We start from the raw sequence: 68,344 nt of genomic DNA, 5'->3' as shown, positions 1-68,344 counted from the left end.
CCCAGCGTGGGCAGCCCCCCTCCCTCCCTCCCTCAGGGGTGGCCGAGAGCATCCCACAGACATGGAAGCCTGTTCAGCAATGGTCCCTGTGGAAGTTACAGAGAAATGGGGTTCAGCACCCCATTTGAGCACCACTCAAGAGCGCAGAGGCAGGTGGACCAAGTCCCCGGAGAGCCTCCTTAGCGAGGGTTGGCGACCCCGTTTCCCCTTCTCGTCTCTCCTGCTCTCCACAGCCAGCCCCGAATTCATTCTCCTCCCTCCTGTCCTTCCTCTCAGCCTTGCGAATCACAGAATGGAGTGTGTGGGGGGGGCACTCCTCCATCGCCCTGTTAGTGTGGGAAGGGGCGGCGGGGTGGGGGGAGCGGAGCAGGAAGTCTCCATTGCTGGGTCTGGCCACCTGCGCTCAGATTCTAGTCCCGGGGCCAGCAAAGTGCCTGTGTCACAAGCCGGAGCCTGGCTGTGTGTGGCTGCGCAGGCCGCATAGTCTGCCCACTCCCTGCGGTGCCGTAGCAGCGGTACCCAGCACAGAGAACGGGGTGTGGCTGTCTCCCTAAAACTTCATTTATAGCCTCCAAATTTGAATTTCATGTAATTTTCCTATGTCACAGAATATCGTTCTTTTGTTCCCCCCTCCCCAAGGATTTAAAAATGTAAGAGCTATTCTTGTCTCATGAGCCACACACAGCCAGGTGCCGGGCCTGGATTTGGTCCATGGGCTGTGCATTTGTCAAACTCTGTCCCAGCCAGCGCTGCGGAGGGACCTGGACATGGGCTAACTCCCCAGGAGGGCAGGGTGCCCGGCGGCGGACCACACAGCTAGCAGGTGGCAGAGCTGGACACAGAACCCAGGACTTGTACATTTAGTCCTACATCCTCTGCACCCAGCGAGAAACCATCTCCGAGTGGCCCACTTCTCTATTCCACCTCCAAGCCCCCTCCGCCAAGCTCCCAGCATCACACAACCCTGAACTAGGCATCATGGCACCACCGTGGCCTCATTTTAGGGACTATCCTCATCCTCCCCACCAAAACCGCAACCCAGCAACACGCAGTGTCCTGCCTGCTCAGCTCCAAATCTATGCACGAAGCTCCCCCCGGTCCCTCATTTACTCGCGTCTACTCACAACCCGATTCCTTCCCTACTCTCATTTCCCACCTCTCCCTCCTCTTTCACACCCAATCTGGCTGCTGGTGGTACAGGAGCCTGCTCCTTAGCAAAGCCCTGGCATCCAAAAAGCCTGCCCAGTTCCTTGGTAACTCAATGCCTTTGCCCATCAGCTGTGAGGGACACTCCCCTCCCCTGGGGATCCAGTGAAGTGGCTTTGCAACGTTGGCCCCGGGGATGGCAGGAGGCAGCCGTAACCGTGCAGCCGTTGGCTTCGGCTCAGCTCACTGGTAAAGCAGCCCCCCTTCTGCAGCCTGAAGTGGCCACTGATTTGCCACAGCTTCCGCAGAACCAGCACAGGCCTGGCTCCCAACACCCACACCCGCCGCGGGAAGCCTTAACTGTCAGTAAGTTTGGTAACTTAGAAACCTCTTCCTTACAACTTCCACCATGCGCTCGCACAGGCCCCTCGGCCGGGTTATTTTTAACAGCAGCACTTGAGTGTGTGCGTGCACTCCTGTACCTCTCGCTCCTGTATAATTATCCGTGCTCAGGGGGAGTCATGTTCGAGCCACCCTGGTCCTAAGAGAACGTGGCTGTGAGCCATCGCGGAGAGCAAGCTCAGTTATGACTAATCCCCAGGAACCCACTCACGGTTATTTACAGACCAGTGTGTCCCTCAGGCGAAACCGTTCCATCCAACCTGCTTTCGCAACCCCCTGCCTCCTCCCCAGGGACCATCTGTTACCTCGACTGTCCCCCAAGGAGGTGTCGGGGGGGGGGGGGGGGACAGGTGCCTGGGGATCCGGGCCAACCGCTGCCTTCATACTCACACCCGACCTCTGCCGGCCGCCCAGAGTCCAGGAAGGCTTCTGCAGCAGCCTTCACCACCCCCACTCCGCTCACTTCATCACCTCCAGGCCTGGCACAGGCTCAAACACAGTGATCCGAGAAGATCCTGGTGGCGGTGGCGGAGTAGGTGGGGGCGCATCCATCAACCGCCCACCTGCACAGGCAAGTGGCCTGTTTGCTCAGACACAATCGCTGCACCCCACGGGCTTGCTAGGAGGCAGCAAACAAACACAGGGAACTGTATCCAGGAAGCTGCCCGAAGAGCAGGTGCTCAACCCTCAAGATCCATCACCAAAAGCCACAAAGCAAACTTGAAGGCAGAAGCCGAAGCCAGGGGTCAGCGTCCCAAGGCTGCCCCCGGCCGCCACAGCAGGGTCAGATCAACCTGTTCCATTCGCAGCCCAACAGGAACCCTACAGCAAAGGCGGTAAAAATATAGCCACCCACACACCATCTGCTGCGGTACACCAAGATGCATACATTCGAATTGGTCTTTTAAATGTTTATCTGTTAATACCTTCCCCCTGCCAACCAGCCCTGCTAGCGTCCCCAAAACACGCAGAGGAATCAACAGGGTGTGGTGTTGACCCAGCTCAGGGAAAACGTTGGGACCCAGCCCAGACGAATAAGAAACCACGCTGGCCTCTGCTGGCCCCCGCGCTGAGCCACAAGTGACCAAGGGGCTGGGGAGGGAACGGGCCAGTCCCAAGGTAGGAGGCAGCGGAGAGAAATCTCCCCAAGTACCGGCAGCCAGAGAAAGAACTAAGCTCCAGGAACAGAAGGAATGGCTGGGGGTGGGGCAAGGAAAACTCTGGGACTTGAACAGGGACCTGGGTGACTGAGCGCAGGTCTGGGGGCGGCGCCATCTGCTTCCGGAGCTGGGCCGTCCCTTCCTCTCCCTGGGTCTGTGGCCCTATCTGGACAGCCCAGCCGGGCGGGCATGGCCCAACTGCCCCGGGGGTCCCTCCGCTTCTGCAGCGTCTGGGCGGCGTCCCATCTCCGCGACGGTGAGCTCCGGCCCAGCTTGCTTTGCCCCTGGGGCGCAGCCACTGTCCTGTCCCGGGACACTCCTGGGGTCCGGTCTGGGGAGGCTGCCCCCGGGACGCCTGCGAACTGGCCTCTCCCCGCCTCTTCCAGGGCAGGAACCCCTCGGGTCAGGCAGCCCGCACTCACCTCACTGCTCCATCTGCCGCTGGCCTGCGCCCCGCTGGGTCCCGCTGGTAAACAGTCCCGTCTCCCGGGCAACCGCTGGGGGTGGGGGGGCACGTGCTTCCGGCCTGAGCGCCTGACCGGAACCTCAGCCGGCTGGGCTGGGGGGAGCTGGACCTGCAAGGGCCGCAGGCAGGCTCCCCGCCACAGCCAGCGCCTCTCCTGGTCCTCCTTGGCCTGCTTCGGTTCGCATCCCCTGGGGCGGGGGGGGGGTTGGGGGAAGGACAGCTCTGGACAAGGGGCAGAGTAGGATTGGATCTTTTCAGGGTCTCTGGTTTTGAAATGAGGCTGTGGGACCCCTTTCAGCCCCATGCCTCCCACCCCCCTCCCTTGAGGCCACATGCTGGACCTTGTGGTCAGTGGCACCCACACCTCCCCCGGTGTCCAAACTACAACCTCATGTGCTTGAGCCACCTTTGGGACTTCCAGCCCCTGGTCTGCTGAGAGTCCGTGGTCCACACGTTAGCCATCTTCTTGGCAAGCCTGCCCCTTCCCTTGTCCTGCCATCTTTGCGTCCCAGTCTTGACTGGTCACTAACGCTGGTGCAGTAGACGGGGGTGGTCTCCATGCCAGCCAGGCCATCCGCCCTACACAGCAAGCCTGGCAGTACCCGCCACACCCACACCCCCATCTAGTTCTCTCTCCTTTCGGCTCAAAAGCTGTGTCAAACCTTGACCTCCTTCCTGAAGCCTCCCTCCTCTCCCCGAAAAGAACCTCAGTGCTCGGTGCAGAGAGAAGACAGAAACCCGCTTGCCCAGCTTTGCCATCGAACCTACGAAGCTGCCTGCTGGTGTCCCCCCTCCTCCCTGCGCCATGGGAAGGGGCTGCCCGCTGGGTGGGCTCAAGGTTGACCGCCCCTGCTTGGTGCTCAGAGCCGTCTCTGTGCCACAGCCTCACATCAGCACCCTCTGGCCGCCTGGAAGATTCTCTCCCCCTCCCCCCAGTCTCCGCCCCTTCATCCCCATCCCCTCTTCAACCCCAGCCTAATGAATGAAGCTTTTCTTGTCAACTGGAGTTAAGCCGGTTTCCAGCAGGCTGCTCGCAGGACGGCTGTGTGCCGGTTGTGTTCTGGACTCTTGGAGTATGCAGACGAATTAATCTGGCAATTGTGTTACTAGAAGATTAAGAACTATGCATTTATTGTCTCGCCTTGTTGGCAAAATATTTGCTCTCTGGTCTGCCCCAGACACAGGGTTGCCGTAGGCGCCCAGTCCCGCTGGTCTTCCTGCAAGGCGTTTGCAGTTGGACTGGGAAGATAGGCTGTGCTCTGATAAGGCGCCGCGAGTCAGATTATTTTGAATACAGTTTCAGCCAAGGCTAGAGGAGCAGGCACAGGCTGGACGTGAGCATGTGCCAAGTGACTGAGCAATCGGGAAGTTCTGTTGGGGCTGGAACAGCCGGGATGGGTTCCGTGGTGGTGGTTCTGTCCAACGCAGGGAAGCGGCTCTGGACTCGGGGAAGCACTGGTGACCCTGGGGCGGCCTCCTGCTGGGGCTGTCCCCTCCCCTCCCCTCCCCCACCGGGGACCTCAGGATGCTCTGTGGCCCCAGGATGGTGCGGGAGCTGGTGGTTTGCAGCTTAGCGCGGGCGGCTGATTTCTTGTTAATGATGCTGTCAGGAATATCTAAGCGCTGCTTTTCAGCCCTGCAACGCCCACCCGAAAAAGATGAAAGTGGATTCTTCCCCAGCTATTTTAGTATCACCTAAGAATTATGCAATCGTTTAGAGATTCACACTGGCTGCTCACCCTGTGATGCATGCGTGTGTGTGTGTGTGTGTCCCAGCACAGTGGCAGAGGCCCGGCCGAGTCTGTGTGGTGTTCCGCAGGCAATGCCTTCTGCTCTCCAGGTTGGTGGAGAGCACTGCCCCGGCGGGCGGCTGCAGAGGAGGTAGGACGGCCGCCTTGGGTGCTGCTGCAGCCCTGCAGCCTTTATCGTCCGGCCCGCTTTAAAGAAAAAGCCTCCAGCGCTGGTCTGTGGCGCACACGCAGTGGCCACAGCATGTGTGTGTCACCGCCCAGTCCGCCGCTCGGTGGGCTCGCTCTCCCTTACAGCCATGTCTCGTTCTACTCCCCAGCTCCCTCTCTCTCTCTGGGCTCCAGCCAAACTGTTCCCCAAAGGGACTCATGGCTTTTCCAGCTCCAGTGTCTGCTCATGTCTGTCCCTTATCCTTGACGTTAATCCAAAGTGATCCTTAAAAGCCATGTCCTCCACGAGGCCTCTCCTGACCATATCCCCCCACCCCAGCAAACCTCCTGTGCTGATCCTGGTCCCTTCTGGTCCAGCGGGTGGAGCTCAGGCTGGCGCCACACACCCTCAGTACTCAGCACTGCTGGTGCTCCCGGTGGAGGCTTCCTGGGCCTGGATTCTTAGCAAAGCGGAGCCCCTGCCCCCCGGGGCCCCAGCGAATGAGCAGCAGAACCGTCTTAGAACTCATATCCAACTGGCGGGTCTGAAGCCCACCCTGTGCCCCAGAGTCCCACCTCGAACCCCCGTTCCTGTCTCTTAAGCTGTAATCATAGGGTGGCAGGCCTGGCCTCTGGGGACCAAAGCTTGAACTTGAATCCCGGCTCTGCCACCTGCCAGCCGAGGGCCTCGGGCAGCTGATTTAAGCTGATTTCTCTGGACCTCGATTTCCACATCTGTGGAATGGGGAGGCTAACGAGAGGACGGGTTGAGTGTGAAGGGAGAGATCGTGTAAAGTGATCAGCACAGTGCCCGGCGCCGGGGAGTGCATCGTGAGGGCTGACGGTCATCACGTTGTGTTCAGCTCCATGCACCTGTCCTGCGGTCGGTCGTGAGCGCCTCAGGGACAGGCATCCCCTGCTTTGCCCCTCAATGCCTACATCACGGTCGGCACTCAGCCAGTGAGAATGAGCTGTGTGGTGACAACGGTGCTGATTCCATAGCTGGCTTTCCTTCTGGGAGGTCCCCCAGGCTGCCAACTGGTGACCGTCCTGGGGCAGCTGGCTTGACCACACCCAGCCGAGCTCCCGTAGCTGAGCAGCGAGTCTCCAAGGAGCATTTGGCCCAGTTAGCATCAGTGACCCGTAGTGCCAAGAGCACCTCCAGCCTCCTGCTCTGTCAGTCCCTGAGCATGGGATGTGTCGGGTTGAGGTCATGGATGACCCTGACACAGGAGATGAACCCAGCGAGGCCAAGAGACTGGCACCGTCCGCCATGCCTCCTGGGTGAGTCTGCTTCCCGAGGGAACCCGCAGAAAGGAAGTTTCTGGATAAGGAAACCTACCCCTGGAAGTATCGCTGTCTTTTGTTATTTGCTCCCCATTACTGGAAAATTTTTGAAAATGTATTATCTGCTTTCCAGTCTTTTAAAAGATTTATTTATTTGAAAGGCAGGGAGGGAGAGAGGGAGAGAGGGAGAGAGGGAGAGAGGGAGAGAGAGAGAGAGAGAGAGAGAGAGAGGGAGAGAGGGAGAGAGAGAGAGAGAGAGAGAGAGAGAGAGAGAGAATCTTCCAAACACTGGTTTACTCCTCAAATGGCTGCAACAGCCAGGGCTGGGCTGGGCTAAGCTGGGAGTCAGGACCTCCATCCGGATCTCCTATGTGGGTGGCAGGAACCCAAGGGTGTGGGCCATCACCTGTAGCCTTCCCAGGTGCGTTAGCAGGAAGCCAGGACTCAACGGGCACTGGGGTGTGGGATGCTGGCGTGGCAAGCAGCAGCTTAACCCACTGGGCCGCAGTGCTGGCCCCTCTCCAGTGTAATTGGTCCCGACTGCTGTTCGGAAGTGTTTCATCTTCAGGAGCTGGTGGACGCTTGCCAGCACTCCCCGGGGGCCGGGGCCAGGTCTGCGGCCCACAGATGAGGCGGCCAAGGCTCCGATGGCTGAGATGGGTCTGTCTGGAGCCAGCGGGGCAGCTCCAGCCCTGCTCTTTGATGTGGAACCAAGTGACTTGCTCCTGCCTTTGCCATGGCTTGCACAATGCAGCCTTGTCTGGGTGACAATTCTGCTCCCAGTGCAGTCCTGTGGAGGTGGGTGGAGCCGTCTGCCCCTGCACTCCACGGCCTCGGGTTCCGAGCTTTGCTGCTTCGTGTTCCGCGTCATTCCTCACTTTTCCTCCTAAGAAGCCACTCCAGCTCCCTGCCTCTTCACCTGCTGGGTCGGAGGCGCAGGGGCCAAGCCGCCTGTTAGAACTGTGTCTACAATAAGAGCTGTGGAACCTGGGGAGCCGCCTGGTCGATCTGGCTTTGTCTTCTGGGCTGTGTTTTGGATACGCACAGCCCTTGGGTGGGTGATTCACATGTAGATGCATCAGAAACTTTGGAGAAAGGGGCAGTGTGGCGCAGCTGATGAAGGCCCCTTTGTGAAGCCCGTGCCCCAGAGCAGAAAGTCCGTTCGAATCCCAGCTGCTCTGCTGATCCGGCGTCCTGCTATTCACCTGGGAAGGCGGCAGGTGATGGTCCAAGTCCTTGGATCCCCGCCACCCGCATGGGAGACCAGGATGGAGGTCCTGGCTGTTATGGACGTTGGGGGACTGAGTCAGTGGATGGAGGGGCCCTCTTTCTCTCTCCCTCTCACTCTGCCTTTCAAATAAATAAATACATAAGTAAGGAAATCTTTCAGCAGTTTTGTGAAAGAGCAGAATGAAAAGATGAGTTAATTATGGTGCTCTTTTTTTTTTTTTTTTTTTTAGGTCCATTTCTAGCTTTTTCATAGTCCTCATTTTCTGGAAACTTTTTGATGTCCCCTCCTATGCGTGAATTTCAAACTCTTTTGCACTGAAGCCAACTTATCTCTTAACTCCATTTTTTTCCAGGGACTGTGTGCAGGGTCGGAAAGTGAAGTGTGACCTGTAGGTCGCCCATCACTGCCACTGGTGCAAGGCTCTATGCTGGGAGGGCCCGGGGATGACGAGGTGACAGAGTGGGCGTGGCCTCGCCCTAACAGAATTTGCTGGCTCTTTCTCCTGGAGGGGAAGAGCCAGCCCATGTTCCATCGGGGGCTCCTTGCTGCCCTCTGCACCAGGGAGGCCACCACGCGCTCCCTGCCACATTTTCACCCCCCATCGAGTCTCTGGTCGTCTGGCCCTGTGCTGTTGGGTTGATTTCAGCTCAGTCCTATGAGCCCCAAGCACTATGCACATGGAGCGAGCCACGGCCGTCTTGCCTGAATCGCAGCTGGTCTTGGTGAGGATGCTCTGATGGCTTCAGAACGCACGGCTGGCAGCGAGAGGTCCCGGCGGGGACAGGGAGGAAGAACAGCGACTCGGCGCTGGGGACCCGAGTGTCCGCCCTGGGCCTGCGCCCCAGAGGCTGTGTGAACTTCTTTCTTTTATAAGCTTTTGTGTTTATTTGGAAGAGTTACACAGCGAGAGGGAGGACAGAGGGAGAAGTCTTCCCTCCGCTGGTTCACTCCCCGGATGGCTGCAGCAGCCAGGGCTAGGCTAGCCCAAAACCAGGAGCCGGGAGCTTCATCCCGGTCTCCCACAAGCACTTGGGCCTCTTCCATCGCTTCCCCTGGCCATTATCAAGGAGCTGGATCGGAAGTGGGGCAGTCGGACACGGACTGGCGCCCATGTGGGATGCCAGCGCTGCAGGCAGAGGCGTTATGGGCTATGCCACAGCACTGGCCCCAGTGTGGTCTTTCTCAGGCCACTTCCCTCTGAGCTGTGGAATGTGACATTCCCGCCGGGTGGGGCTGTGCTCCCACCACCTCCTGCCGGAAGTGTTTGCCGCCCTCTGAGCAGGCTCGCACACCTGCTCCGAACTCAGGGGAACTCACTTTCACAAGCACTTGGGGCCCTAATGGTTTCCACACGGAGCCCCTGGGAACAGACTGGGAGACAGAGACAGACGGGCGTGGCTGGGAGGCACCCGGAGATGCAGGAAGTGAGCACTTCGAGACTGAGGAGAGGGAGGGGCTGGCACACGGTGGAGAAGCTGACCTGGAGAGAGAAGCTGACGGAGAGAGCAGCTGGCAGAGAGAGGAGCTGGAACATGGTGGAGAAGCTGACCTGGAGAGAGAAGCTAACAGGAGCAGGCACATGGTGGAGAAGCTGACCTGGAGAGAGACGCTGACAGAGAGAGCAGCTGGCAGAGAGAGCAGCTGGAACATGGTGGAGAAGCTGACCTGGAGAGAGAAGCTCACAGAGAGCACCTGGCACAGAGAGGAGCTGGCACATGGCTCTAGAAACTGACCCCCCATGGGAGAGGCTGAGGTTGAGGGAGAAGCTGACACACACAGGTGGCTGCTGCTCCAGGGAGCCCTGGAGCCGAGAAGGAGCCTCAAGGACGGATGGAAGGAGTGAGGAAGACAGCCCCACCGCAGCCGCCACCCGCCCCTCCTCTGTGGGGAGGCTCATAGCCTTGGTCGCACGTCCAGGCTGCAGGGAGCGAGTGTGGGGGAGGGGAGTACCTGGCAGACCCTGTGCTGAGCACTCCTGGGGCCGGGCTCTATTGTCGGGGTGGAAGCTGCCTCTGGCCCAGACTCCCATCTTGGCTCCCCAGCCGGCTCTGAGCTCCCTCGGCCGGAGTCCTGTGCTTGGAGGAGCACACAGCTGGCGCTTGCTAAGCGTCTGCCGTATCTCCGCCTACACGTGCACCTGAGGCGTCACTGTGCCCGGCTTGTTTGAGAGACGCGAGTCCCTTCCTGGTGGACGGCACCCGGGCAGATGACGGGGCGGTGAGCCTGTAGGGCCGGGGCCTCCCACAGCCTCCTGCCTAGCAGCCGCAGTGAAAGCCGGTCGGGCCGGGCCTGCTCAGGACCCGGGCCTGCAGTGCTCCCCAGAATTTTGCCAAAGGTGGCGAAGATAGCCAAGACCCCGGGCTGACTCACCCAGGCCCAGCAGGAGATTTGCCACCGGCTGCAGCTCTACCTGCGACTCCGCACCTGCCAGTTTCTCTGGGCTCCGCTGAGCTGTTCAAGCCCTGATGTGACCGGATTCTGCCTGGTGTGTGATGGAGCCTGTAACTTGTGTGTAAAGAAAGCCAGCGCCCGGGCCTGTGACGGCTCCCCGTAGGGACCCAAGCCCGCCTTCTCCTCTGCTGTCCCCCAGTGGTAAGAATGGTGCTTTCTCCTGTGGCTGCAGTTTGCCCTATAAAGCAGTTTCCTTCAGTATGACAAATGCGCCCCGCCCCATACAGCTGAGTGACTGAGGGATTTACTCAAGCCCTCTGGCCTCAGCTTCCCCATCTCTAAAATGATCATAAGAGACTCAAGTTGCAGTGAGAATGGCCTAGTGTGATGCGCGTGGAGCCCTCGGCGTGTCCTCACAAAGGTTTGGACGGTGCCGGCGGGTGTTTTTAGCGTCATTTGCAGGGGCTGAGTTGATGCATAAGATGAACCGTGGCGGGCACCACGGCTCAATAGGCGATGCCGGCACACCGGGTTCTAGTCCCAGTCAGGGCGCCGGATTCTATCCCGGTTGCCCCTCTTCCAGGCCAGCTCTCTGCTATGGCCCGGGAAGGCAGTGGAGGATGGCCCAAGTGCTTGGGCCCTGCACCCCATGGGAGACCAGGAGAAGCACCTGGCTCCTGCCTTCGGATCAGCTTGGTGTGCCGGCCGCAGCGGCCATTGGAGGGTGAACCAACGGCAAAGGAAGACCTTTCTCTCCGTCTCTCTCACTGTCTACTCTGCCTGTCAAAAAAAAAAAAAAAAAAAAAAAAAGGATGAACCGTGATCCAAGAAGGAAATCTGTGGGACTGCAGTGCAAATGCCGTGGGCTCTCCTGGGCTGTGTTTTATTCTGCGGTTTAAATGTATTTTTTTAAAAAAGATTTACTTATTTGTTTGAAATGGAGAGAGAGAAAGAGAGATCTCTCATCTGCTGGTTCACTCCCCAGATGGCTGGAATAGCTGGGCTGGGCCAGGAGCCTGGAGCTCTATCCAGGTCTCCCACGTGACAGGGTGGCAGGGCCCATCTTCTGCTTTCCTAGGGTGGGACAAGCAAAACTTGAACCAGTGCTCCGAATTGCAGGCAGCGGCTGAACCTGCCGTGCCACCGCGCCGGTCCCAGTGTAAATGTCTTTATGGCTGGGAACAGACAGAAAGGGGGTGAAAAAAGATGAAGGGATACAGTTGCCCAAGAAGAAATTAAAAGGAAAAAAACTTACACTGTCCGAATAATGGAGCCCTTCTTGTTTTATATTTAGAGACCAGCAAGGACTTCACGTTCACCGATAATTAGCTTTGCAAAAGCTCTTGTTGAGCCCCTGCCGAGGGCTCGACAATTGAGGTTTCGGCACCCAAATGGCTTTGCCTCATTTTGCTCCTTGCCTGCCCAAACAGGAGCTCAGCCGGGAGCCTGCTCACGCTCAGACCACGGCAAGACCCTGGCGCCTCAGCGCCCGCCCGCCATCTCCTCGGGAATGAGGCTCCTTGCTGTTCTCGCCATCTTTGTGTCCTGCTGTAAGTAGCACGTCGTCTGGGAGAGGACCAGGATGCTGTCCTCCTGTCTCTGCCGGGGGGTTGGGGGGCCTTCAGGGCTGGCATCGGGTGCGGGAAAGGCATAGCCACTCGAAAGAGAAGCAGTGTGGCAAAGTGCCCCTGCTTCCGCCGGACGGGGGCCGGTCCCACAGACCACGAGGGCCGCCGGACTCCTGGCCTTCTCTGAGAAGCAGGCTGTGTGACGACAGCCCTGCGACCCTCGCGGGCTGCCCAGTGCCTTTCTTTAAAGTCAGTGAACTCCAGCTCAGAAACACGGATGTGTATCTAGCTACGCTGGGAACAGTTCCTTCTGACTGGGGAGTGGTTGTCGTGGTGACTTCGGACATACGCAGTAATTGCAGGGTGCTGCTGCTGGGAGCCCAGCTGCTGTCGCTCTGTGGAGTGGGAAACAGCCTGGGGTCCGTGGGAAACACAGGCACGTGTGCAGGATCAGCGGAGGAGCGCGCTCCCCACACCCCTCGCTCTGTCTGCTTTGGCCATGGAGCTGTAACTTCTGGGTTTGTAAGTCAACACTGCCCCAGATGGGCTTCCCTTCCCCCTCGGTCAGTGGTCTGGATGCACGGTCCTCAAGCTCACGGTGCAGGGGGCACACAGCCCCAGGAAGGGCCACTTCTGCAGCCCCAGAGGTTGACATGTGCAGCAGGGGCCACCCTTGGGCTCACGGCCCCTCCTCCCTCCCCACTGCCCTTCAAGACAACAAGGCGCCTAAACCCCAGTGAGACCAGAAGACACCAGGGAGAATCTCCCGAATGCCCTCTCTCTTCTCCAAGTTCATGATTTATTGCAAAGCTCATATATGCTGGTAGTTATAAGGGCCAATGCATGGGCACAGCGTGAGAAGGCAGAGCCCCTCCCTGACCTTCCTGGACCTCGGTTCTTCCCCCTGCACCCCGACGTCACTGCTCCTGAGAGTCTGGGACCCATTCTCCTCAGCCTTTATACTCACACGGTTAAGCCCGCATAATAGAAATATGCATGATGAAAAATCGGACGGCAGAGAAGTACACGGAACAGCCTTGCCCGTCTCTGTCTACCTCCCAACCCTGCTGCCTCGAGCATGTTGTCAAGACGCAAGGTCTTGTTGCTCCTCCCTGTGGGTGCTTTCCGGTTTTCTGGTATCACAAGTTATGCTGCAGCCAACGCCCTTGTGTTTCTACTCATGCCCACTTTTGTAAGCGTTTTCGAGAAGGAAAGATCGCTGGGTCCTGGTGTATCTGTCTGTTTTAATAAAAACAGGTGGGGGAGGGGTGTCCTTGCTGCCTCAAGTATTTCGCTTTTCCTGCAGGATTGTTGAGCCTGTGGGGACTGGCACTTCTGGCTTTAAACTTCTGTTCATGTTGCCCCAGACGTGGGGGCGTCTGTCCGGCACAGTGGTCCTCTGCTTGCAGGGGCCGGACTGTGTGGTTGGCATCCAGCATCGTCCTAAATGGCATTGAACGGGGTGTTCATGCTGGGCTGGCCAGGAGCTGGCTGTGTCCCTAGGGAACACCTGGCCCCATTGTCCTCTCCCCCTCTCCCACCCCGGGCAGGGCTGAGGACCCCGCCGCGCCCACTCGCTTTGCAGCCCCGGCTCACTGCACTCCCTCCTCCTTGTTTGCTCATCGGCAGGGGCGGCGCCGGCACACAGCAGCTTCTGGCAGTTTCAAAGGATGGTCAAGGGCATCACGGGGCGGAGCGCCTTCTTCTCCTACTACGGCTACGGCTGCTACTGCGGGCTGGGGGGCAAAGGGACCCCTGTGGATGACACCGACAGGTGGGTGCAGAGCCCCGGGGCCGGCCAGCACTCGACATGCGTTGAAGTCCCTGTGGAAGCTGGAGAGGGGGAGTCAGCACTCCTGCGTGGCCATAACAGAAACTGCTGCTGCTTCACCTAAGAAAAGACCGGGGGGGGGGGGCACTCGCAGGGGGTTGGGGCGGGTGGTCTTGAGGAACCTAGGTCTGGGGCCAGCCTCTTTGAAAAAATTTTAACTATTTTCATTTCAGTTGTAAGAGAGAGAGAGAAAGAGAGGAGAGAGGGGAGAGAGAGAGAGCGAGCGAGAGAGAAAGTCTTCCATCTGCTTGTTCATTCCCCAAATGCCTACCATAGCGAGGGCTGAGCTAGGCTGAACCCAGGAGCCTGGAACTCGATCCATGCGGGTGACAGGGACCCTAGTACTACAGCATCACCTGCTGTCCCCAAGGTGCACATTAGTGGGAAGTTGGATCGGCAGCAGAGCCGGGACTTGAACCCAGGCCCTCTGATAGGGGCTGCAGGTGTCCCAAGAGGTGATCCCACTGTTGTGCCAGCTTCTTGACTCTGTGACCGGCGGTGTCGCCCAGGGCCCGGCATGCCCAGCCCACTGCTCTGCCGTCACAACGCGGAGATTCTGACTAGCGGGCTTTGCATTCTCATTTTGCGCTGGGCCCTGTGGGTCAGTCCTGCCCAGCTCTCTAGAAATCTCTCACCCTCATGGCAAATGGGCTTTCGCTTGGCTCTCCGGCTTTGAGGGCTGCAGGTGCAGCAAGACTGCTTTGAGGCCTCGCAGTCCTAATTCCATATTCTAGGACAGAGAGTCCAAGTGTGGCCCAGTTTGGAGAAGTCCATCTGGGCACAGTCACATGGCACAAACCCGGCTACCAGGCCTCCTCCTGAGGATGGAGCTGGGGGAGTGCAAGTTTCTGGGGAAAGCGGAGGCTGCTCCAGTCTGGGCAGGGCCCAGGGAGGGAGAAACAGGCCAGTCTGTGTGTTGTTTGCGATGAAGAAATAAGAAAGAGAAACGCTGCTGGCTGCAGTCAACCCAGCGTGGATAAATCCATCCCCACAGCAACGACTACAGTGTTCTTGATGCTCGGGTCTCCTGGGGTCACGGGATCAGGAAGTCCCCAGGGCCCTGGAAGGGTGCTGCTGCTTACAAGACGCCCGGTAGGTGTCTGGCACTGGGACTGGCCATTTGCACACGGCTGTAGTCCAAGCCTCACACTGAGTGTGCAGGACACAGTCCCCACCTCCATTTCACAGGTGAGGACCGTGAGGATTCAAGACCAAGTCACCAACCCACACAGCTCCTAGGAGCTCCTAGGGGGCTGAGCAAAATTTGCTTCTTTCAGTCTCTCCCTTGTCCGAGTCCAAAGGCAGATCAGAAACATAACCCTGTTGGCCAAAAATACTAGCTGGCAAAGAGCCCGCCTTAGGGTGGGAATGAGAGAGAAAGAGAGAGAGCGAGGAAAGAGAGAGAGAGAGAGAGAGAGAGATGGGAGTGGTTTTCCTGGCATTTTGGGTCTTAGAATCCAGCCCAGCCCTCTGTATTGCTACCCCTCGTTCAGCGGATTAAAAATATATGGAAAAAAGTTGCATCTGTACTGAACGTGTGCAAGCATTTTTGTCACTCTCCCCAAAACGATACAATGCAAGAGCGATTTCTGTAGCATTCACATCACTCAAGGGTACTTCAAAAGATTCCTGGAAAAATGCAATTAAAAGATAAGCTGCTTTTGTTGCAAAAAAAAAAAAAAGTTGAAATCCATGCATCAGTGAGGCCTTCAAGGAGCTCACGGAAAACGTGTATTATGAAAATACTATGCACGGACTTCACAATTTTTGCCCTGAAACAAACCTGTCTTTTAGTTCTATTGTTCCACAGACTTTCTGAAGTTCCCTCGTAGTAGGTGTGATAAGTCATCCAGAGAGGATTTAAAATAAATGGGAGGATATGCGTGGGCCGCGTGCAAATACTGTGCCATTTTATGTAAGGGGCTTAAGCACCTGCTGATTTTAATGACTTTAGGGGGTCCTGGAACCAACCTGCCTCCTGTGGCTGTGGAGGGGCGACCGTCTCAGCCACTCACCTCCCCACTGGCAGTGCCTTCTCGCCCAGGGGTAGGGTGTGTCCCCGCAGGCGCAGCCCCTCACCCCCTCCCTCCTGGCCCCAGGTGCTGTCTGGCCCATGACTGCTGCTATGAGAAGCTGAAGGCGCTGGGCTGCCAGCCGGTGCTGAGCAGCTACCAGTTCCACGTGGTCAACGGCTCCGTGGTCTGTGAGTAACCTCGCGTGTGGGAAAGCACTTCTGAACCCGGGCTGTTCCCTAACGCCCACCTGCTGCTTAGCCCGGGAACTGTTCGCAAAATGGGATTTACCCCTCCCCACCTCCCCGAGGGTTCTGAGTCACAGAGGGCCAATTCCAAGAACGAGAGCTTCTTGGGCGGCCCATGTCCGGTCTCGCCCGGTGTCTCCTGCCCACACCAGCTGCCCGTAGCCCCTGTGAGCTCGGTGCCTGGCACGTGGCACGGACTCAGTGGGGATCAGGGAGGACACGGAGGTATGCAGCCAACCTCGGCAACCCTGGCCCTGGGGGATGTTGTTCCTTGTTTCTGCCGCACGTTAACAAAGCAACACAACTGTCTTTCTGTTAAACAAATATTTCGCAAGGGCCGAGTGCTCTGCTCCGTGTTGTGGGGGACACAAGGGTAACTAGGAGGGGAGGGGCAAGGGGCTCAGGAGCCACTGAGGCTGTTTGAGGAGGAGGGGAAGAGCCAGGGGGAGCAGGTGCACAGTGTGCCCTCCCTCCCTGCCCTGCAGGGAGTGACCCAGGCACCTGGAGCGCGTTCTGGGGTCGGCAGGTGTGGGCGACTGTGGATGAAGCCGCCTGGAAGGGGCTGGGCAGTAGCCCGTGGAGAGGCTCTTCTGTCTGGCGTGATGCCCTTTGTTATTTGTGTATTTGAAAGTCAGAGTTACAGAGAGAAAGAGGGAGAGGCAGAGGGGGTGGGAGAGGGGGAGGGGGAGGGGGATGGGAGGGAGAAATCTTCCATTTGCTGATTCATTCACCCAAATGGCCACAATGGCCAGGTCTAGGCCAGGCCAGAGCCAGGAGCCAGGAGCTTCTTCCAGGTCTCTCACGTGGGTGCAGGGGCCCAAGCACTTGGGCCATCTTCTGCTGCTTTCCCAGGCCATTAGCAGGGAGCAGGATCGGAAGTGGAGCAGTCTAGACTTGAACTAGCTTCACCTGCTGCCCCACAGCACCGGCCTCTTGGATGCCCTTACTGACGGCAGCTCACGACCCACCCGGCCTTGTGGGGTTGCACGGAGCATGCCCACCCCCAGGGGTGCTTATTCACAGCTGTGAGAGCCCGGGCATTGGGCTGACTCCTTCCCTGCACTCATCTGCCAGGGCCCCTGGGGGCTTCAGTCCCCTCCTACATGAACGTTCTGTTCTCAGATCCCGGGACACCGAACAGGCCCTGGAGCCTGTGGTCTCATGGAAACATCGGAGTGGAATGCACCCCGAGAGACGCTCCACACCAACCCCTGGTGTATAAAGGGGAGACTGAGGCTCGGGGGGCAGGGTCTGATCCAAGTAACAGGCAAGAATAAGACACATGTCTTGAGCACACACAGGCAGGCCTAGGTTTCCTCGTCCATGGAGTGGTTACCATGGCAACTGCTGTGGTTCGGTGCATCCTATGAGAGATGCTTTATACCCAGTGCCTTGAGATCTCAGGACACATCTCCCAGGGGCAGAGTGAGTTGGCCAAGGTCACACGGCCAGGCCAGGGAGAGATGGGTGGGGATTCAGACCCGGCTCACTCTGCCTTCACACCAACCTGCCCTGTGCGGGGCTCTCGCACCAACACAAGCCTCCCGGCCTGCAGCCATCTGGCCACCACGTCCCGCCCTGGCTCAGAGCCAGCAAAGAGAAGCAGATGGAGTTTGGTCCCGTGGAATGATCTAGATCTTTGCATTCCTGCTAAGAAGGCTCAGAGTCAGGCAGAGCTGGATCGGATCTCAGCTCCCCGCTCTTCTGGCATGGCCTTAGTCTCCGCATCTGTAAAGAGAGCTCCTCGCCTGCACCCCAGGACCTTCCTGGAAGAAGGCACTCAAGCAGCCCCGCCTGGCCCATGCCCTTCCTTCCCTTTCCCTTGCGGGAAGAGCGCTGGCGTTTTCTTCCTGATTCTTCAGAGGCTTCTTGGAGGAGCTCAGTTACACCTCGGATCAAAGAGCTGCCCCTGCGAGGGTTAACCGCCTCCCCAGCCTCCCCCAGGTTCCCAAATCAGCTCTGAAGCCCGGGCCCAGGTTGCCTGGCAACCAGCGCTGCTCCAGGATGCTAGGTGAGCTGAGGAGGGAACGAAGGAAAACAACACGGTCCGTCTAAATGCCACAGGGACTCCAGGGCAGAGAAAGGCCGGCACCCAAGCCCAGGGGCCAATTGGCCTGGAGCAGGTGGCTGCCCAGCTGCCCGAGGGCCGCCTGGGAGGTGCTTCCCTGCCTCTGAGTGGGCTGATGGAAGTGCCTGGCATGGAGAAGGGACGTTAAGATCGCTGGGCAGTGACACCCCCCTTCCACCCACACAGGCACGCATGAGTCCTGGGGGTGGAACTGGGTGTGGGAGGCGGAGAGCGGGTCCCAGCCAAGTGTACCAGTGTCACCCCATCGCCAGGCCTGGGAAGCCTCCCTCAGCCGAAGGAGGAAGGCGGCAGTGGCAGCCGGTGGAGTGTAGAGTTTGCCAGTGCCCCATCGCGAAACTCTGAGTCCGTCCATTCGCTGACAATTCACCTTTGTCTTCCTGAACTCATCTTTTATATTTTCAAAGATGTGTATTTATTTATTTGAAAGGAAGGGAGAGACAGAGAGAGATCTTCCATCCACTTGTTCACCCCGCTAATGACCACATCAGCCAGGGCTGGTCCAGGCCAAAGCCAGTCTCCTGCTCCATTCTGGTCTCCTACGTGGGTGGCGGGGGCCCAAGCACTTGGCCCTTCCTCTGCTGCCTTCCCGGGCGCATTAGCAGGGAGCTGGATCGGAAGTGGGGCAGCCAGGACTGGAACAAGTGCTCCGATGTGGGATGTCTGTGTGGCTGGCGGCAGCTCCTGGAAGTCGTCTGGTTGCCTCTGGCATCCAGTCTCCCCAGGCAGAGCATCACTCCTCTGAGAGTCTTGCTGGGGTGCGTGGGGGACACTCACTCTCCCAGAGCTCACGGAGCTCCGTGCCTGGACGGAGGCCACGTGGACTCAGCGTGCTCAGACCTGAACCCTCAGCTCCTGGCACGTGTCCAGGCTCGTGGTGGGAGCCTCATTGTTTGCTGAATGAATGAACGCAAAGAACTTCATGAAATAGGCAATGCCCAGGCCATCATCCCCGTTTGAAAACTGGCTCTGGGCTTGGAGGGGCGGGGAGAAGCACCCTGCCCGAGACCCTGAAGCATCCCATGGTGCATCTGGAGCTGGAAGCTGGCTTCCCAGGTCCAGGCGGTGGGCTCCTTGCTCTGCCCATGTGCAGACCAAGTAAGCCCAGCGGGTCACGACATGCACAGCTGACGACGGAGCAGTGAGTGAGCGCTTGGAGCTGGACATCAGCGAGGAGAAAGACACGGTCAGGAGCTTGCGTCCCATGGAGGGAGAGACCACAGCGCCATGGAGGGAGAGACCACAGCGCGTGCACTCACAGATGTGGACAGGTTACGGGGTGCGCAGGTGCTCCGAAGCGCCTCCGCCAAGGGGATGAGCCAGGAATGATGAGGCCGGAGGAGGAAGGCGCCTACTCTAGGTGGTCCAGCAGGGCCTCTCCCAGGGGGTGGCCTTTGCCCCGAGACCTCAGAGTCAGTGCGGCAGGAGCCTTGGGAAGCAGCGAAGGGGAGGCTGTGGGCGCGTCCATGGTGGAGGAGCCGTTGCAACGGGTTAGGCAGGGGATGGGCTGGTTTCGCTCTGGCAAGATCGCTGTGGCCGCTGTGCAGAGGAGAGGGCAGGGCCCCTGAAGGCTGTTGTGGAGCTGTGGGGGGGAGTGGCCGTGGGGCGGGCCAGGGTGGTGCCATGGCGTGGCGCAGGCCGGGGCATGGGGAGGGGCGCCGGACGCTGGGATGTTTGGAGGCAGAGGTGCGGCTGTGTGGAGGGAGGGAGACAAGGAGGGAGGCTGAGCTTGTGAAGTGGGGGAGAGTGGTGTGCACAGCCACAGCTGTGCTATGTCGAGTCTGAGCTGTGCCAGGGCTCGGCTGCGGTTGGCAGTGTCCCCGCTGGCTTCCCCCACAGTGCAGTGGTGCTGAGAGGTGGTGGGACCTGGGGGGAGGCGGTTAGGTCCCTGGGGCGCACTGCCCTTGGGAAAGGTGAAGGGGGCTCTCATTAGGCCCTGGAGAGTTCTTGCAAGAGGGCTGTTAGCCAGGAGCCCACCGGCCTCTCCCCATCTCTCTGGCCCCCTGTGTCTCACCCTGAGACCCCTTCCACCCTCCCACTGTGAGGTCACTGTGAGCTGGCCACATCCAAAGCCATGCTCTCTGTACCTTCAGCCTACAGAACGGGGAGCTAAAAAAGCCTCTTTACAAATCACCCAACTTCAGGTATCTTGTTAGAGCAACGAACAGCTACTACACGATATGGGTCAGACACGCGGGGCAGGTGGCAAGTGGACAACGGGCACGGAAATCTGGGACGCACAGAGGGGCTGGGCTGGAGTCGAGGACTTGAGAGCATTTAAAGTCCTGGAACCGAACAAGATCCCAGAGAGAGAGGATTCGGGGAGGCCCCGCGGAGCCTGGCAGGGTCCGGCTGGCCACAGGCAGGCCTGCGCCTCGTCTCTTGCGTGCCGCTGCAGCTCATGGAATGAGCACTAAGACGCGGAGCTGTCAGTGCTTCTCTTCATGCCTCGGTTTCTCCATTCACCCCTTGGAGGCGCTGGGCTTGTTTTTTGAAAGGTGGCTTCCGAAGAGGACATTTCTTGGGCGGAGGCCGCCTGCGCTTCCAGGTCACGACAGGCCACGGAGAGGGCAGTGCCCAGGGGAAGACACGGCTCAGAGGAGAGCTGTCAGGGAAGAACTGAAGACAGCAAAGCGGGGAAGGGCAGGAACAGAAGGAGGACGTGCAGAGGACTGCGGGGAGAGAACGAAGAGACGGCAAGGAGGAGAGGAGCAGACGCCAAGGAGAAAAGATGGGAAGGAACGGGAGGGAAGGTGGGGAGGGGGGAGAACAGCCTCTCCCCTGGGGTTTCCAGGCGCTGTGGGACGAGGTGGGCCTGCACGGAGAGCGGGGGAGGGGCTCAGCCTGCAGCTGCTGTTCAGGGAGGCCCCCTGGGCCGTGCTAGGCACACAGAGGAGAGGGGGTCTGGGGCTGTCCTTGGAGCTGGGGACTGAAGACCTTGGCGGGTTTGCACAGGTGGAGAAGGAGGTGCGGGCATGGGGGATCCAGCGGCTGGGAGCAGTGGGAGTGGCAGGCGGGGGAAGCCAGAGGCGCACATGTCCTCAGCAGGTTCCTGGAGATGAGTGTTGAGGATCAGCGGGGCGGGGGTGGCGTCGCCTAACTGGAGAGGCCACGGAGCCGCCGGTGTGGGAGGAGCCTCCTGCAGGAACGTGCCTTCAAGAGGGACAGCAGTGAGCCAGCGGGTGTCGGGTCCAGTGGGAGACAGGGCCACCCATGCTGCCCAGGCCAGCGGCAGTGGCATCTGTGGAGCAGTGCCTGGGCCCCGGCACAGCCAGGCCACTCCTCCTGTCGCCAGCAGCAGCCTCCCCACCACCCTAGAATGCTGTACGGGTGCGGGGATGCCACAAGCACGGGTTAGAGTCCTCCCTTCCCCACACCTGACTCTAAGAAGAGTGGAACTGGTGTGGGGTTATTTAGAAAGGAAAGCTATACCATACACAGCCCCCCTACAGGTACACATGACACACACAGGCACACGTGTGCACACACAGACCTGGGCATGCACACGCAAGGCACTTGTGTGCACACAGACACACATGTGCACATACATGCACACACAGGCATGCACATGCAGGTACACACAGGCACACACAAGCATTCGCACACGCAGGCACACACATGCACATAGGCTTGCACATATGCACATGCAGGCACACATTCTCACATGAGCATACACACAGGCACACACAGGCACACAGGCTTGCACACACAGGCACACACATGCACACACATGCACATACAAGCACACAGGCTTGCACACACATGCACACACATGCACACAGGCATTCACACACAGGCATGTGCACACACACATGCATGCACAGGCACACACATTCTCACACAAACATTCACACACACGGGTACACACAAGCATGTAAAAACACAGGCACACACAGGCATGCACACACATGTACACACAGGCACACACACATGCACATACAGGCATGTGCACACACAGGCACACACAGGAGTGCACACACAAGCACACAGGAATGCACACACATGCACAGGCACACACATGCATGCACACACACGGGCACGGTCAGGCGTGCACAGACACACACAGGCACACACACATGCATACACATTCTCACACAGGCATGCACACACAGGCACACACAAGCATGCAAAAACAGGCACACACAAGCATGCACACACATGTACACACAGGCACACACACAGAGGCATGCACACACATGTACACACAGGCACACAATGCACATATAGGCACACACATTCTCACACATGCATGCACACACACAGGCACACACACCCAGGTATGTGCACACAGGCACACACAGGCACACGCACATGCACACACATGTACACACAGGCAGGCACACACACAGGCACACACAGCACTACAGCTCCAGCTACTACACAAAAGGCCCCATCTAGTGGTGACTCATCCAAAGGTGGACATTTGATTTCCAAGGTCGGAGAGGTGCCCTTCAGTTGTCCAGTGGCTGTTCCCCAGCACCTGTTCTGAATGGCGGGGAGACTGGGATGTGCCAGAGACCAGGTCCCAGCCTTGCAGAGTTCACACCCCACTGGGGAGAAGCAGACCCAGGCAGGTCAAGGAGGAAGAGAAACACAGCTTGTGAAAACTGCAGCCCATGGACTTCACAGGGGGATGTGGGAGAGAGGCAGAGTGGATGAAGGGAGGCCCCTCGCTGTCTGGCTCCAGTGGTCATGGTGGCCTTGGCTGAGAGCAGATGGAGGACAGGCTCAGTGGGCAGAGGGAGGACCCCTACGGCAGTCCCCCCTCATCCACGGGGGACACGATCCAAGACCTGCAGCGGATGCCTGAGACAGCAGACAAAACCAAACCCGATCTACAAGGGTTTTTCCATTTGTGGGAAAATAGAACAAAAAGATGAGCTCATTGAGCCACACAAAACTCTGAAATCTTTCCTATAAGGGGTCTTCAGGAAGCTCACAGGAAACGCGTACCGTGAAATAACTGCACGGATTTCAGCGTTCTTTGGCACCAGCATGAACCTGAAGTCCCCTCAAAGCTTATGCGGTTCCCTACACATCCCCATCTAGGATGTACAGGAAACTATCCCTATGGTAAAGTTTCCTTTATGAATGAGGCAGGGGGCAGAGGAACAACATCCCGTAACAAAACAGAACCATTGCGACAATTACTGGAAAGAGTCAAGACCAATATCAATATTTTTAGACCGCAGTGGGCTGGGGGCAACGGCTACTGTGGGAAGCAAAATTGTAGGTGGGGGCCTCATCTGGTGGAGGGGCTTCCTCTGACCAGCTCACATCAGAGAGGCCAGAGACATCCGAGTGAGAGGTCGAGCAGCCAGTTAGAATTACAAGGTCAGCTCTGAGAAAACAGGTCCCAGCACCCTGGCCAGTGCACCGTGGGTGTGCAGTAATTCACACCCCCTCCCTGAAGCTCACCCACTCTCCTCTCCTCTTTCTGTTTCCTTCTAGGCTTCTCCTCACCCCAACACCTGTGGGCTGAGCAGGTGCAGCTGGGTGAGGAGAGGCTTGGGGGTCAAGGAAAAGGACTCCCTGTTCCTTTCTTTTGTGTCCTCAACCCTTGTTCCCCTGTAGAGAGCTCCCTGCTCTCCCCAGCCTTGCAGCCAACCCTGGGGGTGGCCTGGGAGCCCCAGTGACCCTGTGTGTCTCTGCAGGTCGGTGCGCCCTTGGTCCTGGGGCCAGCTGCCTCTGCGGGCTGAAGGCCTGTGAGTGTGACAAGCGTTCCGCGTACTGCTTCAGGGAGAGCTTGCCCACCTACGAGAAAACCTTCAAGCAGGCCTTCTCCAGCCGGCCGCAGTGTGGCAGGCGCAAGGTCCAGTGCTAGGGGGCCTGGGCCCCCCTGGGTGTCCCCGTCTGCTCCAGCATCACTGTTCAGGGAAGGCGTCTCAAGTCACCACGGAGAGGCTCCGGTCCCTGCAGCTCACCCCTGAGTGCCCTGGCCTAGGGTTTGTCTTGTCATTCAGCACCTGAGCTGGAGATCAGAGATGGAAAGGACAAAACTGCCTGCCCTAAGGGAGCTCACATTCTACGAGGGACACGGTCCACAAATGTCTACATGATGTAGCCTTGGGAGGATGAGAACCAAGCTGCATCTGCCTACCGATGTGTGAGGGAGCTGAACTGACAGCTGCAGAGCCAGCCCACAGCTGGCCGCGGATGTGTGAGAGAACCCAGCCGAGACCAGAACAACCGCCCGGCTGAGCCCAGCCTAAACTGCTGACGTGCAGACTGTGAGCCTATTAAATAAAGGCTGTGGGTTTAAACCACCAAGTTTTGGTGTGGTTCGTGGTGCAACAATAACTAACTGGTGTCACAAGTCTTTAATATTCATTGAGGGTCCCATGGTGCCTGACTTTTGGAGGTCACCAAAATGTGGTGGCATGGCCCCTTGTCCCTGCCCTCGTAGGCATGGAAGGAGAGAGTCAGCCTCATGTATTAATGACGGAGAGCTGTTCTCTCAATCCTCTGCACACCTGGCTGAGCCGCTGCAATGTGCTGGACCGCGGGAATCCACAGAGTTGAAGAAAACCAACAAAATTGGTGTAAAGATGTGGGGAGAACCCTGACAGCCATTGCAGCTCTTAGGAGTCAGGACTGAGACAGGGGCAGAGGCGAAGGCAGAAGGGGACGCAGAGGGCCTGGGAGCCAGGGCTGCTGGGCTCTGCCCACTCGTGTGCACAGTCACACGGCCTGTAGTCTGCTGGTTCCCTTCCCCACCCGCACACGTGCAGGGATTTGCAACTGCAGACACGGAGCCCGAGGTCAGCAAGCGTGAGCCACCTGTAGGGGCGTGGTTGGAGACGAGCAGGCCTGGAGCCAGGGTGGCCAGGCCTGAGCCAGCGGGCACCTCCCTCCCTTGGTCCTGACCTCAGCAGAAACCAGCCCGGGACTGGGAAGCACTGGCTAGCACGGTGGAGGGAGAGAGGCCAGGCTGGGCTCCGTGTGAGGCACAGGTATCCCCGTGTGAGGTCCGGGACATCTCTTCCGCTCCCTGGGCCCCAGCTGTAAGACAGGCCCATAGAGGGATGGTGTTGTGTTTCCCCGGGTACGTGGTGTGGCGTGAATGTCTGTCCCTACCTCCCGCCCCTTCAGCGCAGGAGGGCAGCCCCACGGCTCTATGTGAAATGGTACAAGGAAGATGGAAACTTGATCCAATTGTGGTGCCTCTGGGGGCCCTTTGGGAAGTGACTGGCTTGGATGTTTACGGCGGAACTCCATGACTGAATCCGGTTGGCTTTGCAAGGAGAGAGACTTGGACAGACACACGCCCTGGCTTGCCATGTGACTTTGTGCACGCTGTCCAGGCTCAGCCACCGGGAGCTGCCTGAGCCAGAGCCACGCGCCTCCCTGAGAAGGTCAACTTGCCCGGGGAATTTCAGTAGACGCCAGGCCTGGCCCTGTGCTAGGCATAGGGGAGTAAATGCGTAGCAGACTCCAGGAACTCTGGAGACGAGGGGGATGGAGGCCCCTGCGGAGCAGCCTGGGATATGCTGGACTGGGGCCAGCTTCAGGACCACCCAGGAGGGTCAGGGAAGGGGCCTGGAAGAGGCAGAGAACTTGGGACGGCCTGGGGAGGGGGTGCACAGAGGGAGGGAGGGAGGGAGGGAGGCCAGCTCCACACACGCAAAGGCCGGCTCCGCAGCCACCCCGCCTCTCCCCGTCTTGGCGGAGGCCCCTTCTCCGTCTTGGCCCCTCCAGGCCAAAACCCTGAATGTCAGATTCTTCTTCTCAAATCCCACATCCCACATCCCACATCCCATCTGTTGCCACTACCTTCAAAGTATATCTAGATGCCGTATTTATAAAGTGCATCAGGCAAGTGTTTCCATGAAAAAAATAAAACGGGGGGGGGGGGGGAGGGACAAATCTAGAATCTGGCCGCTTCGTATCACGTTCACTGCCATCTGCCGTCGGCACCTGTTCCTGCAGCTTTTCCTCACCCACCCTCGGCCCCTCCGTCTCAGGTGACCCTGCCCCTCCCTACTCACCCTCCCAGCGCCACCCCCAGCCTTGCTGTAGTCCTGGGCTTTTGCAGACCTCCTGCTGGTACATCCGGTCCCCCGTGGCCCCCAGGCTGGCTCTAGCCTTCCCCACTGGGCACACACTGCTTTCCACTGATGCTCCTGGCCTACGGTCCGTCCCCTGCCACCCCCCGCTGGAATAGCCACACCTGGGCATCCACTCTGTTCCTCTCTCTGGCTTGGAAATGTGAAGGAGTTTGCGAGGAGCTCAGGGTAGGGCCCGTGGGACGTGGAGGGCGGTGCTGAGAGCCAGCAAGGGAGACGAGGGTGGGACGGTGGGTCCTGGAGAAGCCAGTGGGTGGTTCCTCTGAGAAGGCTGCCCTTGGTCCTGGGAGCAGGAGGGGTCGGCAGGGTTCCCAGTGACGCATCGCCCTCCACCTGCATGGCCTTGATCTTTGTTTAAGATTTATTTGAAAGGCAGAGTTACAGAGAGGCAGAGGCAGAGAGAGAGAGAGGTCTTTTATCCGCTGGTTCACTCCCCAAATGGTCGCAATGGCTGGAGTGAGGCCAATCCAAAGACAGGAGGAGCCAGGAGCTTCTTCCAGGTCTCCCACGTGGGTGCAGGGCCCATGACGTGGGCCATCTTCCACTGCTCTCCCAGGCCAGGTGCTACGCCTGTGGCCCTGCCATTCCTAGGCTTGTCCCTTCTTCAGAAATCCAGGACTGGAGAGACTTGGGGCTGCGGTGACCCGGGGCTGCTCCCATGGGTTTAGTGCTGCCAAGCAGGGAACCTCGGTTCTGGTCCTGGCTGGGCTGGGGAGCCTGGGGGGCGGGGGAGGGGCTGGAGAGCAGGCCTGGCCCGGTGAAGGCAGCAGGAGCCAGGACGGCGTCACGTGAGCGTCTCGTCTCTCCGGGCCTCAGTTCCCCCAGCACCCGGAGCAGCAGGTGCTTGGGCGCCCCTGCCCCTCACCGAGGCTCTTTCTCACCTGCTGTCTTGCTGGCCACCTGGAGGTCCCCGGAACTGCGCATCCCTGAGCCACTGAGGCAAAGGCAAGCCAGCGAGGGCCAGCGACTTGTTGCAGGCGGCCAGCGGGCGCACGATGGGGCTGCAGCGGGAGCCGGGTCTGACTCTGGTCTCCTGTCCCCGGCCAGAAGCTCTCTGTGGAGGCAGTGCTACAGGACCGTGGTCGTTGGCCTGGCTTCCCGGGGAGGCAAAGCTCACCGGCGTAAGAGGGTCAAAGAGATGACACGGGGAAGCTCCCACACAGCGCTCATCCCACAGCAGGTGCTCAGCGAATCTTACATACTGGGCCCCTGCAGCAGGGGGGATGACTGTACCCCGCCTCTGCCCACCGGCGCCTTGGTGCTTGTCTCTGGCTTTGCTTTCCTGGCCAAGGAGTGGCGGCTCCCGGGCCCTGCTGAGACCAGGCCGGGCGAGGCTCCTGGCTGTGATTTGGGGGCCACACCTGCCCAGGGAGCCCCTCTCTCTGTCTCCTCCTCCCTCGTCTCTCTCCTGCTCCCCCTCGCGCCACAGAGCTGCTTCTGCCAGGTTTCCAAGTTGGGGAGATGGTCACAGGCACCCCACGGCTCCCAGCCGCGCCTCCTCCTGCCGGCCTGACCGGAGGCCCTGCCGCTCCACACGCGAGCCAAGGGCAGTGCCTGCTCCCCAGGCCCGGGGCTGGGGGCCGTCTTGTCCCCAACTTTCCCGAGTCCTCAGACCCTCCCATGAACACTCATGCCTTACCCCACGGAGCGAAGGGGCAGGGATGAGACTGGGGCATGAGGGGACTTGCCGGAGACCACGTGGCCTGCGAGTGACCAGCCAGGTGCCACAGTCTGTGCCATGGCTTGGCAGGCTGCTCCCTCTAAGGCCAGGAGGTGACCCTGGCCATTTCCGTCCTGGGCCTCCTCCGCCAGGTGTGCAGCAAAGCGCCTGTGCTGACACACAGTGTCCACCAGGTGTCGCCCACGTGCAAGACAACAGCCAGGCCCTGAAGGAGGGGCCTGGGAACTGGCAGAGGGGAAGGAGGGGCCAGGAGTCGCCAGAGACTGGGATGGACCTGGGTCTGCTCAGAGCCCAAGGACCCCCGCCAGGGAGGAGCCCCTCAGGCCCTAGTGTGGAAGACCCCCAGGTTTCAGACTTCAGCAGGAGTCCCGAGAGCCCAAAGGCCTCCAGGTTGCCGCCGCTGGGGGTCCCACCTCGAACACAGGACTCCTGCTCCTAACTCCCCCCTGCCCTCAGCTGCCTTCCCAGCTCCCCACAGCCCCTTCGGGGCACCCCATGCTCTGTGCCCCCCAGTGTCCCCCCACACTCAGTGATCCCCCCACTGTCCCCCACTCCCACTGTCCCCCCACACCGTGTCCCCCACACCCACTGTCCCCCACTCCCACTGCCGCCCCACTGTCCCCCACTCCCACTGTCCCCCACTCCCACTGTCCCCCCACCCAGTGATCCCCCCACTGTCCCCCACTCCCACTGTCCCCCCCACCCAGTGATCCCCCACTGTCCCCCACTCCCACTGTCCCCCCACCCAGTGATACCCCCACTGTCCCCCACTCCCACTGTCCCCCCACCCAGTGATCCCCCACTGTCCCCCACTCCCACTGTCCCCCCACCCAGTGATCCCCCCACTGTCCCCCACTCCCACTGTCCCCCCCACCCAGTGCCCCCCACACCCACTGTCCCCCACTCCCACTGCTGCCCCACTGTCCCCCACTCCCACTGTCCCCCACTCCCACTGTCCCCCCCACCCAGTGATACCCCCACTGTCCCCCACTCCCACTGTCCCCCCCACCCAGTGATCCCCCACTGTCCCCCACTCCCACTGTCCCCCCACCCAGTGATCCCCCCACTGTCCCCCACTCCCACTGTCCCCCCACACCGTGTCCCCCACACCCAGTGTCTCCCACACCCAGTGTCCCCCACTCCCACTGTCCCCCACTCCCACTGTCCCCCCCCACCCAGTGATACCCCCACTGTCCCCCACACCCACTGTCCCCCCCACCCAGTGATCCCCCACTGTCCCCCACTCCCACTGTCCCCCCCACCCAGTGATCCCCCACTGTCCCCCACTCCCACTGTCCCCCCCACCCAGTGATACCCCCACTGTCCCCCACTCCCACTGTCCCCCCCACCCAGTGATCCCCCACTGTCCCCCACTCCCACTGTCCCCCCACCCAGTGATCCCCCCACTGTCCCCCACTCCCACTGTCCCCCCACCCAGTGATCCCCCACTGTCCCCCACTCCCACTGTCCCCCCACCCAGTGATCCCCCCACTGTCCCCCACTCCCACTGTCCCCCCCACCCAGTGCCCCCCACACCCACTGTCCCCCACTCCCACTGCTGCCCCACTGTCCCCCACTCCCACTGTCCCCCACTCCCACTGTCCCCCCCACCCAGTGATACCCCCACTGTCCCCCACTCCCACTGTCCCCCCCACCCAGTGATCCCCCACTGTCCCCCACTCCCACTGTCCCCCCACCCAGTGATCCCCCCACTGTCCCCCACTCCCACTGTCCCCCCACACCGTGTCCCCCACACCCAGTGTCTCCCACACCCAGTGTCCCCCACTCCCACTGTCCCCCACTCCCACTGTCCCCCCCCACCCAGTGATACCCCCACTGTCCCCCACACCCACTGTCCCCCCCACCCAGTGATCCCCCACTGTCCCCCACTCCCACTGTCCCCCCCACCCAGTGATCCCCCACTGTCCCCCACTCCCACTGTCCCCCCCACCCAGTGATACCCCCACTGTCCCCCACTCCCACTGTCCCCCCCACCCAGTGATCCCCCACTGTCCCCCACTCCCACTGTCCCCCCACCCAGTGATCCCCCCACTGTCCCCCACTCCCACTGTCCCCCCCACCCAGTGCCCCCCACACCCAGTGTCCCCCACACCCAGTGTCCCCCACTCCCACTGTCCCCCACTCCCACTGTCCTCCCACACCCAGTGCCCCCCACACCCAGTGTCCCCCACACCCAGTGTCCCCCACTCCCACTGTCCCCCACTCCCAGTGACCCCACTCCCACTGTCCCCCATTCCCAGTGCCCCCCACACCCAGTGTCCCCCACTCCCACTGTCCCCCCACCCAGTGATCCCCCACTGTCCCCCACTCCCACTGTCCCCCCCACCCAGTGCCCCCCACACCCAGTGTCTCCCACACCCAGTATCCCCCACTCCCACTGTCCCCCACTCCCACTGTCCTCCCACACCCAGTGCCCCCCACACCCAGTGTCCCCCACACCCAGTGTCCCCCACTCCCACTGTCCCCCACACCCACTGTCCCCCTCTCCCAGTGCCCCCCACACCCAGTGTCCCCCACTCCCACTGTCCCCCTCTCCCAGTGTCCCCCACTCCCACTGTCCCCCACTCCCACTGTCCCCCTCTCCCAGTGCCCCCCACACCCAGTGTCCCCCACTCCCACTGTCCCCCTCTCCCAGTGTCCCCCACACCCAGTGTCCCCCACTCCCACTGTCCCCCACACCCACTGTCCCCCTCTCCCAGTGCCCCCCACACCCAGTGTCCCCCACTCCCACTGTCCCCCTCTCCCAGTGTCCCCCACACCCAGTGTCCCCCACACCCACTGTCCCCCCACACTCAGTGCCCAGGCACCCCTCGTGAAGGGGTGAGTTCCCCGCCTGCCCCACTCCCGGGCCGCAGGCTCCCAGGACGGAGGCCCCAGCTCGCTCTCGGAGTAGGGTCACAGAGCGAGTCCTGCGGTCACAGAGCGAGTCCTGCGGTCACAGAGCGAGTCCTGCGGTCACGGAGCGAGTCCTGCGGTCACGGAGCGAGTCCTGCGGTCACAGAGCGAGTCCTGCGGTCACGGAGCGAGTCCTGCGGTCACGGAGCGAGTCCTGCGGTCACGGAGCGAGTCCTGCGGTCACGGAGCGAGTCCTGCGGTCACGGAGCGAGTCCTGCGGTCACGGAGCGAGTCCTGCGGTCACGGAGCGAGTCCTGCCAGGGATTGGAAATCTTTTTCCTTTTTTTTTTAAATTTATTTGAAAGGCAGAGACAGAGGTAGAGAGAGAGAGAGAGAGAGAGAGAGAGGTGTCGTCCATCTACCGGTTCACTCCCCAATGGCCGTAACAGCCAGGGCTGGGCCAGGCTGACGCCAGGAGCCAGGAGCTCCTTCCCCGTCTCCCACGGGGGTGACAAGGACCCAGCCACTGAGGCGTCGATCTGCCTGTCAGGTGCACGCTGCCGGGCAGCTGGACCAGGGCAGAGCGTCCCGAGCTTGCCCCGGGCGCCGACACGGCCTGCGACATCCCCCGCGGGGGCAGCCACGGCGCTCCCTCCCGCCCCGGCTGTTGGACGCCCCGCCCTTCACTACAGGGGGAGCAGAGCGGCTCAGCTCAAAACGGGGTGGGGCTTCTTCTCCCCAGGTCACCCCGGGGGGCTCTGGGAAAATCCATGTTTTGGTAGCAGCTGCTACTGGTCTCTGCCTGCAACTGAGAAGGGGCGGAGCTGGGACCCGGACCCGGCTGCCCGCTGTGTTCTCCCACAGCTCCCACCCCACGTCTATATTAAGACGCGTCCTGCATTCAAACTGAATCCTAAGGGCGCTGACATTCCATCCTCCCCTCGCCCCCATTCACATTCTCACCCCTCCTCCGTATCAGTGGCTCTCATAACAAGCCCATGACACTTCAGGCCTAAGACATAGACCCATTTCACAGACAGGACAACTGAGGCTCAGTGTGTGTCACAGGCAGAGCAGGCAGAGCACACGCTGCGGGCTGGGGCCTTGGTCACTTGGTCACTCCTGCCAGTGCTCTGGCTGCCTGGGTCATCACTGGGGCAGAGGTGTGGGGGACCCTGCCCGGCGCTGTGACGTCGGCGAGTGGCTTTCCCTCTCTGGGCCCCAGTTGTCCCACAGAAAAGGGAACGGAACCACTCAGAGGTGGACGCCGGTGCCTGCGGCCTCAGCCCCGCCTCGGCCTCTCTCTGCTGGGGCAGGGCCATGGCCCCCAGGCTGGGAGCAAAAGGGGGCCAGACCTTGCTGGCCGCTGGGTATCAGGGAGCCTGCTTCCCCCAGCGCAGGAGGCCGGGAGGGGAGTGAGTGGCCACAGGGGTGTTGGAGCCGGCCAGGGAGGGCGAGTTGGGGTGATGGCCTGGGGCTGAGGAGGCTGGGCAGGGCCTCCAGGGCCCCCGAGCCTTAGCGCTGGCCTGGGCTTTGGGAAGGGCACGGCTGGAAGCCTGGGCCCTGCAGGAGGCCCTGGGCACCCCATGCCAGCTCCACCCTGGTTTGGGGGGGTTGGTTCAGATGGCCATGAGCTGGAGGTGGGGGAGCTAGGGTACTGGGAGCTTGGACCAGGAAGATCCCAGGGCCCGGCAGGCCGGGTCAGGCCCACTGGTGACCGCCGTGGCCTCACGCCTGGGCCGGCAGGAGATGGGTGCCGAGGGCCCCTGTCTCAGTACCAGAGCTGCCCTTGTGGGCTCCTGGGCCCATCCCACCTCTGCCTCCACCCTGCTGGGTCCTCCCGCCACCCCCGGGGCTCCGGCCTGCGGGGGCACTGCCAGGCCAGGCCCCACCAGGCCAAGCCTCCTGGTGGCCGTTCTCAGGGTCTGGGGCCGGCTGGGGGTTGGGGAGGGGGCATGGGGTCAGAGTGTCCTCAGGGCAGGCAGGGGATGAAGGCAGGAGGCGGATGCAAGGCAGGGCCAGCTGCATGGAGGCCATGGCCACCCTGGAGGTCAGGGTGGGCGGGGCGGACAGGAAGGCGCACCTGCGGACCTGGCGGCGCCTGGGGACTGGAGAAGCTGTCTGCTGCGGCCGGACCCCCACCTCTGCCCACCGTTCCCCTTGGCCCCTGCCCCCCAAGACGCCGTCCCCTGCCGCCATCCTTTTCTGCTATTCAAGACGGTCGCCCTGGCCAGGTCTCCCCCACTCCCGACTTCTCCCCTTTCCCGCTTCACCACCGGCCCTGCTATTTTCTGGAATGTTCTGCACAGCCTCCGGCCTTGACTCTCCCCTCCCCTCTTTGTGCCCCTCTTCACTGAGGTGGGTCCCAGCCCTTGGCTTCTCCCCCTTGGATGGGACTCCTGGTGTCTAGAGCTGGCCTGGCCTCTCCCTGGCAGGGACACGGGGTCCTTGTCCACTCCCCAGGGCCAGAAGGCCTGGGGTGGGCAGGGGTGTTCCTAGGAACCAGGCGGTGTTGCAGAGCAGGGTGGGGCGAGCCTGTTACGTGGGTGGCCTGTGAGGGCTGGGGGCCATGCTTGGGCGGGAGGGTCCCTGGCCACATGGGCTCTCAGTGCCTGGGAGCCTGCTGCGAGGCATTCTGGGTAACGGGGCTGGGACACAGCCTGCTGGGTCCTGCCCTCCAGTGCCACCTCGGCCAAGGCCAGGTGGGCACCTGCTGTGCAGGGAGTCCCTAAGCAGAGGTCACCCTGAGCCACGCTGAGGGTCAGCCTGGGGTCCCCAGGACCCCAGCCCATGCCCACACTCTATCTCTGGGCTCTTGGCCCTCGGAGGCATCCATGCTTGGCACCTGAGCTGGCAGCTCAGGGGCTGGGACCTGAAGTCCCCAGGGAGTCAAGCTGGGGCCACAACGGAGGCCCCACCCCTTCTCTCAGGCCTCGCCTTCCCCAGCCCCCAGGAGAGACCCCCGGCCAAGCCCCACACTTCTCACTGTGCCCAGAAACAGAGACAAGGGCACGGCCACGCCTAACGCAGGACCGGGGGAGCCATGGTCCTGCCAGGGCCCAGGATCTCCCTGCCCCCACCTGTTCCATCCATCGGGTCCCTAGCCAGCCCCGCCAGCCCCTCTTCTCTCTCAGACCTCCTCCAGGGGGCTAGGGCAGGGCAGGGGTGGGCAGGAAGCCCAGCCCGCAGGCCACCTCCTCAGGCGGCGGGTCATAGATGCTGCAGCTGGGTGTGCGGCCCTGGCAGTAGATGTTGAGGTAGCCGCGGTACTGATCCCTGTAGATCTGCTTCTGCAGGCACAGAACCACGCTCTTGTCACACTCGCACGTCTGCTTGTCACACTCGGTCTCGTTGAGCTCGCCTGGGGGGCGGGTGGCAGAGGCTGTGGGTAAAGAGCCGCCCCCACCTCCCCAGACGGGGGGGACGGGGAGCAGTGCCTGCCCTCTGGGAGCCCCTGGGCCAACCCCTCCCCCAGACCCCCCTCTGTGCTGTGACAACCCCTGAAAGCTGACTGTGCACCCTAAAACTGGAGAGGCAGTTAGGGAAACTGAGGCAGAAAGGGGGTGGGTCTGCCCAACTCACCCCGCCCCCTGCCAGTCTCTTTCTGCTCTCCCAGGCCCCTCCCTCTGTCTCACCCCGAGAGATCACTGCCCGGGAGAGAAAGGACTGGGAGAAATCAGTCCTGACGCTAACTGCTTATGCAAATTCTTAATTGTAAGCTAATATTAATTAGCTTCATATTACCAGCTGCATTTTAGCATGGGTGTGTCGCGCGCGGTATTTGGGACAGACTTCTACTAAAGCGGTGCCCGGCGCGCGCCTGCAGCCTGTGCTCTCTGGCCAGGCTGGGGGTGGCGGGGGCGGGGGAGGCACTCACTGCACAGGATCTCAGTGCTGTTCTCGATGGTGTAGTCGTAGTGGTCCACGTAGGGCCGGCAGCCTTGGTCAAAGACCTTCTGGTAGCAGCAGTCGTGGGCGTGGCAGCACCTGGGGGCAGCAGAGGGGAGTGGGCAGGTGCAGCCCCGGCTGATGGAGTCCCAGTCCCTCACTGCCTGGCCGTCAGACTTCAGAGAGGGGCAGTTACTCATCTGAGATCACACAGGTTCTTGCCTGGATCCTTGCTCTTTGTTCTCGTCCTTGGGGCTCCGGGCCTGCCCCCTGGAGCCCTGGATGTAGCCCGGGGGTGGGGGTGGAGCAGGTGGTCCATCAGGGGCCAGCGTGGGAGGGGGGCTCTGTGCCTAAGTCAGTGTCAGCAGGGCACTGGCTGCACACAGAGGTCACATCTGGATGTGCCCGGCGGCCAGGGAGGGGCAGAGGTGGGAAGGGTCAGTGGGTGCTGGCAGGAGGACAGGCAGGGAGGCAGCGTGGCTGCCCTCGCCTCTGCAGGGGCCAAGGCAGTCAGTCCACATGCATCTAGCAAGCTCCCAGCAATGCCAGACCTGGTGCTGGCTGCTGTTGGGGAGATAGGAGCAGAAGTCCAGTCTGATGGAGGAAACATAGCCCTGCCCTTCAGAGCCCCCTGCCCGGTGGGGGTGGCCCTCACAGCCCTTGCTCCATCGCAGAGTCCGCTGTGTACTGTCGCTGCCCTGTGTGCGTGGGGCAGGTCAAAGGTCCCTTCCTGGAGAGGGGAGGGGTGAGATACCCCCAAGCTAGGACCCTGGAGATGGGCCACCAGAAGTGGCCAGGACAGGTGGAGAGGCCATAGTCAGAGGGCAGGCTCCTGGCTGCTAACTTGTCAATCAAGTCCGGTCCTCCGGGGAGGAGAGATCGCTCTGACCTTCAGCTGTCCGCCCACCTGCTGCCCTTGGCCTGCAGCGGGATCCCAGATCTCCAGCACCTACCAGTCCACCTCGTCCATGGGCTGCCCATGGGAGCCCAGATCTCCGGCACCTACCAGTCCACCTCGTCCATGGGCTGCCCGCGGCCGCCCAGCCCACAGTAGCAGCCGTAGCCCACGAAGGACAGGATGGCGTTTCTGCCCGTGATGGTTTCCACCATGGACTTGAGGTTCAGCAGGCTGCCGTGGGCAGTGGACAAAACTGCAAGAGAACCAGGGGGTGTGTGAGGCCCTCGTTGGATGCTCACTGCGACTCTACGAGTGCTGTTGTCACCCCATTTCCCAGAGGAGGAGACTGAGGCACGGAGCACTTAGTAACTCGTCCAAGGTCAGGTGGTCAAGAAATGATGGAGACGGAATTCGGATGCCCTTGGCTGTGTGTCTGCCCACCCTTCCCAGGGGGCTGCCCAAGAGCCTGGCGTGCAGGAAGGGGCTTTGCAAATGCCAGTGCTGTCATGAACCACAGGGACTTGAACCTGGCTCCCCACTCCTGCTTCCTGGCCTCTGCCCCCCCAGGGACTGAGAGGCCCCACCACCGTCCAGAGCTGGTGCATAGCAGGATTAATGCAAAAAATTCAGTGTTATGGTCTCTTAATTAAGATACAGAAAAGCCTATGTGTTATAAGCCAATATTGGCTGTGGGTTGGAAAATGGACACACACGTGTATCACACACACACACATACATGTGCACGCACACAGGCAAAGCAATAGTGCAAGAATACTTCCTATCCCAGCAAAATCACTTCCTGGCACCTGCCGGGTCCGCCCACCCCAGGGACAGTTCCTCCTTGGTCCTTACATGTGCTGGGCTCTCTGAGCTGCCCCTGTGGCCTCCGTGTGTCTCCTGGGCTCAGTGAAAAGGAAGGCACCGGCATTCACACCCACCATCCGTCTCTGGGTGTAGCCACCACAAGTACCAGCAGGAGAGCTGCGCTGGTCCCATTGAATGGATGATAAAACTGAGGCTCAGAAATGGGACGGCTCCTAGGAGTGGGCGGTGTCCCTGCAGTGTCTCACAGTTTGCATGAGAAGCCAGAGAGCAATTCTGTGACAGTCCCCATGGCTGAAACACTCCGGCGTGTGTTGGGGGACGGAGGGGCTTGTGCCAGACTCAGATCCTGAGCTTCCCCCCATAGCCCCGCGGGGCGGCTGCCCCAGGTCCCCGGAGGCCTGAGCACCAGCCTTGCCCGTCCACTGCCTTCTGGTACCCGCACGCTGTCTCCCTCTCTGCACACACCCCATGTGCCCAGCTGGGTGCACAGGCTGGAGACACAACCACACAGCCACAGCCACAGCCACGGTGGGCTCACAACTCTGACATTTGTTTTGTTGGTGTGTGGTGCACAGGTACACACTCCCAGACGCTCATAGCCACCTACACACAGACGCGTGCAGCTCCCAACACAAACTCATTAACTCCGTCGCACGCACACACATACACAGCACCACACACTCTGTGTACACAAACACCAGCCAACAACACCGCTTTACGATGCTTGCTCAGCCCCCGCACCCTGTTCCCTCGAGGCTCGTAAATGCCGCCGAGGGCCCAGGAGGACGGGGAAGTGGAGGCCCAGGGAGAGGACGAGACTGGCCCAGGGGGTCTGGGTACTCAGGGAGGGCAGTAACACAGGTGCCCAGGTGGCAGGAGAGAGGCTGTGCCGAGCCTGGACTCACCGCTGCTGGCCAGGATGCTGATGGTCAGGAACTTCTTCATGCCCAGGCCGGACCTGAGAGAGGAGGAAGCCGGGAGCCTCAGTCTGTCCCCTGCACCTGTGTGGCCCCAGCCCCATTACTGTCCCCTGATGCCCTGGTCGATGCTGTCCCAGCCCTGTGATTAGCATCCTGCACCTGCCCTGCTGCTCCTGCAGGGACACACCCCAGGCTGGCAGAGCCAGGAGGCCCCAGCACCTCCTTCCCGCCCATCCTACTTCCAAGACAGGAAGCCACTGTCTCAGATCAGAGCCTCCCCAACTGCCCCCCACCCCTGATCTGCCATCCACTTGCCAGGGAACCCTGGCACAGAGAGCCACATGACCCAGCCTGGTGCTGGGTCTTGAACCCAGAACCTAGCGACCTGGGTGGTGGGCTGCCCTGCTCCGCAAACAATGCTGAGTGACTGCAGGCAGAGCGCTGGGCCTCTCTGGGCCGCAGGTGCCTCAGAAGAGCTGACTCGGTGATGCCTAAGCCTCTTCTCGGGCTAGAAAGGCAGAAACCTGTCTCAGTGCACCACTGAGCCAGCCCCTCACCTTCACCCCCACCCCTCTCCCCACAGGACCCCATCCGGGGGCAGCAGGCACTTACCTGGAGGTTCTCGGAGGAGAAGCGGCCGCAGGGCTTGGGCCCCTCCGCCCAGAGGGCTGTCTAACCAGCACCTTCTTCCTGAACCCTTTGTGGTTGGCCTGCGCCCCATCTGCCATGCTCTGGGCTCTGGGGGGCCAGCGACATAGGTCTCCGAGAATGTGCGGGGTGCTCTGAAGGCGGCGGGGAGCAGGCCCCAGCTTCACGCTGCCACGCACGCTGGCAGGGTAGTGCCCAGGCAATGGCCCTGGGCAGGAGGCAGGTGACACATATGCCCTAGAAAAAGGAGGCTCCGCCCCTGCCACAGCCCCGCCCTGCTGGCTGCAGAGTCCCCACCCCCAGTGCTCCGGTCTTGCCCAGCTGGGGGTTTATGCCTCTGGCCAGGTGTTGGCCTCTCCTCCTGCAGCTGAGAAGACCTGAGTCCACGGCCTCCATCTGAGAGACGCTGACGAAGTAATGATTGAGTGACACTTAGGAAAGCAACGATGGGGTCTTGCAGCGGGGAGAAGAGACCTGGCTCAACCCCAAATGCAGCAAGTCCTGCAGGTCGCAAGCATCAGGGGAGGAGGGAGAGGGGCTGTGTCCCCGCTGCCCTAACAGGAGCCTCAGCGCGGGCGGCCAGGGCACTCGGACGTCACTTGGGACACAGGGGAGACCAGGTATGGAGGATGGAGGGCGGGGTCTGCTGTCGCCACTTAGCAGGGTTCTCTCCAAGCTGGACAACACAGAGAGGAACACGGAAGTCCAGCCGGCACGGCCAGGGCAGAGGGGGCCCAGGGGAGGCTGAGGGGAACTTGCGGAGGGAGATCTCCCTGCATTCAGGAGGCGGCTCGGTGTGGACACGCCCGTGTCTGTGGAGGACCCCGCACCCACGTCCGGAAGGGGACTGCGTGCACGGGGAAGCAGATCGGTGCCCACGTCTGTGGGGCCACCCAGGGTGAGTGGAGAGGCCTGGGTATGCACAACCAGCAGGAAGCACCCCCCCCAACCAGCCCAGGGTCCTGTCTGGAGGACGGGGTCCCAGCCGGGCTGTGGCATGGCCTAGCCGATGGGTGGGGACCTCCTCGTGCACCCCAGGGTGTTGAGTGGCTTCTTCCAGTTCCCCCTGAATTGTGGTCACCACGATGTCTCCTGAGGTTGGGGTGGGCTCCCTTGCCTCTGCTTGAGGACCCGGTGGGCCTGGGAGTCAGTGCCACTGGCCTCTTGTCTGGCACTGGGGCAGGACGAGTTCCAGGAGCCAGATCTGGATGTTGGAGCAGATGGGTTCACCGCCAGGGTCCCCGCTTCGTGGCAGCAGGGCCTTGTCAGGTGTGTGCCCTTCCCCCTTCTCTGTGTGCCCCGCTGTGGAATGAACAGGACGCAGTCACACGAGTGACGAGTGTGCTAGTGAGAGCAGACGTCACGTGGGACACGGGAAGGGGGCTTGGCTGGAGGTCTGACAGTGAGGCGCGGCCTTGGGCGTGGCGGTTAAGATGCGCGCATCCCACACGGAAGCACCTGCGCTCCACTCCTGGCTGCAGCTTCCCGCCAACGCACACCCTGGGGGGCAGCAGTGGCGGCTCAAGTGCAGGAGACCCAGATTGCAATCCCAGCTCCCAGCTTCGGGCATTTGGAAAGCGAACCAGGGGCTGGGCGCTTTGTCTGTCTGTCTCTGCAGATAGAAAGACAAAAAGACAAGATCTGATCGGGACAAAGCAGGAGCCGGACCTCCAGCTTGAAGTGAACTCTGAGATAGAAGTGGGGTGAGGGACGGGGGAGGGAGAGAGCTCTTGGAAACTGACACTCCGGGTGCACCCCTCAGCTCACACTCACCTTGCTCTGCTCACGTCCCACACCTGCTGACCAGGGGCAGAAGACACCCCAGCTTTGCCAGCTTCCCCTCCTGCCTTCTCAAACCCATGAGCCAGCCCTTGCCCAGCCCCCACCCTTCCTCTTCCCCACTTCCTGTCCTGGGATCCAGGCCCCACCTTCCAGGAAGTCACCCTGGAGTCCCCATCACACCTTACACGGGAAGGCGCTCATTTGCCCTTGCTGGTGCCTTCCTTCCTGGAGACCTGCACGTGCCTTGGCTCACGGGGTCCGACTCTGCACTCGGATGGGCGACCCTGGAGAGCAGGGGCCTTTGTGTTTTCCAGAAGCCCAGGGCTTCCTCATGGAGCAAGGGCTGCAATTGCCTTATCAGACTGGGAGTACGGGAGGACCAGGCCCCTGGTCTCACTTGTCAGCGCAAAGCCTGCTTTCTGGTTTTGCTTCTATTTTTTTGCACACACCTCTTCGTGATATAATCGCACTCCAAAGAAGGAAGAATCAAGAAGAAACGCCCATGGGGCCGGCTCCGTGACGCACTAGGTTAATCCTCTACCTGCGGCACCAGCATCCCATGTGGGTGCAAGTTCTAGTCCCGGTTGCTCCTCTTCCAGTCTAGCTCTCTGCTATGGCCTGGGAGAGCAGTGGATGATGGCCCAAGTGCTTGGGCCCCTGCACCCACATGGGAAACCGGGAGGAGGCACCTGGCTCCTGGCTTCGGATCGGCGCAGCTCCGGCTGTTTCAGCCATTTGGAGAGTGATCCAATGGAAGGAAGATCTTTCTCTGTCTCTCTCTCACTGTCTGTAACTCTACCTGTCAAATAAATACATAAAAATCTTTAAAAAAAAATGAAGAAATGCCCAATACAGTCCATATACTAAAGAACAAGTCTCCAACTACAGGATCTGGGAGCCGCTTAGGACCGTGTCCAAAAGGCCATGGTCAGGGCCAGCACCGTGATGTTGTGGTTAAGCCACCACGTGCAGCACAGGCATCCCATATGGGCACTGATTCTAGTCTTGGTCACTCCACGTCTGATCCAGCTCCATGCTAATGGCCTGGTAAAGCAGCAGAGGATGGCCCGAGAACTTGAGATTGCACCCATGTGGGAGACCCGAATGAAGCTCCTGGCTTTGGCCTGGCCCAGCCCTGGCCATTGCCTCCACTGGGGAGTGAACCGGAAGATGGACAATCTCTCTGCCTCTGCCTCACCCTCTCTGTAACTCTGCCTTTCAAATAAATAAATAAATCTTTTTAAAAAAATAAAATAAAATTTTAAAAATAAAGTTTGAAAAAGGCCCCAGTCAGGGAGGGCCAGGGACCCCAGGAGTCTCTGAGCAGCACCACTGCTGCTTTCCCGTGGCCAATGCCCCCTGGACGCGCTGGCTGGCCCGGTCTGCAGAGAGGCCAGATCTTGGAGGGGAGGACGGGCTCGTCCCACCCCACTGCCCTCCCTCTGCCGCGCACAGATGCTCAGCAGTGGAGTCGGCTCGAAACTGGTTGGCCCAGTAATTCCGCTCCTGGGACTGGAAACCAAGAGGCAAATCTGAGCTGTTCCCAGAGGCAGACCAGAGACGACGCTGGTCCGGGTATTTCTCTGATGCCCGCCCCCTCCCCAACTCCAAACAGAAGCAACTTAAAGTAGGGATTAGTTAAGGAAGTTATTAACCCTGCATCCATAATCATGTTTTGGAAGAATATTTGATGCTGCAAAAAAAACAAAAACAAAAACAAAAACAAAAACAAAAACAAAAACAAAAAACCCTGTTTATATGGGGAAATAGTAATTAAAATAAAAGGAGGGTATGGGAGTGCACATGTATGGTATTATCCAGAAGGATCTACTGCCCGGTATTAGCTACGACCATCTTTCGGCTGCGGCATCGCTGGTGGTCCGTTTCCTTATCTGTAACTTTCAGGGCTACAGTGAATGCCTGGCACTCAGTAACCGAGATGAAGTAACCCGCCTCCTTGAGAGGCACGAGCCCACTCCTCAAGGGAAGACGCGGAAGCCACGGTTCAAGTTTAAGGAGCAGGTGCCTGCACTGGAGAGCTTGGTCACTCACCTCATGGGAAAGCCTGGTCGATGGTATCAGTTTGCTAGCGTCACCATGACAAACAGCACAGACTGGGAGCATCTACTCGCATTTCTCACAGTCCCGGGGCTGGATGGTCAAGGTCACGGTGCCGGCAGGGTTGGGTCCACTCTGAGGCTCCCTCCTGGGCGTGTGGTTGGTGCTGTCTTGCTGTGCCCTCATGGCTCTCTCCTGGCTGCGTGGACATCCTTGATTGTGAAGATACTCGTTCCACAGCAGAACCCATCTCGCGATAACTTGATCGCCTCCCGAGAGGCGTTATCTCCAAAGGCAGGCTGGAGCACCGGGTGCCTGGGCTGCAGCCTCAGAGTTTGGGGCCTGAGGGGGCCCAAGTTGGCCCCAAATACCAATTAGACACAACTTCCTCTGAAAATTTGAAACGCAGGGAGTACTTCCCAACTCATTCTAGAGAGATAGATCTTCCATCTGCTGGTTCACTCCCCAGATGGCTGCAACAGCCAGGGCTGGGCCAGGCTGAAGCCAGTACTGGATCCATCATCCGCACTCTCCCAGGTATACTAGCAGTAAACTGGATCAGAAGTGGAGCAGTGGAGGCAGCATTGTGGCATAGGGAGTGGAGCTGCTGCCTCTCATGTGGACACCTGTCCCTGACCCTGTCCCTGTCCCTGTCCCTGTCCTGGCTGCTCCACTTCCAATCCAGTTCCATGCTAATGGCCAGGGAAAAGCAGCAGAGGATGGCCCAAGTGCTTCTACATGTTCACAAAGAATAATTATTAAACATTCTTAAATGTATACAATAAACATATACAAACTTTACAATAATACCCCCAAAATAGGAAACATTTAGAGCTAAAACTGATTAAGAAATGGAAATTCATATACTGAAAACTATAAAATGATGCTCAGAGAAATAAAGGCAGACAAAAATAAATGGAGGTAAATACAATGTTAATGAAGCAAAAGACTCAATATCGGGCCGGCGCCGCGGCTCACTTGGCTAATCCTCTGCCTGCGGTGCTGGCACCCCAGGTTCTAGTCCCGGTTGGGGCGCCGAGTACTAGTCCCGGTTGCTCCTCTTCCAGTCCAGCTCTCTGCTGTGGCCTGGGAGTGCAGTGGAGGATGGCCCAAGTGCTTGGGCCCTGCACCCACATGGGAGACCAGGAGAAGCACCTGGCTCCTGGCTTCGGATCGGCGCAGTGCCGGCTGTGGCGGCCATTAGGGGAGTGAACCAACGGAAGGAAGACCTTTCTCTCTGTCTCTCACTGTCTATAACTCTCTGTCTCTCTCTCTCACTGTCTAACTCTGCCTGGCCAAAAAAAAAAAAAGACTCACTATCATTAAGAAGTTAGTTTCTCTGTGTGCTCTGTAAGGTCAGTGCACTCTCAATCAAAACCCAACTGACGTATTTTTTTATAGAAATCGACAAGCTGTTCCTAAAATTCACAGGGAAATTAAAAGAATCTAGGATAACCAAATCAACTATTGAAGGAACAAAGTTGCAATGCTACTTGATTTTAAGACTTATAAACCGCCGGCGCCGTGGCTCAACAGGCTAATCTTCCGCCTAGTGGCGCCGGCACACCGGGTTCTAGTCCCAGTTGGGGCACCAGATTCTATCCCGGTTGCCCCTCTTCCAGGCCAGCTCTCTGCTGTGGCCTGGGAGTGCAGTGGAGGATGGCCCAAGTGCTTGGGCTCTGCACCCCATGGGAGACCAGGAGAAGCACCTGGCTCCTGGCTTTGGATCAGCACAGTGCGCTGGCCGCAGAACGCTGGCCACGGCGGCCATTGGAGGGTGAACCAACGGCAAAAAGAAGACCTTTCTCTCTGTCTCTCTCTCACTGTCCACTCTGCCTGTCAAAAAAAAAAAAAAGATTTATAAACCCTGTAACCCAAACACTTATGCTGTTAGCATAAAGACAGAAGAATAAGGCCAATGAAATGGGATAAATGAATCCGAGTCAGACCTGAACATGTTTGGAGAATTTGTTTCTGATAAAAATGCCAAGACAAGTCTATAGAAGAAGAACTGCTTCCTCAATAATGGTATCAGGGCAATTGGCTTCAGTATGGAGATAGGGAGAGAGAGAGAGAAAGAGAGAGAGAGAGAGAGAGAGAGAGAGAGAGATCAAAAGAAGAAAGAATGTCAGTCCATGCCTTTCACTTTACTAAAGAGCTAACCAGAATGGATCGTAGTTCAACAAGGGCGCTAAGACAATTCACTGGGGAAAAGACGGTCCTCTCATCTAATGGTGAGGTAACTGGATAAACACATGTCCAGAACGAATCCAGAGTGAAACTGGACCCTTCCTTACACCGCACACAAAAGTTAACTCAAAGCAGATCAGGACCTAAATGGAAACCGTAAAACCGACAAGAAAACATGTGGCTACGTCTGTGATGCGGGGTTAGACGGCGGGTGTCAGCGCACAGAAGTCACGAGCTGCAAACACATCGAAAGGTGAGTTGAACTTCAACAGAACCAAGAATTTTGTGCTGCAAACTGTGCCATCAAGGAAGTTAAGAGACAACCCACGGGATCATTTGTGAATGAGCTATCTGATAGGGAACTTGAAACCAGAAACATGGCCGAACTGTACAACTCAACAGCAACAAGCTAACGATCCAATTTAAAAACTGACAACCAGGGAGTCAGCATTTGGCGTCATGGTCAGGGTGCCCACATCCTATATTGAAGCTCCTGGGTTTGAATCCTGGCTCTGCTGCCTGCTAGTGTGCACCCATGGCGGGCAGCAGGTGAGGGCTCAAATAGTTGAGTCCCTGCCACCCATGTGAGAGACCTGGGTTGAGTTCCCTGCTCCCAGCTTCCACCTGGCTCAGACATGCTGTTGTGGGCATTTGGAGAGTGAACCAGCAGATGGGCAACCTCTCTCTCTCCCTCCCTCTCTCTCTCTGTCTTTTAAATACATACACACATACATACATAGTTCAATATAGGCAAAGGATTTAAGTAGACATTTCTCAGAAGAAGGATAATGATCAACAAGCACCTGAAATGATGTTCAACCTCATTTGTGATTAGGAAAATGCAAATCCAAGGCACAATGAGATGCCACTTCACACCCACTAGATGGCTTCAATAAAGGAAGGTGATAAGAGTATTGGGGAAGCTCTACGGAAATTGGAGCCCTCATCCGTTCTGATGCCAATGCAAACATGGTGCAACCCTGTGGGAAGACAATCTGGCAATTTCTCATAGAGATCGACAGACACCTGCCCCCGGATGTAGCCGTTCTAGTCCTGGTTATTTATCCAGGAGAAAAGGAAGTGTGGGTTGATACAAAGACCAGTTTATTCACGAATGTCTATAGCAGCCTGAGTCATTGTAGCCCCAAACTATAAACAATCCCAAGTCCAACCACTGAAGAAAGGATCAACAAACTCTGCTCTATCCATCCCACAGGACGCTTACCCGGCAACACCATGCAGCACGCAACAGCACGGGCAAGTCCCTAAGGCAATAGGCTCGACCAAAGAATCCGGCCGCAAACCCCTCAAGTTGTTCAATTCCCTCTGCGGGAACTGCTGTCAGCCACAGCTGCCCTGAGCCCGGGGGTGCGGATGGGACTGCTTCCATGAGGCTGCGGGAACTTTGTGTCACTGCTGGGTCAATGACCCCACAGCAGTGGGGCCGGGGTCGTGGTGCAGCACATTAACCGCCCCGGCTTGAGTCCTGGCTGCTCCTCTTCCTATCCAGCTCCCTGCTAATGTGCCTGGGAAAGCCGCGGAAGATGGCCCAAGCACTTGGGCCCCTGCACCCATGTGGGAGACCCGGATGGAGTTTCTGGTCCTGGCTTCAGTCTGGCCCAGCCCTGGCTGTTGCAGCCATTTGGGAATGAACCAGCAGATGATAGATATTTCTCTCTCTCTCCCTCTCTCTCTCTGCTTTTCAAATAAATAATTTTTAAAAATAGAGAAAAGCAATGTATATAGCCGTTCATCAAAACTCACCAAGCTTCAAATGGGTGCATGATGTTGTATCAATTCTACCCTGAAAAACTGATTTTAAAAGAGACCAAATGCTGTTTGTAATAGATGTTTGTCTAATGACTGTTTTGCCAACAGTCCCTACTCATTAGCTCTGGAGGAGGGAGGCATGCATCATCATTGCCATTTTATGGAGGCAGAGACTGAGGTGGTGAGCCAGGAAGCCACTGGCCTCGGCCTGCGAGCTCAGGCCGGCCCTGGACTAGGTCTGGGTCCCTTGGCGACCCCACTGCCTACAGTGCGGGGAGGCAGCAGCTGCAGACAAACAACGCCCTATCAGCCTGCTCCTCCAGGAAGCCTCCCCGTGTGTTCATTCTTGGCTCTGGGCTCTCGCAACATCTGCATTGGTCGGCCAGCGCTGCCATGGCACAGAGCACAGAGCAGGGGCCATGACAACAGCCCTGTGTTTTCTCATAGCTCGGAGGGCGCACGTGTGACGTGAAGACGTGGGCGGGGCTTCTCCCCTCTCCACCGATCTCGTCTTGGTCATCTCTTCCTACAGGGATGCCGGGACTACTGAGTAGGGCCCATGCCAAAGCCCACGGCACCCCCATGCCGCCCAGCCTGTGGTGCTCAGACCGGGTGCTGAGCCTGCATCCCGGTCTGAGGAGTCGGGAACCCTTCAGAGCCCCACCGCGTGGCCTGTGCACCGGACAGAGGGTGCCCAGCACGTGCCGGGCGAGGGGCCCTCAGGAAGCTTGTGGAAATTAGCGTTGGGGCTCCATTTTGGTGCAGAAGCATTTGAAGTCCACGCCGATTTTTTTCACAGTAAACACTTTCTGGGAACTCTTTGAACCCCCTCTGGCAATCCTGCTTGAAGACTGAGCGGGACAAAATGCTGTATGTGCGGGGGTGTCACGATTCCCGTGGAGTGAACGCTGTGTCCCACTGGGCTCGCCCCGCCCCCAGATCTCATGCGCCTGTGGGTCCCAGTGGGATCGTATCAAGTGGAAGAAATGTCCCTGGCCTCTTGTCCTGTCCGCTGAAGTCAGTGTCCACCGGGTCCCCTTAACAAGGTGAAGCCTGAGTTTGCAGGGGTGTGGGGAGCTCTCCGTCGCTCCCCCGTCCCCTGCCTGCCGATGTCCGCTCACAGCTGTTGTTGGCGGCCCCGGCACCCACACGGCCTGGGCCAAGTCCAGCTGCAGACGCGCAGAGGGCCCAGTGAGGCTGCTGACCGTGCAGGTTCAGAGCCGGGCCCCAGCCGCAGCCGCAGCCCGGGTATGTCTGTAGCCTTGGACCCCCGTGCCTTGCAGGGCCCCTGCCCAAGCCTGGGAGTTTACCAGGGCTGAGGGCTGGCCCACCTGACAACCTTCTTGATGGCTTCTAACACAGGGGCAAACCAACTGCATACAAATCAGAGTGAGGCCCCACCCCCACCCACTGGACTGGCAGACGGGGCCGCCCACAGCCCAGGTCCCAACCAGCACCAAAGTGTCTGGTGGCTCCCGGGACACTGTCTGCTCCAGCAGGCGGGGACTTGTCCTGTTCTTCTCTCTGCACCCTCAGCACGGTGCTGGGTGTGGCTGGGTGCTCAGGGAACACCTGGGGAAGGCAATCCTTTGCCAGGTCACTGTGGGTTCTCGGAGATGGGCTCTGTGCTCTAACAGCGCCAACCCACCTTGCTGGGCTCTTCTTTGAGGCCCACGGCCAGCACTGTGCATGTTGGGGTCCTCCCAACAAGCACACCAGGAGCAGAGAGGGAGACAGGACCCAAGGCAGGGCTGTGTGAACCTCAGACTTCCTTCCGGCCGCCAGGCCCTGCTGCCTCCCAGCCTGGTGAGGCTCTGGGGCAGACAGCCGGGGTCTGGGTTAGACCTCCAAAGAAGCAAAAACCCAGGGGCAGTGACCTCGAAGTGGGGATTTCAAGGGATGCGGAAAGCACCTTCCTGTGGTCTGGGTTTGAGAACTTAGAGGTCAGAGTGGAAATCCCCCTGCGTGTGTGATGTTTGGACACAAGGCTGGGGGGCGGGTTCAGAGGGAGGTCAGGTTGCCTGCTCCTCGCCTCCGCCAGAGCCCGAGACCCTTTCCTCAAGGCTAGGGGGTGGCCAGGTGTCGGGCGTTTGCTGACCACCTACAGTGTGCCAATCAGCGTACCTGTATCCATGGCAACAGGCCTGCGGCACCTTATGGATCCCATTTTCCAGATGGGAAACCCAGGGCTCCAGGAGGTGAAGCGACACGGCCAAGAGAACACCATTATTAAGCCAGAACGTGCAGCGGGAGCTGTGTGGTGTCGAAGCTGGGCTCTCTTCCGCTACACGGCCTCGGCTGCTCATGATCTAGGATGCCCAGGACTCTAGAGGGAGTCTGAAATACTTCCTGCAGGTGTCGGGTTCTTGTTGTTTATTATCTCCGTATTACTATTCAAATGTATTCAAGTCTCACAAATATAGTAGAAAGTGCACAGACCATAAGCGAACACCTGGATGAATTCTTGCAAATGTGAACACACCCGAGGAACCAAATCCCACAGGGGCAGACACCAGCAGCCCCACCAGAGGCCTCCAGGGAGCTCTGGCTGTTGCCACTCACATCCGTGGACAGCATCAGTGGACAGCCACCTTGTGGAAGCACAAATTAGCACAGGTTAGTGCTGGGCTCCCCCCACACACCTATCCCTTTTATGTCTGGCTTCTCAGCATCCGGCCTTCTGTCTGTGACATCCGTCCACGTCATGCTGTGTCACCATAACTCACCGATGTGGGTTAGCACCGAGAGGCCACACGGCCACCTGTCCACGCATTCTGCAGCCGACAAGCATTTGAGCCCTTGCCAGGGTTTGGCCCGTCTCTGGGCTCTGCCTTGGTGCAGAAGGAGAGCAGGGCGTCACCGTCCCAACCCATCTCTCCCGCCCCGCCCGTCCCCACCCTGGGAGGCCCAGCTCCAGTGCTTTCTTCGGATCTGAGCACCTGCCGTGGTTCTGCGCCTCGTCTCTCACCCACTCCGACAGCTTGCTCCATCCTAGATCAGGGGTGTGGAACGTCCAGCCCGGGGGTCCTACCAAGCCCGCCAAATTGTTTGGTATGGCCCTGCCAAGGCAACCACAGTGAAACTCAAAAGCAATCCATCTATAGCAGGCTAATTTTTTAGTTGATAATATTATATGGCCTACAAATGATGTTGTAAATCTCCAAATGGCCCTTGGCAGAAAAGGGCTTCCCCGCCCCTGACCCTGGGTGGAATCCAGGGCGTGGAACTCTTCTGGGAAGTGGGGTTTGCAGGGAGAGGGGGCTGGAGGGAGGACTCTGGCCACTGGCCACTGCCCTCCATCCACAGGTGGCTCTCTTAGGAAAAAGGGGTCCCATTCCTCTTTTCTGCAATGACGCTGGGGTGGCAGCTGTGAGCCCCACTCAGCTCTGGGTGCCAGGAAGGTGAGCAGGTATGCACAACAGAGCTCCGGGCACAATGACTCAGCCCGCAATGGGGATTAGGTAAGTGCCTGCTTACATGTACAGTGAGTGGGTGCTTGGGACCGTGCCCTGTGTGGGAAAAGGGGAGGCTCTGGCCCACCTGTGTGCTGATTGGAACTCTGCTATGTGGCCCTGGTCGAGTGTCCAGCCTCTCCGAGCCTCAGTGTCCTCATTGGCAAAATGGGGATAGCAGTGTGGCCGTCGTGGTGCAGCTGTGATAACTAAGTGAGATAACAGCTGGTCCTGGCAGACAGCGGAGGCTGAGACAACAGTCACTATTTTTTTTTAAGATTTATGTATTTATTTAAGAGGCAGAGTTACAGACAGAGAGAGGGAGAGACAGAGAGAGATCTTCTATTCGCTGATTCACTCCCCAAATGGCCGCAATGGCCGGAGCTGCGCTGATCCGAAGCCAGGAGCCAGGAGCTTCTTCCCGGTCTCTCACACAGGTGCAGGGGCCCAAGCACTTGGGCCATCTTCTACTGCTTTCCCAGGCCATAACAGAGAGCTGGATAGGAAGAGGAGCAGCAGGGACTTGAACCGGTGCCCATATGGGATGCCTGTGCTGCAGGCGGAGCCCTAGCCCCCTGTACCGCAGTGCCGGCCCCAGTGGGAACCACCACTAATGGGATTTGTTTTCCAGCATCTGGGTCCTTCCTGCCCCTCCCGCCTGCCGCCTGGAGCGCTGGGGGGGTTGTGACCCCGAAGTCTCATCAAGGATTTTTCCCACAGGCCCCCCAGAAGTGAGAGCACTGAGCCCTGCTGACAAATCTCACGAAGCCACCAAGCCGCGTGGAGGCTCAGACTCCACTGCCGGGGCATCCGGGGGCAGACTTTAGAGGGAGGGGGGGCTGGAAGGGCCCTCCTATCTTCGGACTCAGCAGTCTCACTTCTGGAAATTATTTTTAAAAACCCCCAACAATAACAAAAGATCCAGATGATTGAATTAGTAGACACCAAGAGTGTCCTAGTAGGCTAAGCCGGTTCGAGTCCCGGCTGCTCCTCTGGGAAAGCAGTGGGAGATGGCCCAAGTCCTAGGGCCCCTGCACTCACAAGGGAGACCCAGAAGAAGCTCCTGGCTCCTGGCTTTGGATCTGCCCAGCTCCAGCCATTGCGGTCATTTGGGGAGTGAACCAGTAGATGGAGGACCTTTCCCTCTGCCTCTCCTTCTTTCTGTCTGTAACTCTGCATCTCAAATAAATGAAAAAAATATTAAAAAAAAGACACTGAACATGGTTAACTATATTCTGTGTGTTTGAGAAGAAGGGGCCGACACTGTGGGGTAGTAGGTTAAACCTCTGCCTGCAGAGCCAGCAATCTATATGGGTTCAAGTCCCAGCTGCACCACTTCTGACCCAGCTCCCTGCTAATGTGCCTGAAAAGTAGCAGAAGATGGCCCAAGTGCTTGGGCCCCTGCCACCCACGTGGGAGACCCAGAGGAGGCTCCTGGCTCCTGGCTCAGCCCCAGCCGTTGTGGCCATCTGGGGAGTGAACCAGCAGATGGAAGACCTCTCTCTCTCTCTTCCCCCTCCCTTCTCTTTCTGTACCTCTGTCTTCCAAATAAATAAAGTGAATCTTTAAAAAAGAGGGAGAGAGAAGAGAAAGCTGGGGCATGTTCAGTATGAGCACGGAAGACATAAAAAAGGCCCAGGTCAGATGTACGGAGGGCGAGCCGAGCACAGCCGAGGTCAGCGATCCACTGTGCTCTCACAAGCTGTGCCAATGAGGATGAAGATGGGGCCGGTGGTGGAAGCAACCACGGACAGCATTTAGTGGCCTCCAGCTGTGGACGGAGCCCCGATCCTGCAGCGTCTCCTTTAATCCCCGTCCTTCTTCCACATCGGAGGAAGGAGCGTAGCAGCCTGCCACGGGTTAAGCGGCCGGGCGGCGGGGAGGCCACCTGTGGCCCCGGGCAGTCTGGGTTTGAGTCCCACCTTTCCTTACCCCCTGGGTCGGGCCGCAGCACCGTGTTGCGGTGGCTGCGCTGGCGTCCTCTCGCTGGGCGAGACGTGACACCGTGTGCTCTGTGTGTGTCACCTGCAAGCCCCAGAGCAATCAGAGAAGGGAGGGACCACTGGCCTCATTGTGCAAAGGAGAAACCCGGGCTGGGGGCGGGGGTGGGGGTGGGGTGGAGTGCCCGGCAGCGCACAGCTGTAGGAGAAGGAACCAGGTCTGATCCCAGCCCGCTGGGTGTTCCTTGGGGCCCCCAGCCATGGCCAGGATTTTTAAGGCCTCTTTTGGTGCTCGGGTTTTATGGCTTCTTGGCAATGTCAACACCTTGCCTGTTTTCCTATGAGGGAAAAGGCTCTTGGAATCAACAAAGAGTTTGTGCTTCTGGCTGCTTCTCTTATTAGTTTTTTTTTTTTTTAAATAATTATTTATTTATTTATTTGAAAGACGGAGTTACAGAGAGAGAGAGAGAGAGAGAGAGATGTTCTATCTGCTGGTTCATTCCCCAAATGGCGGCAACGGCTGAGGCTGGGCCAGGCTGGAGCCAGGAGCCAGGAGCTTCATCCAGGTCTCCCACGTGGACGCTTGGACTGTCCTCTGTTGCTTTCCCAAGTGCATCAGCAGGGAGCTGGGTTGGAAGTGGAGCAGAGACAGGAACCAGCGCCCATATGGGATGGCAGTGTTGAAGGCTGCGGCTCAGTGCACTACGCCACAACGCCGGCCCCTGGCTGCTTTTGCTCCTGCCCACGTGGTCCCAGAGAGGGCGGTCAGGGGGCCTGGAGGTGGCCACGTGCCCCTGTCAGGAGCCGAGATCTAGAAGATGGTGCTCAGGGTAAAATACCCCTTGATAAGAGTGTACAGGGTGGCTACTGAGGGCAGGTGAGGGTGGTGTGGCTCAGAACATGTCCAGCGGAGGGCACTCTGCAGGTGAGGGGTGCGTCTGTGATCTTGGCAATGGGGATGGTTATCTCCAAACCCCTTGGCTTGCACCCATTCAATACACATCAGTCACACTCAGTAGCGAGGCTGTTTTCTAAAAGACTTTATCTATGTGTTCATTTATTTGAGAGAGAGAGAGAGAGAGAGAGAGAAAGAGAAAGAGAGAGAGAGAGAGAGAGAGAGAGAGAGAGAGATCTTCTAACTGCAGATTCACTTCTCAAGTGCCTACAACAGCCAGCACTGAGTCAGGCGGAAGCTAGGAGCCTGGAACTCCAGCTGGGTCTCCCACGTGGGAGGCAGGGACCCATGTCCTAGAGCCATCGGCAGGTGCATTAGCAGGAAGCAGAGTACCCAGGACTCCACGTGGCATCCTGACATGGGATGTGAGTGTCCCAAGTGGTGGCCTAACTCACTGCGCCACAACACCCTCTCCTCAATAATGAGGTTTTCCTTTCCTTTCTTTTTTTTTTTTTTTTTTTGACAGGCAGAGTGGACAGTGAGAGAGACAGAGAGAAAGGTCTTCCTTTTGCCGTTGGTTCACCCCACAATGGCCACTGTGTTGCAGCCGGCGTGCTGCGCTGATCCGATGGCAGGACCCAGGTGCTTCTCCTGGTCTCCCATGGGGTGCAGGGCCCAAGCACTTGGGCCATCCTCCACTGCACTCCTGGGCCATAGCAGAGAGCTGGACTGGAAGAGGAGCAACCAGGACATAATTCGGTGCCCCGACCGGGACTAGAACCCGGTGTGCCCGTGCCGCAGGCGGAGGATTAGCCTATTGAGCCGTGGTGCCGGCCATCTTTTTTTTTATTTTATTTTTTTAGAATATACTGTTTGCTGTTGTCCTGTGGATTGCTGCATCACAGATGAGGTGGTCAGGTGCTTGACTGATTCAAGGAATCAAGGGGGAAATTGGATTTAAAAAGGAGAAGAGAGAGAGAGAGAGAGAGAGAGAGAGAGAGAGAGAGAGGGAACCAGCTTCCAGCAGAGACTCTTGCTGGTACGGTTTCTCGGTGGACTGGCTGCTTGGCAGCAAAGGGGTCAGCCCTGGCATTGGCCTTGAACAGTCCTGTACAAGCCTCAAGAAACAAATCCCGCCTCCCGTGCTCAGGGTCATCCATGGGGCCCCCGAGGCTGGCGTCTCTGAACATTGCCGGTGCCATCAGCTCCTCCTCCTGGCCTGGGCTGGGCCGCGTCTTCTGCCTCATTAGTTTTCCCATGAGATCTTCCGCAGGCTAAGGTGGCAGCACACATCAGTGGCTCTCAATTATTCTTTGACTCAGCAAAGTTCATGTTAGGAAACAATTCAATTCACGCACTGAGATCTAGAACAGTAGAAATCGTCAACAGCCCGTCTGTCCGTCACGTGGGGATTCATCGGAAGAACCGTGGGATATAAAGCTGCCTTTCATGATCTTGCTGCAGAGGAACACTGAATGAAGTAGAAATCTGTTCAGGTTATACCCGTGATGAAAGACAGCCTACAAGGCACTACATGAGGGGCTGGGGTTGTGGCGCAGAGGGTTAAGCCACCACCCGCGATGCCGGCGTCCCATGTGGTTCAAGTCCCTGCTGCTCTGCTTCTGATCCAGCTTCCTGCTAAGGCACCTGGGAAGCAGAGAAGATGGTCCAAGTGCTTGGGCCCTGCCACCCACGTAGGACACCCAGATGAGGGTCCAGGCTCCTGGCTTCAGGGGAAACTTGTGGCCATTTGGGGAGTGAATCAGCAGATGGAAGAAGATTCTCTCTCCCTCCCTCTCCCTCTCCTCTCTCTCGCCCTCACTCTCTCTCTCTGTGTTACTCTGCCTTTCAGATAGATAGATAGATAGATAGATAGATAGATAGATAATCTCCTTTAAAAATACTACATAAAACATTTCCTAATGTGGTCAGGGGAAAATACAGAGGTAGACAGCAGACAAACATGCATGCATATGGACACAAGGGCTTTAAAAATTCGTGGAAAATGGAATTAAAAGATGTTTTATTGTGCTGAAATGCTGAAATCCATACATACAAGGAGTCTTTAAAATGTTCAAGGGAAAATGCATATTATGAAAGAACTATGCATGGATTTGGAAGAATTTTGCACTCAAACTTATCTTTTAATTCTATTTCCCATGATGTTTTGAAGTACCCTTGCATATGCTACAAGTGGACAGATGGCAATGGAGCCAAGAGTACATAACAAAATGTTCACAGGTGCACAGGCGATTTTAAATTTCTTATTGTTCATGTTTTTCACCTCTTCTATACTGCATGTATGTTTCTTTTATCAAAAAGGAAAAAAACCCCAGATATTAAAATTTAAAACTCTAGCCGCAGGTGCGTGGCCTGACAGTGGGATGCTGGTGCTCGTGCCCGGGTCTCCTCTCAGGGTTCTTGGTTCGATATCCAGCTCTGGTTCCCAATTCCATTTCCTGCCCGTGTAGACCCTGAAAGGCAGTAGTGTTGGCTCAAGTAATTGGATCGCTGCCACCCACACTGGGAGACCCGGAGTGAGCTCTTGGCTCCTGGCTTCAGCCCTGACCATTGAGGGCATTCGGGGAGTGAAGCAGTGGACGGCAGCTCCCCACCCCCTTCTCTCTCCTCCTCTCAAATAAATAAGTAAACATTTTAACAAGTTGCCAAGATCCCCTGGCACGGGGAAAGAGGAAGCACAGAAGCGGGTTGCTCCCCCTGGAGCTGTGGCTGGGCCGGCTGCGGGCTCGTCCGCTATAAGAGGCTGCCTGCGTGCAAGGGGACTTCCAGCGGCCACTGCACTGCTCGGGGCCGGGGTCATGGAGCTTCCTCTGCTGTGCGGGCTACTGGTGATGGCTGGTGAGTCAGGCCAGGACCCACAGCTGGGAGGGGAAGGTGGGATGCTGGGAAGCCCTGGGCTCGCTTCCCCGGACTGGGCTGCCGTTGCTCTGGTCCCCAGTGCCCTGGTTCCCTAGACACTTCTGCTTCTCACCTAGATGCCAGGCCCCTGGGATGGTGGCTTCAGCCAGAGAGCTCTGGGGGTCCCTCTGGCTGCCGTGATGGCGGGGAGCTAGGAGTCCAGCCCCTGGGCCTGCTGGGCTGCTGGTTGTGGTGCCCGGGACACAGATTACAGAAGTGGGTGCCCCATCTCCCGTCGCCCACCGTCTCTCTGCCCATTTTACAGATGAGAATGCAGAGGGGTTGGGTGTGATCCTTCACATTAGCACAGTCCTCTGTTTCTAGAACCCTTTCACGTTCATTGTCCTCTTTGCGCTTGGGAAGAGAGTTCTTTATTTATTTTTTTTTTTCAAGATTCATTGATTTATTTGAAGGGAAGAGAGAGAGAGAGAAAGAGAGAGAGAGATTTCTTCTATCCACTGGTTCACTCCCCAAATGGCCTCAATGACCAGGGCACATCTAGGCAGAGGCCAGGAGCCTGGAACTCCAGCCGGGTCTCCCACTTGGGTGACGGGGGCCCAAGCACTCGGGGCCATCTTCCGCTGCTTTAGCAGGGAACTGGGTCGGAAGCAGAGCAGCCAGGACTGGAACCTGTGCTCTGATATGATACAGGATGCTGGCGTCGCGGGCGGTGGCTTAGCTTGCTGTGCGATGACGTTGGCCCCTGGGAGCAGGGTTCTGTTGGTCATGGTAGTGGGGGACAGAGTCCACCCCGTGTTTAGCAGATGAGATGGCAAATTGTAAGCAAACTGGCTTACTCACCTCAAAACAGGAGATTGTTGGAGAGATTTGCATTTGTAAAAAGTGGCCTTGGCCATCACCGCGGCTCAATAGGCTAATCCCCCGCCTGCGGCGCCGGCACCCCGGGTTCTAGTGCTGGTCAGGGTGCCGGATTCTGTCCTGGTTGCCCCTCTTCCAGGCCAGCTCTCTGCTGTGGCCTGGGAGTGCCACGGAGGATGGCCCAAGTCCTTGGGCCCTGCACCTGCATGGGAGACCAGGAGAAGCACCTGGCTCCTGGCTTCGGATCAGCACGATGCGCTGGCCGCAGCGGCCATTGGAGGGTGAACCAACGGCAAAAAGGAAGACCTTTCTCTCTGTCTCTCTCTCTCACTATCCACTCTGCCTGTCAAAAAAAAAGAGTGGTCTTGTGTTATTCTGGGCTTCTCCAGAGAAAGCCTTCTTCAGAGGTATAGTGAAATCCATTAGGAGATTTGCGATCAGTTACAGAAATTCATCCCTCAGATGTAAAGACAAAGTGCGCTGCGGTGTGGGCGAAGCTGCCGCCTCCGACGCTGGCAACCACAAGGAAGGGCACCTCCTGGAGTCCCAGCTGCTCTGCTTCCCATGCGGCTCCCTGCTCATGTGCCTGGGAAAACAGCAGAGGGTGATCCGAGCACTTGGGCTTCTGCTACCCACAGGGGAGACCCAGACGGAGTTCCAGGTTCCCGGCTTCAGCCTTGGCCAACCCTGGCTGTTGTGGCCATCTGGGGGGTGAGCCAGTAGATAGAAAATCTTTCTCTCCCTGTCTCTCTCTCTGTTTCTCTCCCACTCCCTCTCTCTCCCTCTCTCTCTCTCTCTGTCTCCACCCCCTGCCCCATCCCATCTCTCCCTCTCTCTGTAACTCTGCCTTTCAAATAAGATAAACCAGTCTTTTAAAAAGAAGCAGCAGCAATATGCCACGGGGAATCAGATGCATTGGCCCTGTAGTCATCTGGCAGTGTGACCTTGGCCAAGACACCCAACCTCTCTACACTCTCATCTGTGAAATGGGCACCATTGCATGCTGTTCACAGGATTCTAGGACGGGCTCTCGTGAGGGATCAGACACAAAGAGCTGAGCAGGTGTCGGGAATGGCAAGGGGGCAGTGGCTTCTCACGTGGTGCTGCACAGAAAATGGTAGTGATTGCCTCTCTGCCCTCGCCTGGGAGAAGGGGCTCCGTCCCGTGGAGTGGCAGCCAAAGGATGAGAAAAGCAACCGAGGCAGGAAGCGCAGGCAAGCTCAGCCAGCGCCCCGAAGGCTGCATCCCTTGCTTGGGCTGGGTTCGCCTCCCTCCGAAGTCACGAGATGTGAGACCACCCCACAGCGCCCTGAGTCCTAGGCTGCCGCGGGCGGGCACCTCACTTTGCTATGAGTTTGGCCTAAGTCTCTGAGCTGTGATTGAAGGGGTGAGATTATAGACAAGAAGGGGGACAGGGGCACCCGGAAAGGCAAGATTCTGCACTCAGGTCTCTGGTCTACAAGATGGATTCTCTCTCTCTCTCTCTCCAATTCATTTTTCCCTGGAGTGCCTAAACACGGAATGCAGGAGACTCCAGCGGGCCTGGGTCATCAGCGCCACAGTTAGGCTTGGCAGTGTTTCCTCCTAGTGTCCCATGCAGCTGGAGCCACCACGCCAGTTGGGGGTGGCAACGGGAGGCGACACGCCAGTACAGCTGTCATATACAGGCCAAGGCCACCTGCCCGGGATCTTGATCTCTCTCTGCCCCGACCCGAGTTGCTCCCAATCTCCGCCTCCGCCAACCTGGGGCTCACCTCCTACTTCCTACTCACTTGGTATTAGGTGCGCTCAGCATGACCTCCTGTGCCTGAGCTTGGGGGCGGGAGAACGTGCGTGCCCTGTGTTCTTGAAGAACCTCTTGGGTTCCGTGTCCAGCCCCTTGTCGCCTTGTTGTCTGTTTCTCCAACCTGCCTGGACCCCTTGATGCAATATCCTAACTCAGCACCACGCACGCTTCCCCTCCCACCAGGCGAGTTCTCACCAGCAGCCGTTGGGTCTGGAATGCAGGCACTGGTTTCCAAACCCTGCTGCACAAGTGATCTTCAGCACTTGGATTTCCCTGCAGGGTGGGGCAGGAAGAAGAGTGGAAGGGGTGTTCATCCTGTGACGGGCGGGCGGGACCTCCATGCTCAGAGACAGAGGGACCTGGCCTGCCTTGAGTTCCAATTCTGGCTCCATGTATCAGTCACCGTGACCTTGAGCGAGATTCTGAGCCTCTGTCTGCTCATCTGTAGCAAGGGAATCAGAACTAGCATCCATGCCTCTGTCTCTATCTCTGTGCTTTGCAAGAACAAAGCAAAACACAACGGGACAAGGCAGGCATCGAGGCTTAGAGCCTCCACTTCCCATATTGGAGCGCCTGGCTTGAGTCCCGGTTACTCTGCTCGCAACTCAGCTTCTTGTCAATGCTCCCAGGAACTCAGAGTTGCTGCCACTCATGTGGGAGACGCAGAGGAGTTCCCAGCTCCTGACTTCCGCGTGGCCCAGCCCCTGCTACTATGGCCACTTGGGGAGTGAGCCAACAGATGAAGATTCTCTTCTCTCTCTTCCTCTCTCTAGGTCATTCTGCCTTTCAAATAAATCTTTTTTAAAAAACAAGGTAAAGGACAGACAGGGTAGGGAACTGGCCTCACGCCTAAGGTGCTACATCTCCTATCTGGAGTGACGGGAATTGAGTCCCAGTTCTGTGCCCAATGCCAGCTTCCTGCAAATGGGCACCCTAGGAGGCAGCAGGTGGTGGATCCAGCAGCTGGGTTCTTGCCACCCCTGTGGGAGACCTAACTCGAGTTCCTGGCTCCTGGCATCTGCCTGGCCAGCTTTGGCGGTTGTGGGGATTTGGGGAGCAAACAGCAGATAGGACATCCCTCTCTCTCTTTCTCTTTCTCTTTCCCTCTCCAAATAATAAAAAAATTTTAAGAAACCAATGGTGGGGCCGGTGCTGCAGCTCATAGGCTAATCCTCCGCCTGCGGTGCGCCGGCACCCCTGGTTCTAGTCCCAGTCGGGGCACTGGATTCTGTCCCGGTTGCTCCTCTTCCAGGCCAGCTCTCTGCTGTGACCCTGGAAGGCAGTGGAGGATGGCCCAAGTCCTTGGGCCCTGCACCCGCATGGGAGACCAGGAGAAGCACCTGGCTCCTGGCTTCGGATCAGCGCGGTGCGCCGGCAGCGGCAGCCACTGCGGGGTGAACCAACAGAAAAGGAAGACCTTTCTCTCTGTCTCTCTCTCTCACTGTCCACTCTGCCTGTCAAAACAAACAAACAAACAAACAAACAAAACAAAACAAAAAAACAATGGTGGTTTCTTAGTTTTCACAATGCACTGTAATTATGTAGGCCAGTAACACTAGGAGAGACTGGGCGAGGCACGTAGGAGCTCTCTGTGTTATCTATGCAAATTAGCTGTACATCTAGAATTATTTAAAAAGTTACTTGTTATTAATAAGCTCATTTAGAAGTTTATTTATTTAAAAATAGTATTTATCTCATAGGATGATGTCCATGAATTTACAATGCAAAAAGATCCATACTGAGCACTTGATAACTCTCACTATGTATTTTTTAAATTTGAACAATTTTTATTTATTTATTCGAGATGCAGAGAGACAGAGAGTGCCCATTTGTTGGTTCGCTCCTGAAATGCCCACAGTGGCTGGGATCAGGCCAGCCTGAAGCAGGAACCTGGAATTCAATGCAGGTTTCCACGTTGGTGGCAAGAATCCACGTGAGCTATCAGGTGCTGCCTCCCGGGGCTCAGAGCAGATGGCTGGGGTCAGGGGCTAGAGGCGGGACTTGAGCCCAGGGCCACTGGGCCAAGTGCCCACCATCACTCTATTTTTTTTCAAAATAAATTTTATTCTATTTATTTGAAAGGCAGAGTTACAGAGAGATAGATCTTCCATCTACCAGTTCACCCCTTAAAGAGCCACAAGAGCCAGGGCTGGGCCAGGCCAAAGCCAGGAGCTTCTTCTGGGTCTCCCACATGGATGCAGGGGCCCAAGGACCTGGACCATCTTCTGCTGCTTTCCCAGGTGCCTTAGCAGGGAGCTGGATTGGAAGTGGAGTGGCCAGGGCTGGAACCGGCATCCATATAGGGTGCCGGCACTGCAGGTGATGGCTTAACATGTTACACTGCGGCACCAGCCACCATCGCTCTATTTCTAACAGCAGTAGGAGTTGTCATCGTCCTGTCGCCGTCCTCACTCGAGACCCCTCATTTGGGCGGGCAGAGCAGCAGTGCCCCCTGGCCCTCCCAGAGACTCACCCCTTCCCTGGCCCCTTGGCTGCCTGGCAGGTGTGATTCCAAGCCAGGGAGGGATCCTGAACCTGAACAAGATGGTTAAGCAAGTGACCAACAAAACACCCATCCTCGCCTACTGGTACTACGGCTGTCACTGCGGCATCGGTGGCAGAGGCCAGCCCAAGGACGCCACAGACTGGTAACCCCTCCCCAGGCCTGACCCCCACCCCAGGACTCACTCCCTTCTTCTCCACTCCTCCATTCACCGAGCGGATTCATACTGACCCTGGGGTCAGCCAGGCCTGGGCCCGCTCCCCTGAGCTACAGCTCACAGGCCGTGTGAGCTGGGGCAAGTGGCCTGACCTCTCTGTGCCTTGGTTTCTTCATCTGTGCAATGGGGCTAATACCAGCACCTGCATCACAGGGTGGTTGTGAGGATGAGAGGGTGTGTGGAGAAAGCAGAGGCCAGGACATTCTCAGTGAGTGTTAGCTCCTGGCTTCATGGGAAGGCTGGACACCTGCAGGCCTTGGCTCTTCCCCACTGGGCAGCTGGGGGCAGACAGAGCCCCGAGTCGGCGGGGGCCCCTGCCCCCCCATACCCACGCTCCCCCTGCAGGTGCTGCCGGGTCCACGACTGTTGCTACGCCAACCTGAAGAAGACCCACGGCTGCCGCGTGCTCACGGACAGCTACAGATACACCTTTGCCGAGGGCCACGTCCAGTGCTGTGAGTGTGGGGCCCTCGTCGCTGGCACAGGCTGGGTGACCGTGCAGCCGCCCAGCCTCTCTGTTCTCAGGGGTTCTGGGGCAGCAGCTGGGCTGGGTTGGGCGTAGTGGAGGTGGGGGGAGGGCCTCCAGCATCCGGAAGCCGGGCCCACCACTGCCAGCCCTGTGACCACAAACGACGGTGGCCTGAGCTCGCTGAATCTCAGCATCGTGTGTCATCTCCCTTGTCGAGTTACAGCGGGAATGAGCGGGAGACCGGAGTGAGCCTCCCCCGGGGACATGGGCGCACTCTGAACCACGCGGGGGCCTGGGCCATCGCCTTCGCTTGCCTAGGTGTCAGTTCTGGGAACAGCCCAGAGAGGGTGCAGCAAAACCCTGGGGACCTCCATCTCGCACACCAGGAACCCAAACCAGGCTGGGGGAGTGTTTGCTGAGGGGTCACGGGCCTGCAAATGACAGTCTGGCCCCGAACCCAGGCCCCCTAGTCCCTGCGGCAGGGCCGGCCTTGGCAGCTTGGAGAAAAACAGCAGGTCCCAGGGCTGGGAGTCCAAAGGGCTGATGGTAGCACTGGCTGTTGTCCGGGAGGGCGTCATAATAATGTCCACACTTACTGTGTGCCTAGAGTGTGCCTTCCTACAACAGCCCCTAGGGGGAGCTCTTATCCCCACTTTGCAGAAACTGGAGCTCCGAGGTCCCCCCTCCCTGCAGTCTTTGCACACACTGTTCCACTTGCCCGGAACCGCTCGGCCTCCAGCCCAGCCCAGCTTTCTGGAGGACCCTTCGGATCTCAGCTCAGTGGCTCCCTGACGCACTGGCGTGATCTCACAGTCCTGCATCTTCCCTGCTTCCCATGGCCCAGGTTGCTTATTCGCAGGGCTCCAATATCTGCTTCCCCCAGTGTCCCTTGTGTTGAGTCCTCTTGGGTGCTCGGTAAGTGCTCAGAGAATGGGGAGTAGCTAAGCAGAGGAGCAAGGGTGCACAGGGGGACCAAGTGCTTGGACCCCTGCCACCCATGTGGGAGATCCACATCGCGTTCCTGGCTCGTGGCTTCATCCTGGCCCAGGGTTGTGCAGCGAGAGTCAAGGCTGCTGGGCTGGGTTCTTCCAAAACTGAGTGGGGGCTGCACTGCCTCCAGAGGTCCAAGCCCTGCACCAGGGAGGGAGACAGACACCAAGCCCGCCTCTCCCCCCACAGCGGACAAGGGGAGCTGGTGTGAGCAGCAGCTGTGTGCCTGTGACAAGGAGGTGGCCCTCTGCTTCAAGCGCAACCTGGACACCTACCAGAAGCACCTGCGTTTCTACTGGCCGCCCCGCTGCCACGGCCAGGCCCCTGAGTGTTAGCAGAAGCCTCCCCGTCTGCTCCACCAAGACCCACTTTGCCCCACCCCCGCCCCCACCTGCCAGGGGCCACCATGGCCTGCAGACAGTAACACCATGGAGAGGCGCAGGTGTGTTGCAAGGGTTCAGCCTCTACTTGCGACGCTTACATCCCATTGTCAAGCCCCAGTTTAAGTCCTAGCTGTGCTGCTTCTGATCCAGCTCCCTGGGTACTCGATAACTTGAGTACTTAGACCCCTGCCACCCATGTGGAAGACTTAGATTATGTTCCTGGCTCCTGGCTTCATCCTGGCCCAGCCTTGGCTGTTGCAGGCATTTGGGGAGTGAACCATGCAATGGAAGATCTCTCTCTCTCTCTCTCTCTCTCTGTGTGTGTCTCCCACTATCTCTGTCTCTCCCACTCTCTGTTTCTCAAATAAATAAGTAAATCTAACACGCACACACGCACACACACAGGCACCATGAGAGGGGTAACTGCCCAGCCCCTCACCTCTGCAGTTTCCCAGAATTCTCCGGGATCCGGCGCCACCATGCCCCAGAGGCTCCTCCTGGAGCCACCACTCGGCTTCCTGTCTTCCCCTGGCCTGGCCTGTTTTCCTGGTTCCCTGCAGGTTTCCGCAGAGAGCACTCCCTCAATAAATCAATTGCGTAAGACGCTCTCTGGGGCCTTGCGTACCGGGCACCTGGCTTCCGACGGCTCCCTGTCTCACCGAAAGACCCACACTCTGTCACTCACGCTGGATGAGCTATGCTGCAAGTCAGAGGGCAGAGGCTCCCGGGACCACCCACACTCTGCAGTCGGTGACACACATCCGTGTGACGGCTGACAGGGCTGTTGTCCTGAAACTCCGTGGCTTGGGGGAAGCAGTCTAACAGGAATTAAGAACTCTGGGCTCTAGGTTCAGGTTCCCATTCTGTGTCCCACTCTCGGGGCGGGGTGGGGGGATATTGGTAGGGGGGGAGGGAGGCTGTGCTAGAATCTATTTTTTATCTATTCTTCGAGTTATACCACTGACTCCCCATGGACCTTACACAAGGCCATAAGAGTACCCAGCATGAGTACTGAATGAGATTTGTGTAGATCGAGCTCTTAGCTTGCCCAGCAGGGCTCAGACCCCTTCCATGGGCCCCACAGGATGAGTGGCGCTGATACACAGTGACCACCTCCGTCGTCACCTCCGGAGAGGCCAGGAGGAGCGAGTAGTCGATCAGTGATCCCCTCTTCCCACCCAGCTGCAGAGGAGTAGGAATCCACTTGTTCATGACACAGCACCGGGAGCGGGTGACTCCTGTCTGTCCGTCAGAGCTCCCTGGGGCTCGGACATTGTCTTCTTTCTCTCAGTGCTGGCACATGTGGCATTATTGTCCCCATCTTATAACGCAGGGACCCGAGGCGCAGAGCGTGGAGGCGGAGCCACAGCTGTGGCTCAGCCTCTTCCCACTTTGCTGCCAGATCTCATCTCAGATCTTCTCCCAGGGGAGAAGACGCTGTCTCTTCCTTGTGCCCCCTCACTGACCGCAGACCGCCCTCAGGACTGGTCACCCTGAACCAGCGGTGGCCCAAGACCACGGGGTGACCCTGGCTGGTTGAGATGCTTCGGGATTTGTTTCCATCTGAGACGGAGCAGGGTCGGTGTCCGTCCCCTGGGAGGGGGCATCTGATAGAGTCCATGCTGGGTGGGCAAGCCCAGGGCTGAGGACCGAACACGCCTGGTCCCAGGTGGGCACGGTTGGGCGGGGGGGCTGGGCAGTGCTGTGACCACTTCATTGCCTGCCGCAGGCTCAGCACCCAGTGGGTGATCAACAGGTGCTTGCTGAATGAGTGAATGAATGAATGAGTGAAACTCAGATTGCTGAAGCCGCGGGGTCTGGGGTCAGGAAGCAGAATGGTCTAGTGGGGTCTCGGGCAGCCAGGTCTGTGGGTTCCCCCAGCCCTTTTGCACTGAACCAGTTTCTAGTTGTTGAAATCGGACAAGAGGCACCAAGGAAGGAGCAAGTCCCAGGAGAGCGTAGGTGCTCTACCTGCCTCACCCAAAGACCCTGGATGGGAGCCGATGCTGTGGCATAGCTGGTAAGGCCACTGCCTGTATCGGCAGCATCTCACTTGGGCACTGGTTCAAGTCCCAGCCGCTCTACTTCCCATCCAGCTCTCTGCTATGGCCTGGGACAGCAGCAGAAGATGGCCTGAGTGCTTGGCTCCCTGCCACCCACATGGGAGACCTGAATGAAGATCCTGGCTCCTGGCTCTGGCCTGGTCCAGCCATAGCCATTGTGGCCATCTGGGGAGTGAACCAGTGGATGGAAGACCTCTCTCTCTCTCCCTCTCTCTCTCTCTCTCTCTCTCTCTCTTTCTTGCTCTCTGTAATTCAGCCTTTCAAATAAACAAATGTTGAAACAAACAAAACGGGGCTGAAGGAGGCAGAGCCGGGAGGGTGCCCCAGCCCTGCTTCCTGCTGGCTGGGGCTCGAAGTGACCCCTGGGGCTGGGGGGGGGGGGGCAGAGGCCACTGGACACCTGTGCTGTGCCCCCAGCTTCCGCACGACCTCAGGACGCTAGGGTTGGCACCCGTGTTTTGCAGCTGCAGAAACTGAACCTCCCCAGTGAGTCACTTGCTGATGGGAGCCAGGGCTGGAATTTGAACTCAGGTCTCTCTGGCCCCAGGGCCCTGTCCCACCCTACCTCCCACACTGCTACCCAGCTTGTCCCTGCCCCAGCCCTGGGGGCCCCTGGAGGGGGTGGGGGATGGGATGCTCTCAGGGACCACACAGTGGGGGCAGGGTGCGCAGAAGGCAGAATGCTGGGGGAAAGGGTGATCACCCCCACCCCAGGAGAGTCCTCAGGGCTAGGAGACTTCCTGCCCCCTTGGCCCCTTCCTACCCATGGGCCACCGGGTCCAGGGAGCACTGCGGGGACAGAGTGGTGGCCAGGGTGTCTCGGCGTCCAGCTCGGTTTGTGCAGCTGGGTCCTGCTCTCCAAACCCCACGTCCCGTCACCCTCCTGGCCCTGGCAGGGGTGTGCAGGGGCGGCTGGGCGCCGCTGCTGCCCACACCTGCCTCAGTGTCGCCGCGAGGGAGACCGGGGGACAGTCACATTCGGTGGGGTCCCTGGCAGCCTTGCTCACTCCTGAGGTCAGTCCTGGAGCCATCCTGACCCCAGCGCCGCCAGGACAGCCCAGCGTGGGGACCTGGCTTGCTCTCTCCCACTTCCAATCCTGTCTTGCTTTGTGTGTGTGCACGTGTGTGTATGTGTGTGCACGCATAGGTATGCCTGTGTGTGTGTGCGTGCATGAGTGTTCGAAGAAATAAAGAGGAGGCTTTGAGATAATTCGAGAAAGCTCAAAGCAGGTCCGAGAAGCCAGCCAAGGGGCCTCCCTGTCCCCTTCAGCTTCAGGTTCCCGGCCAGGACTTCTGCATCCTGAGGGGCTGCCTCTCTGGCAAGACTGGCCCCGCCCCCTCCAGAGCTGGTCACCCCCCATTGCCTTAACCCAGCTTACTAGATAGATAGATAGACAGATAGATAGACAGATAGCTAGACAGAGATAGAGCTATAGATATAACATTCCAGAGACAAGGACAGATACACACACCAAGAGCAAACTCCCACCGAGCCCTCCCCCCTGGAGGGTGGGCCAACAGCCCTCTGCCCGGCACACCTGCTCCCAGGAGACCCCTGCAGTGAGAGTGTGTCCTCCAGGTGGGCTGTCCCTCCTGGGGCTCCCAGCAGGGCCTGGGCCTGGGCTGTGGCTGGAGGGAAGCCGTCCCTTCCCCTGCCCAGGAACCCTGGGCGGTCCCAGCTCTGCCGCTGGCCTGTGGGGGGTGGCCCTCCCCAGCCCCGCCCACGGGAACTGCAGAGGGGGAGGAGGAGCCGGCCTGGGGTCCTGCCGAGACCCTCACATTCATCTCTCGTCTGAGCTGGGTAGTGTGCAGCTCTGCCGGATCAGTGCTCTTGTCCCCATTTCACAGATGGGGACAGAGGCCCTGTACAACAGCCCCTCAAACCTCATGGGAGGTGTGGCTCTAGGACCCCCAAGCCTGGGTGTGCTCCCCCACGGCACAGAAAGCCAACGGCTGGCATCGGGGTGGCACAGGATGGGATTGTCACCTGTTATAGGCAGGGCAAGGAGCCGGCAGCTATGGCTTAATCCTGGGCTCCCCGAGGGGTGGGGGAGGTTCTTGTACATTTCCATGGGGCTGAGAGGTGCACGGCCCCTGCGGCATAGGGGTTGGAGCTGGAGGCCTCCGAGAATCAGCGGCGCAGTGGCAGTCTGGCCCTCCCCGACCTGCCTAAAGGCAGGGCGGCAGGTCCCCCGGAGGGGCTGCCCTGCCCTCCCGAGTCCCCGGAGGGGAGAGCCGTTCTCGTCATCAGAGAAGGGAGCTGGCACGCGATGAGTTTGCATAAACAGACCCCACATCCTCCGTTGGTTCCCATGTGTTTCCTGCTCATTTTCCTCACACTTTACTGTCCCTTGGAGCCCAAATTCCCATCTTTTTTTTTTTTTAAAGAAGGCAGGTAAGCCCTGCGTCTGACTGCTTTTTTTTGTTTGACTGCTTTTCTGTGAATGCCCGTGCATGTGGATATTAATAAAAACTGCGTAGTTTCTCTTTTCTTAGTTTAATTTGCAGGCCCCCGTGACTAAGCCCAAGAGGGTGGAGGGAAACTTTTTCTTCCCCATCAGTGGCCAAAGTGAAAAGGCTCAGATAACGTGAGAAAAGAAAAAACTGGCGTGGACCACAGCCTGTCCATCTTAACTCTGGGGAGGAAGGTAGGCAGGAGAAGTACTCTAGGTCGCAGCAAACAGTGTGGGCTGTGAGCCCCACACCCAGGGCTGCTGGAACTGGGGTCCCCTGACTGCTGGCCGTGGGCTCTTGGGGACAAGCATGGCAACTCTTGAGCATCAGTTTCTTTACCTTTGCCACAGGAATCATCGCGTGGTCTTCACGGGTGTTGTAAGGGACGAGTGACAGATGCCTGGGAGCACCGGGCTTGCTGTCGGGTGGGGAAACAGACCCAGTCCGGGGCACTGTTCCTGCAGCGGCGTGGTTCTTCTGGGTACGACCACAAGTGGCAGCAGCCGTGGCTGCCGTGGCACAGCAGCCGTGGCGGCAGTTACTGATGCTCCCTGCTTTGCCCCCACAGAGCTCATCCTCACCCAGGGCAGCCAAGGGAACCCACGGCCCAATCCAGCAGAGGCAGCAGCCTCTCCCTCTACGTCACCCAGGGGTGTCTCTGTGGCTCGGGGGCCAGGACAGCCTGTGGGAGCCCCCGGCCAGGAGCTGCCCTGCGTGGGACAGCAGCCACACTGGCCTGGGCCCCAGTGGGGCAGGGGTGGTCCCTGCCCCGGCACAGCAGGGGGCCCTGGGGTTCCAACTCTGTGCCTAGCAGCCACGGCCCCAGGAACAGACTCCCTGCCCTGAGCCTTAGTCTCTTCACGCCTAAGAAGGGACCCCCGTAGCACTCCCGCACAGGGTTAACACGATCCGGGTTCAAGTCCCGCCTCCAGCACCGGCGTGGGGGAGCCTAAGCTGGATGCTCGCTCCACTCTGAACAGGGGTATTGCGAGGCTGGACGTGGGGCCTGGGTTTGGAAACCCCGAGACTCATCACGTGTGGACAAGTCTGGGGAGCTCTACGCAGAGGGCAGGTGCACGAGCCAAAGTTCTAGAACTCTCCCTGGATGTGCCAGGGGACAGCACAGCTGTTGGGAGGAGGAGGGGCATCGGGAAGGTAAAGTAGGCTCCAGGTTCACACCTGGAAAGTTTATTGGAAACCTGAGTAATCTCAGCGTCCGGCAGCTGCCTCGCTTTGGTTTGTAGGAAACCAGTGACGCAAGATCCAGAGTTTGCTCCGTCAGCAGTTAGCCACGGCAGCTGTACGGATTTCAGGTTCTCTGAGTCAGGGCTGCTCGAACCCCAGACGTGGGTTGTTTGCAGGGTCTTAGCGTCTGCCACCGTGGAATCGTGGCGAGGCGAGACTTTGAGATGCAACTTCTCTCTCTCTCTGTAAGGTGCACCTCCCCCTTTCTCCAGCTCTGTGCTGGGCCAGGAACGGGGGCAGCTGTAGGAGGGTGTGGGGGTCCTACCACTGTGACCTGGAGTCATCCAGAAGACGGTCACACAGTGGCAAGGGCGCTCAAAACTGTAGGGAGGTGAGTGGCACGTGTTAGGAAAATGTTGTTATAAAAGGTGAAGAGACAAGGCTGGCGCCGTGGCGCAGTAGGTTAATCCTCCGCCTGTGGCACTGGCATCCCATATGGGCGCCTGTTCGAGTCCTGGCTGCTCCTCTTCCAATCCAGCTCTCTGCTGTGGCCTGGGAAAGCAACAGAAGATGACCCAAGTTCTTGGGCCCCTGCACCCGTGTGGGAGACTGGAAAGAAGCTCCTGGCTCCTGGCTTTGGACCGACCCAGCCCCAGCCATTGCAGCCATTTGGAGAGTGAACCAGCAGGTGGAAGACCTCTCTCTGTCTCTCTGCCTCTGGCTTTCCTTCTCTGTAACTCTGACTTTCAAATAAATAAATGACCCAGACAGCCTCCCCGCACCTGTCTCTGCCCCCGGTGTCCCTACGGCTGACTGCTGGCTGCATTACTGGAGTGCTGCTTTAGAATACAGATCCCCAGGCCCTGCGGCAGCCACAGCTCTGATTCACTGGGCTTTCCAAGGCAGTCCTTCCACCTGTCCGGGCCTGGGCAGCCTTTGAGCTCATCAGAGTTTCTCTGGA

General features: G+C 58.7%; 3 protein-coding genes across 4 annotated transcripts; 2 read left to right on the top strand and 1 right to left on the bottom strand.

The window, feature by feature from the left end:
• Window positions 1-11,491: 11,491 nt before the first annotated feature.
• PLA2G2C (phospholipase A2 group IIC) lies at window positions 11,492-23,550 on the top strand. 2 transcript variants are annotated; one of them, XM_062193137.1, is made up of 5 exons: window positions 11,492-11,531; window positions 13,179-13,323; window positions 15,452-15,479; window positions 15,514-15,583; window positions 23,381-23,550. In XM_062193137.1, the coding sequence occupies exons 1-5, from the start codon at window positions 11,492-11,494 to the stop codon at window positions 23,548-23,550; spliced, it is 453 nt and encodes a 150-aa protein (XP_062049121.1). The 2 variants fall into 2 exon arrangements, with proteins under 2 accessions (XP_062049121.1, XP_062049119.1); XM_062193135.1 differs by having other exon boundaries at window positions 15,446-15,479.
• Window positions 23,551-33,478: 9,928 nt separating this feature from the next.
• Window positions 33,479-37,588, bottom strand: PLA2G2F (phospholipase A2 group IIF). The gene is made up of 5 exons (XM_062190034.1): window positions 37,473-37,588; window positions 36,846-36,898; window positions 35,224-35,368; window positions 34,207-34,316; window positions 33,479-33,690 (listed from the first exon to the last, which is right to left on the bottom strand). Exons 1-5 carry the CDS (start codon window positions 37,586-37,588, stop codon window positions 33,479-33,481), a joined length of 636 nt encoding a protein of 211 aa, XP_062046018.1.
• A 16,826-nt stretch (window positions 37,589-54,414) lies between these two features.
• PLA2G2D (phospholipase A2 group IID) lies at window positions 54,415-61,633 on the top strand. The gene is made up of 4 exons (XM_062193134.1): window positions 54,415-54,454; window positions 59,623-59,767; window positions 60,185-60,294; window positions 61,488-61,633. The coding sequence occupies exons 1-4, from the start codon at window positions 54,415-54,417 to the stop codon at window positions 61,631-61,633; spliced, it is 441 nt and encodes a 146-aa protein (XP_062049118.1).
• Window positions 61,634-68,344: the final 6,711 nt, after the last annotated feature.

Source organism: Lepus europaeus, chromosome 5 (assembly GCF_033115175.1).
Source record: "Lepus europaeus isolate LE1 chromosome 5, mLepTim1.pri, whole genome shotgun sequence".
Lineage (NCBI taxonomy): Eukaryota > Metazoa > Chordata > Mammalia > Lagomorpha > Leporidae > Lepus > Lepus europaeus.
This window is presented reverse-complemented; position numbering and strand designations above follow the sequence as displayed.

Coding starts and splice junctions, on each gene's coding strand:
- PLA2G2F (XM_062190034.1), bottom strand. CDS start 37,588: ATGGCAGATGGGGCGCAGGCCAACCACAAAGGGTTCAGGAAGAAGGTG. Junction 35,369..36,845: donor CAGCATCCTGGCCAGCAGCG/GTGAGTCCAGGC, acceptor GTTCTCTTGCAG/TTTTGTCCACTGCCCACGGC. Junction 33,691..34,206: donor CAGCACTGAGATCCTGTGCA/GTGAGTGCCTCC, acceptor CCCGCCCCCCAG/GCGAGCTCAACGAGACCGAG.
- PLA2G2D (XM_062193134.1), top strand. CDS start 54,415: ATGGAGCTTCCTCTGCTGTGCGGGCTACTGGTGATGGCTG. Junction 54,455..59,622: donor CGGGCTACTGGTGATGGCTG/GTGAGTCAGGCC, acceptor GCTGCCTGGCAG/GTGTGATTCCAAGCCAGGGA. Junction 59,768..60,184: donor CCCAAGGACGCCACAGACTG/GTAACCCCTCCC, acceptor CTCCCCCTGCAG/GTGCTGCCGGGTCCACGACT.
- PLA2G2C (XM_062193135.1), top strand. CDS start 11,492: ATGAGGCTCCTTGCTGTTCTCGCCATCTTTGTGTCCTGCT. Junction 11,532..13,178: donor CGCCATCTTTGTGTCCTGCT/GTAAGTAGCACG, acceptor GCTCATCGGCAG/GGGCGGCGCCGGCACACAGC. Junction 15,584..23,380: donor GGTCAACGGCTCCGTGGTCT/GTGAGTAACCTC, acceptor GTGTCTCTGCAG/GTCGGTGCGCCCTTGGTCCT.